This window comes from Neolamprologus multifasciatus, chromosome 9 (assembly GCF_963576455.1).
Source record: "Neolamprologus multifasciatus chromosome 9, fNeoMul1.2, whole genome shotgun sequence".
Taxonomy (NCBI): Eukaryota; Metazoa; Chordata; class Actinopteri; order Cichliformes; family Cichlidae; genus Neolamprologus; species Neolamprologus multifasciatus.
The window spans coordinates 15314755-15386843 of NC_140447.1; the positions used below are offsets into that span (position 1 = coordinate 15314755).

Consider the following 72089-nt stretch of genomic DNA (forward strand, 5'->3'; position numbering starts at 1 on the left):
GCAAAAGAGTGGGGGTTAAAAAAAAGGGAGGAAGATGAGGGACAGAAACAACGGTGGGGAGCGAGAGAGGGAGTCGAGGGGCCTCTGTAAGGGAGAGAGAGAGAGGGGAGGGGAAATGGCAGGAGGGGAGGAGGGAGGGAGGGAGGAGAAGAGGTTAATTTGCACATATTAGAGAGGGCAGGATTTTTCATTAAAAAGAGATTGAAGTTGATATATGCCTGTGCGCTCCTGACACACTGTACACTCTGATTGTGTTAAGTCCTTGACAGAACAAAGGATTGCCCCCCTTTACTTTCTCTCTCTTTCTCCATCTATCTCTAAGAGCCACTGCAGCCCCTGCTGCAGCTCCGGCAGCCTTCTGCGGCTCTATGGAGCTGTTTCATGGTGAATAGAAGCTCAGCCAGAGTGTCATATCACCTCAGGTCCTACTCTTTAATGCATATGCATACACTTGCTTTCATTCTCATGAAAACTAATCGCAGAGAGAAAATGTGTTTTTATCGCATCTCTGCGATCGCGTGTAGGCTGGATCTGGTGGTCCGGAAGGGCTTCAGAATAAGTACAGACTCAACAAACAGTTTAGTTCGCTTGCCTCACAGGAAGCATAACAAACCAAAGTGTTTTTGATATTCCTATTTCCCCAACTGAAGGAAGTATTAAATAAAAGAGCCGCATTCAGCACATTGTGGCGGCACAGTTGCTCATTTAGCTGGTAGCGCTTCCAGAAAGGTGGTTGGACAATAACAGAACCTCCAGTCCATTGTTCAAGGCCACCATTCAGGTAAGCTGAGCTGTGCTTGTCGAGGCACCCGAGGAGAAGTTATACCTGCCGCAGAAACGACAGAAGCAATCACGGCGATTCCTGTTTTTATTTTTGATCATCTGCTTTCAGGACACATGCAACTGGTCTAAATTGCTCCCTTCTTCCATGTTTCCCTCTCTCCGTTTCTTTTATCTTGTTTTCCGCGGGCCACATCTGTCATTCCTCGCTGGAGGGTTATACCTGATCTTTGACCTTAGTTAGCACGGCCCCCGAGACCTGTTTCACACAAGCACACACTTACACCGAGGCCTGCACACACAGAACAGGAGGCATCGATTGGCGATAGATAGATAGAGCGGGGTTGGTCTGATAAGAAGGCCATATTTGATGTTTGTTCTCACAGTGGAGAGAGAGGCAGAGAGAGATTAAATCACAATGAGCAGCCTGCTCCGTCCTTGGCTTCGTCCCCACTCAAGGCTTTACAGGAGTTTAGGGGTCGAGCTGAAAGAATGACGGGTGAGGGATTGTGGACAAGGGGCGCCAGGCCTGCTTAAATCCACTGTGCTAAGAGCCATTGATTAACATGGCCTGTAATGTTATTCAAGAGGTGTGTGTGTGTGTGTGTGTGTGTGTGTGTGTGTGTGTGTGTGTGTGTGTGTGTGTGTGTGTGTGTGTGTGTTTTTGCACAGTCCAAGGTTTTCAGCATTTCAAGCTGCACAGTCCTTTGTCCTCCCTGACCAATGTTATAAACTGACTGACAGCCATCAATAGATGCCTGCTTCACAATGGCTGTGCACTCAGGTCTGCTTCCTGTGCACACTGAGCTCCTCTACCTACTGCTGCTCTGCATGTTCTCCATGTTTTCAAAGATCTCCATGTGCAAATGGTCAAATGTGTCTTTTAACCTGTCTTTTAACCTAGCTGTAAACATGTGCAATGATAAATGATTACACACACACGTTACTGACAGACACACTTGAGCCAGTTTGAAGCTGATTATAGATCTGTACAAAACTCAGGATGTCCTGTGATGGGTTTTGCAGCATTAATAAATTACCTTTCACCTCCCTTACCATGGCTCAGTGTTACAGCTACATTGTTTAGTGTTCACTCGCTGTGTATGGACTGTACAAATGTGTGTGTCTCACAGTAAAACCATGCCCTTAAAAATCCTCAGTGTGGTAACTGAGACATCCACAACCCCTGTCTCCCTTCCTAACCTAAATTTTGTCCCCGGTGCAAACTCATCACTAAGATTAAAATTGAAAAGGTTTCTCCCTATTGATTATTACCCATGAGTGGACGAATCACAACACACCAAACCCTTTTCTGTCTGTTCTGGCAGCGCACTGACCTAGGAGTCCCTTTTACATATGACCAGAGCCAGCTCGGGATTCAAATCCCCCAGCCGAAAAAGCAGCATGTGTACGTATGAAAGGCTGTATATGTTGGCCAGTGAGTGCGCGGTCTCAAGGGCTGGGAGATTATGTCGACAAAAGGTGCACCTGGTGCTTTAGATTGAGTTTCTCTCCTCCCCTTCCTCCCTTTATCCCCCTTCCATCCCCCCTCTCCTCCTCTCGTCTGGCCATTTTCAACATTATCCTGGGACTTTTAAAAGATTAGACCAAGTCTTTTCTAATTGGGCCACTAATGCCTGTTAACAGTTTGCAATGAGGGAGACTAATGGAGAATGCGACTCTTTAATATATACACACATATATATATATATATATATATATATATATATGTGTGTGTGTATAAAATACCTCCTGCTCATGGGAATACACTTTTGAGTTATTTTAGACTCTTACATAATCAAGTGTAGTGTGTCAGAGCAGATTATTGAGTCCCTTCCCTATGTAACTCAGATCTAATGGTTTTCTGTGCAGCCACTGATAAACAAGATATGCATGTGTTTAGTTACATGTATTAATGTGGGTGTAAGGGTGCAATGATATGGGCACAGTAAGAGAAAATAAATTATTGTTGTTTTTAGTGAAGGTAGAGTCTGATGCTGCAGGTTTTTCTCATGTTCTTTCTCTGTCGCTTTAATAGAGAATGTGTTACATTGTGGGTAAAACTGGGAATTTTAAAAAATGCAGCAGGGTGTTCTGATAATATAGCATTGGAAGTACTGGTGTGTCACTATGTTAGTGTTAGAACTGCAATACTTACACAGTTCAGTCCATAATTATCCAAGCTGAGGGGTCGATCCCACTCCAGATGGTCAGCAGATAAGTCCGAGGGGGTCCTGAGATGATTAATGGGTAAGGGAGTCAGTATACAGAAAGCTCACCTTCACAACCTTATTTTACTTATTTATTTTTTAACTTTTTCTTCAACTTTACATTTAAATGTGAAGTTTAAAGAGGAAATATCTCTATGTAGGAACTCCTAATACGTGACACTTCAAGCTAGCAACGAATGCGAGCTGGAGCTAATATTTAACAGTTTTAACAAGTATTCTTTTCTATGAAAATCAAATTTAAAAAGACATTTAATAAAAACAGCAACAGCCATGCAGGAGAGTTGAAAATGTGCTGACAAATGGTGGAACATAAATAACTACCTTTACATTTAAACTGTAGCTCTGTGAAGCCAAAGGAAATGCATTTGTAAATGGATTTCACATACTTATCACAGCATTCGTGTAACTTTTTTTAAATCCTCTGGTAGTGCCACAGTGCGGTTGCCCTGAAAAGTTGAATGCACTGCAATGTAAGAAAATACCAGGGAGTAAAAGATAACGGAAGTAGAAAAAACAGGAAGGAAATTGAATTAAAAACAAACAAACAACGGAAGTAGATAAATACAGATAAATACAAAACAAACGGGAAGTAGAAAAACAAGAAAATTTGAGTCAAACATGACAGAAGTGGAAAGAAAATGCAATAAAAGCTCACAAAAAAAATATTTAAAGCTCAAAAACAAAATAGAAGTGATTTAGAGGGGATAATAACATGAAAGATCAGCTGCAGTAAACGATTAATAGCAATATACAGCATTATATGAATAATATGATTTGAACACATTGCCATCCCTCTTTTTCTTCCTCACAAGACCAGTTAATCCTCCATTTCTTCATCTCACTGCAATCCTTCCCATGTTTCTGTCACCTCCGCACCTTTTTTTCCCTGCTTTTCTTGTGTTTCGCGTGCTTCTGCTGCATTTTTCTATTTGCACTGTGTTTGGACCGAAAACCTTATTTGAAATTTTGTTCTTGTTGTTGATGATTAACAGATGTTCTTATTTGGATTCTATTCACACCTTTATAGTTAGAATATCATTTTCAATTTAAACGAACCTCAGCAGAAAACCTGTGGTTTCTGCAGCTGCTTGAAAGAGAAATCATGTAGTAAAGTAATCTTTTTGCAGCCGTTTTTCTGGGTGAAATGCAAGCACGGTTCACCAGGATCAGCCCTTTTTTGTTTTTTCCTTTTGTCTCTCTTCAGGGAAACAATAAAAAATTAGCATCGGCTTCTTTGTGTGCTTCAAGGTTCCTACTACAGCATTCGCACAACCCTCGTCAACCTTTCTCATGTTTTATTTCAAGGAGTTATCCCAACTCATGCAACAAGTCCAGCACACATAAACATTTTCACACACACACACACCCTAATCTTCAACTCTTCAAATGCAGTACCCCGTTTGGCCGCCTACCTCCACAGTATTCATTATATATATATATATATATATATATATATGAGAGAGAGAGAGAGAGAGAGAGAGAGAGAGAGAGAGAGAGAGAGAGAGAGAGAGAGAGAGAGCATGTGTACCCCCTCACCCACTCTCTGTTTCCAAAACACACACACACACATACATACACACACACACACACACATACATACACACACGCCTTCCGTCCAGCCCAAGGGTCTCCAGTCTGCATAATAAATGAGGCTTGCTGATAGGTGGAAGAACAGGGGAGGGATTGGTTCTCTCTCTCTCACACACACACACACACATACAGACACACCGGCCTGTACCATTACACAGCTTGGGTCTATACCACTTAACAGCTGCTGCTGGAGAAATCCCAGGTCTCTTACCATGCCTGTTGTTCGCTCATTTATCCTGATTGCAGCAGCGGCCGGACTTCTCTTCAACCTCTGATGTTCAGATTTCAATCCTAGAAATTAGCTTAAAGTCTCCACAGGGATTTCTCCTTTCACGTCAGCTACAGTGTCCTTGAGCAAGGCACTCATGCCACGCTTGGGGCAGCCCCCACCCCCCAGGTGTTTGCATGTACAATATACATTTGCAGCTTTTCCCTGATATTTATTGGCTAATTGTAAGAAACAAAACAAAAAACAGCAAGAGAGGCAGAACTATCAGAGGCTTTGCTTTCTTGAGGTCGAACATTTGTTAAGCACGTGGAGACTTTCTTGAATACTAAAATCACATTTCTCACCTGACAACAAGTACAAAAGAGGAATAATTAATAATATTCCTCTCCTCGACTCTATCATTATCATTTATGGACACTCACATACATGCACACATGAACCGGGGCCGAAATTATTTAATAATATGGACCCCCCCTAACCCCCTCCCTTCACATAGTCGACCATTTGAAAGTAATTATCAGTAATGATCTGCCGGTGACTGATCTATTTTTACCTGATGATCAAACCAGATCTCATCTTAGATCTATATCCCGTGACATTCATTATAGCCCCACAAGATTACATTCATCTCTGCCAGCACCACCTGTCCTTGCGATGGTGTTTCATTCTTCAGCCAGACGCCATTCAAAGTGATGGTAAATATAGCAAATACAGATTAGGATGTTAGATTTTTATTTCTATAATTAATATTACTTGTAAGTGTGTGTGTGAGAGATTAGCCTTATCCCACTGTTTTCTTTAATTATTCCTGGTGTTGAATTTTTTAAACTCTTAATCCCTTGTACATACATTGTGTGTGTGTGTGTGTGTGTGTGTGTGTGTGTGTGTGTATATATATATATATATATATATATATATATATATATATATATATATATTGTTTTATGTATTTTTCTTTTTTTTTCTTTTTTTTTCTTTTTACCGTGCATTTAAATAGGCACAGCACACCTTTTAAACAACATAACACAATATAAATAGGAGCTGAAGGGGGAGAAATGCCATTTGGAAAGAAAACAGGAGCTTTCTAAATGAGTTTAATTGAGTTTATACATAATTCAGTGCATTTCTGTGTGGGTCATGCAGCTTCCCTGCAGTGTGCTGCTGTGGTCGATGGTCTTCAAAACAACAGCCCGCAGGTCGCCACAGTAGATAGGAGGCTCTACTTCTTTTTTTAAAGAGGTAAACACTACAGAAAAACAACCAGCTGTGACGACAGAGTAAAGTAAGACGATGCTGCTAACACCCCACATTTGTAAACGCCATTAATATATATATATATATATATATATATATATATATATATATATATATATATATATATATATATATATATATATATATATATATATATATATTCGCAGGAGATCACATAAACACGATCCTAAAGTGACACGTGACTTTAAAATATTTCCTGCTGTCGTCTCACGTCATTAGATCCCCATTTAGCATAATATCACTGCGCTAAAAGCGCATTACACCAGTCTGTCTACAGTGGGGGGGGGGGGGGGTTATTAGTGTGTGTGAAAATAAGAGTTTTAAAAAAATTACAAATAATAATAAATCAGCCGTAAAATGTAAAAAAGTGTTTTATAATTTATTACGATAATAGATTTGAATTTTGATGCCCTGAAACACAAATCAAAGCATCGCGGAGCTTCACGTTTAGCCCACACGGCTACACTGAGCTCCTCGGTGGCAGAGTGCTTTTACCGGGGAGCTGCATTTCCCCTTCCCCGCCTCCAAAGGGGAAAAGCAGACACGGAAACAAGAAAAAACAACCGCTTCTTCAAACACCCCCCTCCCTCCCTTCACCGCTGAATTGTTGTTGCCATCAGCTCGCGGTGAAGTTCTCTTTCTCGCTTCTCTGCGGTTTTCTGAGCTCCCTTTCTTCTCGCTCGTAGCGGGAGCCGCGAGGGGCGCGAGGCAAGACGGCTCTAGAGCCGTGCAGCGACGCACTCTGAGCGGCAGGCGAGCGGAGCAGGCGCCGCTGAGTCAGCGGGACACGCTGCAGCTCAGAGAGGCGACCAGGAAACTCCTGGCTGTGTTGCAAACACTTTTATTATACAACGCCTTTTATTTGAATGAATTACTCTATGGTAATTATTGACACTGAACTCAGCCTATATCTAAACTATATTTTATTGCTATTTTTAGTTTTATTTATTTAGGCGTGGGTTTTTATTGTGTTGGAAGCAACACCACAAAGCCCCCCAAATGCATTCCTAAAATATAGTTTAAAAAAATATACGATAATATTGCATATGTATTAATTATTATTATTATTTTACACAATTTCCACAATTATGATTTTTCCACACAGACAGGTTCGCTCAGTTTTGTGAGCGTTTACTTCTGTACTTGTTTCCCATCTTTCCAGAGCTGTGTGTAGTTTTAATCTCTCTGTAATATTTCAGCATTATTGGCTTAATTTACAAGCTGCGTATAACTTCTCACCGCTGTAGGCAACACAGTCTATGGCGGTCCAAATGCTTTGCAAAGCTTTTCAGATCTGATCGAGGCTGACAAGTGGGCAAATTTGACTTTGAAAGTAAAAAGGGTGCTCTGCTTGTTTACTGTCAGTCGTCCTGCTTTGTCATTTTTGCAGTGGCATCAATAAGCTTCGAGGAAACTGTGAGGTGTAATTCAGCTGGAAGGCACACACACACACACACACACACACACACACACACACAAAGAGAGGATTCTGAGAATAGTGTATATATGCATGACTGTGTGTGTGTGTGTGTTTGTGCCGGGGGTGACAGAGGAGTGTCACTTAGCAGAAGAATACGAGCTGTCTGAGAATGAAGAGGGATGAGGCTGAATCCTGCTGCTTCTCCTCGCCACCATTATCCCACAGGAGAGCGACCTGTGGGGGGGCTGACACACAAATACACACACGCGCACACACACACTCTCGCTGGGAATCTCCTCAGCTGTTCCCTCCACACTCTGTCTCTTGCACCCTTCCTCCTCTTCCTCCTGCCCTCACGGCCCTAAACACCTCTGTTTGCCGGATCTGGTTCCACTCGGCACCGGATCGGGGCCCCTGGCAGCTGACTGCAGGTTTCTGCCCAGGATTAAGCCTGCTAATGGCAGCCACTCTGTGATGATTTACACTGCATTACTGTACAAACCAGCGACAGCCTCCTTCTTACTAATGGTTTACTACACCGAAGCCTCTCTCGGCTTTATTGCTCTTTGCTCTATTTGAGGCTGGGGTCTAATTAAATAATTTAGCTGAATTACCAAACATGTGCCGAAACCCGTGTAGAGGAATTATTTTTGGCATCTGGCGAACTTGCTTTATGGCTTTTGTTGTAGTTTTATTTCTGCTCGGTCCGGAGTGTGACAGAATGGGAGCGATGATTGCAACAAATATTGTAAGTATGTTAAAGTTCACGTCCTGTGGAAACTGCGCATCTTCAACCTGTCGGCTTTTCAAAATAATAGCCCCCTAAAAGCATTTTTAGGAGGTTTATTTAACATCAAGTTTGACTTTTCCCCCTCCGTTTCACTCAGTAAAGGAGTCAATTCGTTTACAAACTCTTGGTTTTCACTCCATGGGGGTGAATTCATGTTTTTACTTTTAAATTATGCTGGAACAAGAGGCTGATGCATATAAGACAAATAAATTTAAATCTTATAAATGAAAAATAAAATCACACTTGGTGTCAACCCGCTGCAGCAGCTTACTTTTCTAGGTTTTCTTTAATGTAAGGCCTCTACTTATTTATAAAAGTCAAATGACACAATTACAAATCAAGTTTGATCTTTCTGCATTGCTAGTTGAAATATTTCTTTAACTGTTGTAAAATGTTTTCCCCCAAGATTTTAAACCCATGTATATAAAACCTCCTTTTCACTGCACTTTTCGCCATATTTATTTATTTATTATTTGGGGCTTATTCAAAGCCTTCACGAACACTAATCAATTACAAAAGCCTTACCTGGAAAAAAAAAGGAGAACATTTAAGTAGAAACTGAACCGCAGAGTGAGCATGCTCAGTGTGAGACAGGTATCTTTAATGCTGCAGAGCATTCCTCGGTGACAGCGGCTCAGCCTGCCTCTGAAGCCGCAGATATCTGCCCTACATTTGTCTAATCATCCCGGGCTTAACCCTCCCGCTGGCCTGCTATCTGCTCTATGTGTATGTGTGTGTGTGCATAAGACAGAGCGCTCTCCTGTCTCCTAATACCGCGGCTTAGTCATGTTTTGACTTTGTAATCAGGCACCTGGTTGGGCAGCACACAGGGGTCCTGAATCAGCTGGTAAGCCCTCCCAACCCTGGAAAATGCTTCTGGGGGAGCGTGATCGATGATGGACACAGTGGCTCTGGCCCGCATGCGTGTGTGTGCGTGTGTGTGAGAGAGAGGCAGGGCTGTTAGTGGGAGGCTTATAAAAGATGGTGGAGGTGGGGAAGTGGTGGTGCTGGGGGGTATGCGTTTTAAACAGCCTAGCTTTGATTGACAGGGCTGATAGTGAGTGGAGGGTGGATGGATGAGGGGAGGTCACAGTGAGGGATAGTTGGCAGTGGGAGGGGTGAATGAGCAAGTGCTCGGGTAAAGGAAAAAGGGGGGTTGCGTTGTTGAATGCAGGTTAGATTCTGGGTGTATTTGTGCGTGTACATGCAAAGCGCGCGGGCGAGCGGGGGGGGGGGGGGGTAAAACTCTTAAAGAGGGGGTGTATTTTCGAGGGAGTAGGGGGGTGCAGGAGGAAAGTGAGCTTTTAATTACCAGGGCAGAAGCAGATGTAGCAGAATGGTGCCCCCACCTCTTCAACGCAAACACAGCAGCGGCAGCTGGAAGTCATCAGCTTTGGTTGTGGGTGCATATTTGTAAGGACAGGAGCCCCGAAGCACAATGTTTAAATTTAAAGATGTTGAGTTTCTATTGGCACTTTGGTTGCCAATAGAAATGATTATTTATTTTTCTCCCCCAAACCCCCCCTCACCTCCCTTCTTGTTACAGAATAATTCACATCCCGCTTAGCGCCTCCTCGTCCACAATTTACAGTGTAATTAAAGGCACGGAGTACAAGTCAGGAAAGGTTTGACTCTATTCAAAATACAGCTTACAAGTCCGCTCGTAAGAGTGGCTTCAAACTGGGGAAAAGAAACCACTGTTTTAATCTCATCTACACTCACCTCGTAAATCATCTGACATATGGGCAGAAAGGACAAAAATAACATGCATTTAATCAGCGAATTAAAATATATGCAGCTTGTAATTTATTTTTTGATAATATTAGTTGTTTTAAAGAAGTATTTGTGAGGTGGTTTAAAACTAGTGAGTTTATGAACGGGCTCTGTTGGGGGATTTTTAAACTGCGTGCATTTGTTTTGAATTAAATGTCATCTCATTGGGGGTTTTTTTTTAGTGCTGTTTTAGCACCAGGCCGGATGAAAACTAGTGTCCAGCCCTCTCTCTGGTTCATTTAGTTTCTTTCTACTGATCAGCGTCACGGTAAAAAGCAAACACATTTACAGCGTGTGTGATTTTGTGTTCCCCTACAAAAGTGGCCAAGCTTAAAAACTTATTAAAATCTCATATTTTATATAATTTGTTAAATTTGTTTGAAAAAAATTCTTTAAAAAAAATTGCATTACATACTCAGCAGCCACTTTATTAGGTACGCCTCGTCTTTATGGACCCTGTCTTTGCCCTGTAGATGCGTCTTAATTCTTGATGGCGCAGATTCAACAAGATGCTAGAAACATTTCTCAGAGATTTTGATCCGTACTGACACGAAGGGATCACACAGGAGTTGGAGATTCGTCTGCTGCACATCCATGATCTGACTCCTCCGTTGCACACATCCTAAAGGTGCTCAACTGAATTGTCATGATTACGATTATTTGAATTTTGTGACATGATGCGGTCATTAGATGATAATAGAAGAAAGTATCTCCACAGTCAGTTCAGATATAAACCGTACTTCATAACTGTAAAAGTCTAATGCATTTTTTTTACTGATACTTTGATACAAACACCAAACGCTGCTCTTACTTAACCAGAGTGTTTCTTTAATTTTCTTTTTTTTAAATACATTGTCAATCCCCCACCAATTTTTTTACACTCTTAGAAAATTTATCCAACAAAATGTGTGCACAGATGAAAACATGGTGCCCAGAGTATAAAATGACTTTCCATCAAGAAAATGGTGCAAAACATTAAAAAAAGAAAAGAAAAGAAAAAAAAGAAACACAATGTCCCTGCACATATAAAAATAAATTAATACTTTTGTGTCCAGTCACTGTCAACCTTATTGTCTGGTCCTAAAGATTCACACACATGAACTGAGGCTTCATTGGCTTTCCTTCACACCAGCACGAGCAATCATAATCACTTATGTACAACCAACGGCCAATGAGAAAGATTTATGTACACTTAACGAGGTAAAAACTGTGCCACCAAGTGCCCCCCCCCCCACACACACACACACTTCCTCCTCTCCTACAAACACCTATATACAACCACAACCCCTCCCAAATCAGCCAACTAATAAGTAGCTCCTAGCTTTAAACACATGACAAAAATAGAAATCATTAAAAGGGTTTACAGCAAGATTAGACTGAACAGAGGAACAAAAGAAACAAAAAATTTACACAGTAGTACAAAATGATGCTAAATTGCAAAAACAAGTGGGCTTTTAAAATATATCATCTTATGCCCATTACACAAAACCTCCAGATAAATAGAAAGCACAACACAAAGTTGGCTTTGATATTAGAGAATGCAGCAGAATAAAAGTTCCTAGTTTTGTTAGAGACGTCCAGCCTGAAGGACCAAGAGTTTTTGTAATCTGTTGCCTTAGCAACGCAGCTTCATTACCAGTAGCACTGTGAAAAATTGGGTAGAGTGACCAAGTTTTTTTTAATATATATATATTTGTTTGTTTTTTAAAAAAAAAAAACAAAATCCCACTTTCCTCTTTTGGCCTCAGGCACTTGGGTTTGGACCCTGATTGGCCAGTCCTGACTGTTGTGGGTTTTTAAGTGGCCGCTGCTGTCGGCCTTTTAGGTCCTGATAGGCTGGTCCTGCTCGAGAGGTAGGTGCAGCAGGAGGCTCAATCGGGAAGATGAAATGCAATCACTTCCACTTGCTGATAACCAACTGCGTGGTTTATCTCTGAAAGTGGATGTGTGACGTGGATTTAAGCATCTTTGTGAACATTCAACGTACTTTTTTGAATAATCTTTTGTTTTTTTCCTCTTTTACATTTCTTTTCCCAGAATGATCCTCCTGTATCTGGCCCAGAGAAGAGACAGTCAAAAGCAAGGCTTCTGTGGTGACCACACGAGGCTTGGCTCACGGACATTAATGGATGTACGCAAACTGCGGGAAGGAGACACGGGGAGAGAAGGCAGCACTGAGGACGTGTGGGACATTTCCTCATTTGATAGTCCCTCCAGGACTGCTGCGAGACATATGTCAATCACACATCTATGACTGGTAAGTCCTATAACAGGAAATTGTACTGTTGTCCTAATCATAATATTGCTGCCATTTTCTTTTCTTTTTTTTTTTAATGTTTGTAGTTCTGTGTGTGTGCCAGCTGTGTGCTGCAGCACAACTGCTGGTTTGGCTGAAGCCCCTGAGAGAGTGAAACAGCAGAGAGACCAGACCATTACAAAAACATTAATAAAAAAAAAAAAAGAGAGAGGAAAAAAAAAACCCCAAAACAAAACCTGGAACAAGATTCGGAGTAGGAAACACCGAAGAAATAAAAAGAGCTTCTGGGAACCTGTCAGTCAACTGAACTGTTGAGAGAAGAGACTAAACACACCATGTCCGCTGGTGCTACGTGCTGAGAGTAACACACGTTCAGTTACTACCAGCAGTATTAAATAATTAAAAAAAAATCTTTAAGTAGACAAAGCAATCAAAATAAGGACTCAAAGCAGCTAAAAAGTCGTTAAATCAAATAAATAATACAAAATGACACAAAACGTGGTGTCGAGATCAGAACCTAAACTACAGACAGTCTTCTGTATAACTCCACACAGAGAGTGTGTGTGTGTTATGCTTTAACACACCACTGGAAACAAATATCTAACATGAACACATTTTGCTCTCCTGCAGATGTTCTCATCACTAACCTACAAAGTTGACCAACAGACTGATCCCAAAAAACTCTGCGCATGTATATATATATATATATATTTATATATATGTAAAAAAAAAAAACAATAAAAAGAAAAAAGGAAACAAAAAGAACATATGCCGTCACGTCTTCTCTTGCCCTCCGACGCCCACTGCTTTTTCGGCTAGCCGAGGCTTCTGCGCCCCTGAGCCATGCGTGTCGGCGTGTGCGTGCTGCAGCGCCAGGAAGGGGTTGGCGGTGATGGTGCCTTGGCCCTGGCTCTGGGCGCCGGGCAGCAAGTTGTTGATGGGCAGCTGAGCGGAAGAGAGTGGGATGGAGGGAATCTGGGCAGAGGAGGAGAGGGACTGCAGCTGCTGGAGGTCCTGCTGCTGCATCAGTTGGTAGAGCAACACCTGCTGCTGCTCCTGGGGAGCAGAGGGAGGAAGGGGGAGATGCAAGGCGGGAGGAAACAAGGAGGAAGAATGAGAGGAAAAAAAGAAGAAAAAAAAGAAAAGAGGATTAAGTGGAGGTGTCATTAAAGAAAAGAGTTGAAGGGGCGAATAAGGGATGGAGGGGGGAACAGAGCGTGAGACAGAAGAAAAAAAGCAGGGGAAAGTGTGGAAAAGAGGGGAAGAAGAAGAGTTAATAAGCTAGGTGATTTAGACTATTGTCTAAAAGAAAATTGTAGCTCAGTGTCTTTGTGTGTGTTTAACCGTGTGTGATAGTAGTAAGTAATCAAATGTGCGTAGTGTGTGTGTGTAGTACCACTGAAGGCTGTGAGGACAGCAGCTGGTGGAGCTGATGCTGCTGCAGGAGCAATCTCTGCTGCTCAGACAGCAGGCCGATTCGCGCCGCGCTGAGGAGACAAAGCACACTCACAGTGAGACAAATGCAATTAACACTCTGCCTGCACAGTATCAGACTGTTTAGCACACTTTTTTAAAACATTACAGGTCTGTGACGGTGAGAGTGACAGAAAATATAAATATTTATCTGTTTCTATAAGTTATAAAGAAAAACATGAGCTTATTTTTTGCTTCAAAAAACCCCCCAAAACAAAACAAGAAAAGATTCAAACTCAAAAAAACATGCATGACTACAGCATTTTTTCACAAAGCTGACACTGATGAAAACAGAGCTATGGCTGTTTGTGAAGTGCACCAGCTTCTGCCTCACCTGGTCTTACTAGTTGCTGAGTTGCTAAAATCCATCGTGGAAGCAAAAAGACACAAAGAGGAAGAGAGGATGCAATAAAGTTCACATTTAAACTTCTTGGGAAGCCGAGACAAACATTTTAAGTACTTAACTATGTGCTTATGTGAAAGGGCCTTGAAAATGTGAAGCTACTGACACCCATCTGGAGCTCTTTAACTCGCTGACAGTCAACCAATTTGTTGGGAAGGGTGATGTGAAACCACATGTATTGATTTTATTATCATCAAAGGTTTCCAACACAATTCGCATCCCAGTGTTGACGCTTTATTAATCTGAAAAGGACGCTTAATGTATTAGAGGAAGATGAAAACAGCCATACTTGTTATTGACGGGCAAAGTGACGCCTGTAGCTGCTCCTGTAGTGTGTGTGTGAGGGCTGGAGGTGCCGGCCGGCGTCTGGATCACGCCGTTCAGAGCACCGACGATTCCACCCATGCCCAGCGCACTCCCTGCGCCCAGAGCCCCCATTAACCCCGCCACGCCACCCAACCCAGCCGGGGTCGCCCCTACGGAGGCGACCCCATTGAGCTGTGGCTGAGGTGGACTCTGGGACACCGAGGGAGGTGTGGAGAGGGAGGAGGTGGAACCACTACTGCTGTGACCACCACAAGATGCACTATCCTGAGGACCAGAAAGAGACTCCCATTAATGACAAGTCCTGCATTCAGAATCTGTAGCTATGTCCTAATTCATAGGCTGCATCCCGCAGAGGACCAGGCCTTCGCGGTCTACATGGGCCGGGTCCTTCGAAGACCTAGAAGGCCGGAAGTGCGAGGCTGTGAAATGGGACGGTCTAACCTTCAGATTTTTGGGTCTCGGGGGAGTTCAATAAACTCAGCCGTCTGCTCCTCGCTCGCTAATATATAACAGAACACTGGAGTACATCTCCCTCTCTACCATCTCACACTTCTGTGTTTTCTGTTTGACATTTATTCAGCTGTGTCAAAACTATAACTTTAATCTCAGCCAAACTGATTTACTCAGGAACAAATAAAACACTGAAAAAAGCCAAACAATAACATTTTAAGTTATCTAAGTGACTTATATTTCATGTTTAACCCGAGTGAAAGACCGTGGGGATCTGAAAACGATGTGCCGGGAGTTTGCTGTTCTTGCCGGCTCTAGTGAGCCTTGACCACCCGGTCAGCTATCGAGCTGGTGGGTAACAGACGTCTTCGAAAACGTTGAAGCACGTTTGCAAATATGTGATGTCTTGATAAACCAACCAGATATTTGAAGCTTACACAGCTACATTCTCGCCTGAAAACATCTTAAAAGTTTATTTGGTGACCCAGAAAAAGTAATAGGAGTAATATTAAAACTATTGTTGGAAACTGGAATTGGCAGGGTCGTGCTATGAATTCTGGGATAGTTAATGAAGGACATATTTGTCGGCCGCATTTGGAGCAGCCTTCGAATTGGGACAGCCTTCATCGCCTTGCTGTGACATAATCGACCTTCAAATACGGCCTCCGAAGGATGTGGCCTATTAATTGGGACATGCGTTATTTCACACCTTTTTGACATTAAAATAAAGCGATCATTACAGTTTGCTTAATTTACAATGTTAAAGAATAAATAGAATAAAAGAAAAAGCTTTCAAAGTCAACAAGCCTGTGAGTCAACTACAAAAAGTTCTGTTTATATTGCAATTTCTATTCTGACTGGTCTTGCCTCTGGCATTTGCCATAAATAAATTACTGAGTGTTCAAGACTAAAACTAACACTGAAACTAATAAAAACTAACTAAAAATAAAGCCACATCAAAACAGAAATCAAAACATAAAAACTAGTTCGAAAACACAAATTCTGGTGACTACAGATTTCAAGCCAGGAGTCAAACCATGAATTTGTCCTTACCTGAGTCGCCACAGGTAAAGACGAGTCAGCTGCTGCCGGCTGGGCTCCCTTCACATCTGTGGATAACCGAAAGGTTAGACATGTCTCAGTAGGGCTAGTCTAAAAATGTGAAACCTGCTTTTCAAGTTCTAGAAATTTTCTGTGCTAAATGACGTCAGCCAGCAACAATCCATCGTTTCGATCGGGAACAAGAGAGTAGCTCAGTCAGATCTTAAAGCTGAAAAAAAATAACATGTGCAGATGCAAGAATCTGAATAACTTTGGATATAAACACATGTATGCACCAGGCTGTGCTATGGGAGGAAGGGAAGCTGGCAGAGGCAGGGTGATGATGGTTGTTAGTCATACACCCTCCAAAATAGTGTTGCAGGCCACATTCAAACCTTTCATGCCAACAGTACTGGACTGTCACATTTACAGAAATATAACACACCCTCAGTGCAAAAATTGCTTGAACGATAACTTTAGGTGTCATCTTGTCCTTTAAATTCCCGAGCTCTCAATCTGATCAAGCTTCTGTGATTTTTTTTAGTCCATGGAGGTAGTAACATTTTAAGGATCTCCTGCTGCCATGCTTGATGCCTGATACCACAAAACACATCAATGGGGGTGCAGCTGTTTCAGTGACACAAAGCAGACCTGCACAATGCCAGGCAGGTGCTGTGGCTCACTGGTGTGCATCATTCACCTTGATTTCTAAGTAAGTAAGTAAGAGTGTCTGTGTACCCGAGGAGGCCGTGGCAGGTGTGAAAGGCACTGATAGCTGTGCGCTGAGAAGCTGCAGTCTCTCTTTCTTCATGGTCAGAGTTTTTATCTGCTCCTCCAGCCTCCTGTTCTCCTCCTGGAGCTGGTGCAGAGACTTCAACATGCTCACCACTGAGAAAGAGAAGGAGAGAGGGAACAGAAAAAGCAGCGATTTTTTATTTCCTGCTCCAAATATTCTGTAATAGCTCCGTTCTGAATTTTCAATTTACTGCTCTCCACACCTGTGTGAGAAAATAAAGACTTCAAAATTGCACAAATGAAATAAAACTCAGCCCCGTCACAATCTGCAGTCAACACTGTTAGCCCACTTGTTGTTTTAGCTGCACCACAGTGAAGGTAAAATAACCAGTGCTGGTGCTGGGTTATATGCTGGGATGAATCTTTACAGGACTGACCCTTTCACCAATATCCTTACTTTCTAAAAGGCCACTCATTTTCTAAATCTGCCTTTTCTTATACCTCACATTAACAACACACACAGTGACGATCAGACAGATACTCCCCACAGACATGTCAGAGATCAAGGTCAGCTACAGTGACCCTGCAGCCTGCACGGACTCAGTATCGGGGGAGGAGGAGGAGGAGGAGGGTTTGCAGATGCAGGAACTTAAACCTGACTCGTCTGATTGAAGGACAGCCTTTCTAACGACCAGGCTGCCATCCCCCTTTTTCATTTTCACTTTATTGATCCCAGAAGGGATGTTCAGATAGGTAGATAACCAGCAAGAGATTGACAGGTGCAACAATAACAGATAAAGTGAAAATGTGACTGAAAGAGGGAGCGGCTCTGCACAACAGCTCGAAGGCAAAGAGCCGACGGATCAATTGACACAGAGAAGGAAATGGTGAAGTGGACAAAGTGTATGAGTGCGTGTGAGGTAGGAGATTAATCTCCTGTCATTTTTGAGATGAAGAGAATTCACCTTTTGTTTTCATCCTGCCTTTGTTTGATTTCAGGCCCTTTGCCTTATACTGTATCTTTTAAATAGAGAGTAAAACTATTATTTTGGTTTTTTATGTGACTTATTTGTTCAATAAAATGCTGTGAGGGTGTCTCAGGTAGAAATAAAATCAGTCTGGTGAGAGACTTAAATTGAATTAACAAACTCATAAGTGTGTATCAAACAGAATCATCCGATTTCAAAAGGCTATATTTTTAAAGTAATGGACATAAAAGCTTTTGGTATATTTTACATACAAAATTTTCACAAGTGCTCCATATATCCCCCTGTTGACACCCGGCATTAGTCCACACGATAGTCAAACTCGTCCCATACTTTTGCAAGCATGTCTGGAGTCACTGCAGCCACTGCTACCAATAATCACTCCCTGCTTAGAGGCCTGTTTTTCAGTAGTTACTGGTGAGCAATCGTCTGAAATTGGATGATTCTTTTAGGTAATCTTGTATTTTTAACAATTCTTGGTGCTTGCGTCTTCTCACCGTCTCCTTGCGCTCCCTGCTGCAGCAGGAAGCTCTGTCCTTCGTTCCACTGCCTCTCCAGGAGCTGCTCAATGCTGGTGGCCACTGGGGGCAACGTCTCCCCGCCTCCTCCCGCCCCTAGCAACCCCTGCCCCGGCCCCGGCAACGACCCAGAAGAGTCATAGCGGATCTGCAGGCCACCAATCGGAGAGCTGAATGTAGGGGAAGAGAGAGAGAGAGTGCATTGATAGAAAAGGAGAGATGGAGAGGTCAATAGGGAGATTAACGACCTAACATAAACGTCAGACAAACATAGTCACTGCTGGCTATAAAACTACATCAATTTGTTGTTACAGTGGCCCCTAATGAAAAGGGGCCAGGCTTTCTGTCTGCGCGCGAGAGCTAGAAAAAGACTAGGAGAGAGAGGAAGAAAGAAGACATGCAACAGGGGGAGACAGACAGAGAGAGGGAAGTGCACTGTCTTGATACGATAAATCTCAGTGTGCACTGAGACAAGCTGTTGGAGCCTGAGGAGAGGAGGAGAGGGGAAAAGGGGAAATAAAGGACACCGGAAGAGATGACTGAGCCGTAGGTGTGCAAAGGGCATCTTATTTTCCCCTATTGTGGAATGTAAAAATATGACTTAACTCACCACTCGCACATGAAACTTTAAAGAAGCTTAAACAGTCTTACAGTCGCCTCATTTTGCTACAGTGTTTCCTTTTGCAGTTAAATTTAAGACCAAAAATTTAAATTTAAAAATAAAACCATATATAACCAACCTTATCAAGTGAAATCACCCATTCCACAGACAATAGCGTTTAGTTTATCTGTATGATCAATTTTCCCGTGATCCTGAATGATCCATGCAAACATTCCAAAATGGAGGAGATACAATAACTCATCACACTGTCCTTAAACACAAGAAGACAGGAAAAAAACATCTAACTGGACTTGAAGGATGGTTACCACCTTCAAAAACACAAGTTATCGATGGCTGAGAGAGCAAGAATTGCCTGTAGGGGCAAGAGCAAAAGAGAGAGTGTGCATGTGTGTGTTTGAGGAGTGAGAGGAAGAGAGGGGAGATGAGGGGGCCAGCAAAGGGAAAAGCAGAAAGGGGGAGGGGGGGATGGGTGAAGGAGGGGGACCAGTGAGGAATGTAAATGGTGAGGGAGTGCTGGGGAGGGTATCTGTGTGTGTGTGTGTGTGCGCACTCACCGCGGGGTGGTCTTGGGAGAAGCTCTTATGGAGAAGCCCTGAGCTCCGACACAACCGCCGCCGCTGCTGCTGCCGTCTCCCGCCTCCTGATCTGCACACAGACACACACACACAGAAAGAAAATCAATTGGACAAGAACACGGACAGAAGATGTTTTTCTGTTGTTAGGATGAAATTATGGAATAAGGTTGACATGAGCATAAAAATGTGGAATTCATTTGTGGCCTTTAAATGAATGCTCTGCAAATTTTGGAGGGTTAGATGTGAGAATAAAGACGTTTATTTTAGTTTCCTACTTGGAAGTTAGGGTACTTTTAATGATCAGAATACAGACCAGGCATAAACATAAGCATTTCACAGCATGAGCCTGTTCAGTCATTGTTTGTAATATAGGACTGGATCTTAGACTAACTGCTTTGCACAATATATGATGAAATAAAAATCAAAATATCCACACTGAGCCGGCTGAAGTTGAATGTGAAAGCGCACTCACAATACTGTTTTCAGGTTATTTTTTTAAGCCGCCAGTCAAGACAAAAACAAGAATAAAAAAACACGCTTCTTCATTTATTTAGGCAACCAAACAATACAGACTGCCAAACATGCCAGACATCCGTAACAACCCAGCTTTCCTGCTTTGTTTTCTATCCTCGGGCTCTTTGTGATCACCTGCGTTTTAATACAGCCAGACTCATCGTTTAGTCGTTTATTTCTGTTTCCTGGCAGAGAAAATGAGTCATTTAACTGTGGCTTGTAAATACATTTTGCATAGTGTTGTAATGCTTAAAAATTGATCATTCAAATGTCTTATAGGGAGCTTCACAGACTGATCCAGACCGGAGACTCTGAGCCTTCTTTAACGGCTTGAAAATCACACATCAGGACATTTGCTAAAGTTTGACAATTTGTTATAAACGCAGTTTTGAGCTCAAGACATGTTTCTGCTGCAGGAAATGACAGATTTGTCTTGACCCCAGCTGTAAAACATAGTTAAGTAGGGTGGATCTTCATCACGCTGCAGAGCAGTTACACAGCACAATCACTCCCAATTAACTATATTTGGATTTCTTTAATTGGAATTTTTAAAAACACTTTAGTTATAAAAGAAAATATGTGATGGTTTGTGGAGTTTTTAAAGTTAAAATGCTGGTTAATTTTGGAAATACATACAGGGGTGGCAGTCTGCATGACCCGAGACACACTGGAATTTCACCCCAGGCGTACAACATTATTTTTCAAAAGCATAATTGTCCTCTACCACACTAAAGCAATGGATTTATCCACTCTGGAGTATATTTTTTCAAGGGTCCGGGATGATAAAAAGAAGTGAAGACAGAGAACCCTTTTCAAGTTTTTCTGTTTCCCCTCTGACCCAGGCTACATGCGCTGCAATACTGTGGGCTCTGCAATCTACAAAACTCTCTCTCTCTCTCTCTCTCTCTGTATCTCTTTCGAACACAAGCCTTCATTCAAACTGCATGTGCTTCCCTCTCTACCTTCTGTGAGAGTCTCTGTCTCTCCTCCCTCTGGGCCCCTGGCCAGACGCTTCTTTTCATTTTCCTCAGTGAGAGTAATGAATCACACATGCACACAGACTTTTGCATTTACACACTCACACAAACTCCCCTCTACTTAAGACAGTCAATCCCAGCTTTTACCCCCACCAGGTCACCACTCCAGTCCCTCGCTCTCTTCTTTTTCAAGTCCTTTTTTCTGTCGTAACCCTTTTCGTCCCTGGCACCTCCCTCCAGACACTCAAAAGCAAAGAGAAACGGCTGCCAAAGTAAACAGGCTGCATGCATACAAACACACGCACACACACACCTTGCACGTTTACGCTCACATGACCCTTACTAGCCGACAAACAGAACTTCATGCTTATGTAGCCGCAGACACGTGTTCTCCACGTCTGTGTGCTTAATGTTATGGTAAGGAAATATCAATGTTCATTAAGGCTGCTTAATGATTATTTTCATTACTGGTTAGTGCAGCTCAATGAAGCAATAGGTCAATCAAGTGAAAATATATCTGCCACTATTTTAATAATGAATCAACTGTCAATATTCCAAAAATAGTCTGTTTCCAAATATAGGGGGGAAAATATACAATACTTGTTTGCTGGTTTAATATCTGAATATTTCACCTTTTGCACAAAGAAATTTTACTGACGCTAAAGAAAAGCTAATCAATAAAGAAAAACCACTGGCCTATTAATTCATACTATGTTTATATTTAAGTTTCACTGAAAATTAAAGTGGAGAACATTTACAATACTCACATCTGAAATTGTGTAAACGTCAGAAATGACTTCATATTGAATTATACATTTAATTTAATTACAAATTAAACACATTTCCAATTGGAAACATTTAATTTTACACAACAGCACAGCACACACGCGCGCGCACACACACACTCACTCACACACACACACACACACACACACACACACACACCTGAAACAACTTACAAAATTAAATATGGTATAAAATCTTTTCCTTTCTTAATTACAAAAAGAAAACAATTGTTGTTGGTTTTTTTGGGGTTTTTTAGAGTTTGCAATCAAAATGTTCATTTTCATGAATTATATATAAGGTTTGCTGAACACACTGAACCTGCCTGTCCATAGTTTCTAAAAAATAAACCAAAAAAACGCTGCACTCACTTCTAAAAACGTGCTGATGTTAATAACTTGAGATGCATAATTTGCACCCATTAAAAATAGGTGCTTATAAAGTGAGGTAAACAGATTTAGGTCTCTGGATCACATACACACATGGAGACACGCATGAACGAATGCGCGCACACACACGCGGCCCCCTGTCAGTCAGCCTGATTAGTGAGCTGACCTGCAGGTCAGCCTGGATCTGGCTCTGATGACTGCTGACCGGCAGCAGGAACTGCTTCCTCCTCTCCACTCTTTATTCGCCTCTTTTCTCTTGCTTCTCGTCTCTTTGACCAACCAGATGTCTTGCATCAGGAAGCGGCTACTCTTGATTACTAAAGTCTCTCGCAACTCCCTCATCAGCTCCTCTGCGCTGAACAGACAACACAAACGAACTTTCTCTCTACCGCTGGAGCTCCTGCCGGCTCCTGGAGGAGCATTTCCTCAAAAAGAGGAAATTTTTTTTCTTTCATACTGATTAAAGTTTATCAGAAAAAAAGAGAAAATAGAGGAAAACCTATGCCATTTAACCAGAACTGAGTGGGAGGGGCTTAAGAATATCACTGACCCTTGACCTTTTTTGCGGGATCAAGGGGGCATTGACCTATCAATTATCTCCGTGTCCTTGTCGCTCTCTCTCTCATGCACACATTTTATTTTTTCACATGCGCACAAACAAACACGCACTGCTGCATGAAGTGTTGCTGCTGTACCTGCCGGTGAGGCTTCGGACTGTGCGATGAGCGCCGCCATGGTTGAGTTGGGGTTCAGCCTGTTGCCAAACATGTGGGGGGGGGCCAGGTTGAAGACAGAGCCTGGGAGAGCGCTCACCTGTGGACGGAGACAAACAAATGAGACACATGAGACACAAGAAGCCACATTTTCTCTCTGATTTGACTCTTATATAATAATATAATGGCTAAACCAGCACTTTTCAGATAACCGCATGATTGTTCTTTTCCACTGAACCATCTGAGAAGTCAAGCTTGGAAAAAGGCAGGCAACTTCAAAAAAATAAAAGTGCCAACTGACGGCATGAAAGGCAAAATTTAAGCTGGCAAGACCGATTCCCTCTTGATCATAATCTCACGAATTTTGCAAGAATCCAGCTGTAAACTTTTAGAGTGAGAAAGAAAGTTTCCCACATTACAATCATGTGGTGATTCAGGTTTTAACGGTCTGAGTGTCCCAAGAAACGCGTTTTAAAATGTTGAATAATAAATGAATAAACCTGGGACACATCAGATTGAATTTATTAAAACAAAAATGGCTAAAAATAGTCTTTAATTTTTTGGCTCATGATGATGATTTTTGGCTTTTATGATAAAAATACACTATTGGTGGTGTACACACACTTTTCATTTTTGTAAACAATTACAATATTTTTAAAATGTAACGTATAAAATGTCATAGGATAGCAAGAAACAGCTGTTCTGGCCTCAAATAGACTTGAAATATACAAAGAAATTATAAATAAAATAATGATAAAAATTTACACTGGTGTACATACACACACACACACACCACACAATTTCAAATATGGAAACCTGCATATTTTTGCTGGTGTTACTATATAAATTACCAGAATTATTATCATTTTATTTGTATTTTTTGTTCTTTAAGCATTATACATAAAAATAAACAAAAACCAGCCAGTGTTTCTTTATTATCAACTGGAACAGTTATAGCAACAGGTTAAGAGTGCATGTGTCTGCAATGCATCTCTTAATGTGGACTGACGGAAATCTACCATCACTTATAAAAAATAAATACATTAAAAAATTAAAACATACACACCCACAAGTATATTATAAATCCACAGCTCATTATTCTGTTAGGCGCGCACACACACACACACACACACACACAGGGCTCAGAGTGCCTCGGCACCCCGACAATACGCTGACATGCTGACAAAGTGTTTCTGATGCATAGAGTTTAATCCAATTAAGGCATTTCCCAAATAAGGACTGTGGAGTGAAGGGTGGGGTCGACAGAGAGTGAGGACAGCGAGGGTGGAGCATGAGCAGGAGAATCAGGTCCATCTAGAAGGACAAAATGGCTGACCATTTTGATTGCATAAAAACTAGTGTTTTGAGGAGTAAATGAGGGGGAAAACGGAGCATTTAAAATCCATCGTTGGAAACAAGGTTGGAGTTTCTCGTCCAGCTTACATGTGGAAAAATTGTGAAGGCCAGACATCGTTACTTAACTAAAACAGCTTAAACTGACAGTTTGCGTAAGTTTGCTTTACTACACTTTCTCCGCTTTGTTTCCAATCAGAAAACTCTGAGCAAAATTGTTTGATTTTGAGCTGAAATAAATACGTCATAAAGACCAGTTACATGAAGGCTAAAAACACAAATCCAGGCTTTAGAGAGTCGGTAAAAATCCTGTGTGTTTATGTATTCTGTCCCACTGCTTTAGGGGTGATTATGATATATTTGTTTAAATTTCTGGAGAGGTTCAGAGGAATAAAACAAAAAAGCCTGAAAGCCATGATCTCATATCAGAAATTTATGCACACAGCAGGTGTAAATACAGAAAATCTGGAAAACATCCTGCAAATTCCAATTCCTATTAAAGGTTAATTTCCAAAAATGGAACCTGTTCCCTCTGACCATTTCATCCTCCTCTGAAATGACTTCAGATTTCTTTCTACACCCACCCCCTCCTCCTCCTCCTCTTCCTCCTCTCAGTGCCATAATCCTGCCCCCTTTCCCATCAACATTCATTTTTCATTTACATTCATTTTTCATTAAAGTCTCTCTCGCACTCCCTTTCTCTGTCCTGGGCTGATAGCCAATAACAGTAGGCCAAGAGTCTGCTAGCGCACTGAAAATAGCAAATGGTCTCTGTCATTCACCCAGTCATACACACACACACACACACACACACACACACCAACACACACAGAGAGAGGAAAGCCTGTTGTTGGCATCCTTCTATAGTTGTGTAATTACTCCCAATTCGATTTAAAGTGTGCGTGTGTGTGTGAATGTGTGCGCTCACTTGTCTGCTGCCCAAAGGCCTGCATCACACTTTACAAACTAACACACATGTTTAAAACAATTTGAAAAGAACTGTGGGAGGAAAAAAGAAACTGTCTCTATTAAGTCGCCCTCATGCTTCCTTTCTGCAGCCCTCTTCTCATTTCTCTCTCTCGCTCTCACAGACACACAAACTCGCACACAGCCGCAACCCAAGCTCCTCTATACATGCAGAAAACAGGCGTGATATCCTGTGCTTCCCTGGGCCTCCCGTCCTCTAGAATATGTGCTGAACAGAGAAGGAGCAGGGTGAGATGAAGGCCGAGCCAGCGAATCCAAAGCGCGAGCGCTAACCCCCCTAAACACACAGTCGCTGCAACCCCTCCCCTCCCACCATCTATCTTTCCATCCCTACTGTGGTGCTTGTCAGATGTCATTACATCACAGGACACTGGAGGAGGGGGGGAAGAGAAATGGACGGGGACGGAGAGAAGGAAGGTCGAGGGTGAGAGAAAGTGTGTGCGTGTGTGTGTGTGTGTGTGTGTGTGTGTGTGAGAGAGAAAGAAAGCGAAAGAGAGGTGGTAAGTGGACACGGGAGAAAGATGGGGCTGGGTGGACAGAGACAGAATGCAGACTTTGGGGACGTTTTGAAAGGACGGACACTGGGGTCAGTGATTGAAGAAGAGCTGCACCCTTCTAGGAGATAGGTGCTTTGAAAGGGGCCAAGTTGATCACGTTGGATGCAACAACCTTAAAACTGCATATCAGGGTTATATGAGCCAGCAGTGCACAGTGAAAATGAAGAAAAGCCTAAATATTAAGAAAGGTCTTGGATAATTCATTCAAAGTGCTTAACTGCTGCTTTTATATATGAGGTTTAAATGGAAATACATTTAAAAATTTACCATTTTTATTTCCATTCCATTATTCCCCCCACAAAAAAGGAAAAATCCTTAAATGTTTCACAATAGGACTGATTTCCTTTAATTACGCAGCCTTGATTTCTCTCCACTTTCTCACATAATGTATTGTGAATGAATGCTTTCCCAGCTTGGCCCAGAAGCCCCCCCACCCCCGTCACCATTCTCCCCATTGAGTGACATGATAAAAATCATAAACGTGCCGGCATATTATAACAACACAGAGCCTTGGTGGGTTTGTCTAGCATTTCATTATAGAGGAACTTGAATGTGTACTCGCTTTCAAAAAGAAAAGGGGAAAAAAAAGATGATTTATCAATGTTCCCTCTGTGTCACAAAAACAGATTTCTATCAGTTTCATTAATAAAAATAACTCGAGTATTTTCTCACAGACCTCGCTCGCTAGACTTAGGAAAAACTAATTAGGCTGTAGTTGAAATGTTAAGAAGACTTATTTTTGTGCTCTGAATGAGCCACAGCGACCCTCTACAGGTGCAACCTCACCATTGGCTACAGAATAACTGAGCTGAGAAAACACAATGCGCACAAGGTCGGGAAACACACATTTCACACACAATTAACGTGCGGAGGATTAACAATAGTGCTGAGAGATTTGGTGCGGACGACGTTTAATTAGTGTGCTTTGGTTTATTTGTATTCCCACAGTTTATCTGCACTTCAGCTCAAAGATGCCAAAGATGTGGATGAATGGGCAGATGTAGAGGGTGCTGAATAGACTGTGTGTGCGTGTGTGTGTGTGTTTGTGTGTGAGAGAGACAGAGTGTGCGTCATGGTGGGTTTGATGAGCGTGTATTTCCATATACGTGAGTGTAGAAAGGTTGTAGTGCAGACTCACGTGTGTTGATGCCGTGCTGTTTAGCGGCGCTGTGGCAGTGAATGGAGAGGGAGGGGCTAGAGAAGGTGTGGGCTGCTGTTGCTGTGACAACTCTGAGTTGGCTCCGCCCATTGTGACGGCTCCCGTCCCCGATGAGGACCCATCGGCAACAGAGAAAACACCTGGGGAGAAATAAGCTGTTTATTAAGATGATTAAACAAAGAGTTTAGCAAAAGTAGAGGAGATCTACATTTCTGTGCCCTGCTGCCGTGTATGATGATTCGCTGTCACATCGCCATGGGTTACATGAATTGTATTAAGTACTTGTACTAGGAACATGTGAGCTTTTAGCGTCTAGTCTAAAAGTCTGAATAACAGACTGCTTTAAAATTTTACACCAGCCTTGATTTTTGGTACATACAATTTCTTTTGGTTTACACACTGTATGCAGACCATGCAGTTATTTTATACAAGTCAATTTTGACTTAGAAAGCATCATTAGATTTTTAACAGTCGATTTTTCTCAGAATAATTACTCATTGTTTTACCACCATTATCTTGTTTTCATAATTGTCACGCACTTGCACAGTAAGTGTAAATATATTTTTTGTTACCCGTCTTAAATCAACTTCATTTGACCCTTTTTAATAAAAAAAACAACAACAACAAAAAGAAAAAAAAATACAGGGCGAATGAATGGGGGAAAAAAATCACCAGAGAAACAGAAATAAGGAAATTAAAGTTTCAACAAACTGCAGATCTGTTAGAAATTTAATGTGTCATTAATAAATTCAACAAATGTAATGAACAGTTCAGTATGCAGGCTTGTGTGCAGTAAGACAGTTTAGTGTCTTTATAGTCATAAAAAAAAACCTCAACTGCAATAATTACAGAAACACACACACACACACACCACAAATTACTTAAAATCAAATATTTAAGGACTGAGATGAGGGATAAGAGACAAAACAAAGTTCTTCCCTTTTGTGCTCTTTGTCTTGCAAACAAAACACACCAATTTTACCCATATGCATATTAAAAATAACAATTATATATTATAGTTAAAATATAAACTGCTGTAATTCACCCACGCATACATATTCCTGTATTTTAACACATCCACAAAAAACACTGCGCTCTCTTATCTTCCTGCTCGCTCTCTTTCCTCCCCTCACACACCCTTGTGCTCGTCCACTAACTAGGGATAAACCCTGCCCCTGCCCCCCTTTGACCCCATCAGAGGAGGGGGGGAGAGAGAGGGGCCCCTCAGGCCCACAAAAGCCTGAATGGCTCAGGGCAGCACGCATTCACTGGGGGAACAAGAGATCTTTGTGCCAGGAGGGGAGGGGTGGAGGGAGGGAGGGAGAGGGAGAGAGATAGCACACTACATGGGCCTACATACTATTTATAACACTTTGTAATATGCACCAGAAAAATTGATACCCAAAGCAGGGCTGCTGAGACTCAGGGGGCATGAGCTCCTGCAAGATTTTTTAGCAGCTGGATTAGAGGCCAAACCAACAATTCATCAGAGTTTAGCTAATGCCATTGATGAAATGGGTTACACACAAAGGGATGGTGCAAAAACAGTGCAGGAAACAGGAGGAGGGGGGGAAAGGTTCATTTTAATTCAAATTTCCATTATAATATAATAATACAGAGGGTAATTTAAATGTCCCAAAATTGAATGTCATTTATATGTCACAGTGCGTGTATGCAATATTTGATCCTCACTTTTTAAAAAAGGGTTTAATTTATTTTCCTGAATTAGATCACCAAACTAAACCCAAGTTTTTTCCCCAAACTCATAAAATTTTAATGTAAATTGTCCCGCAAATTTAACAAGTACACTAAATTCATGTACACTGAATTACTCGTGCACACCAATTATATTTTCAACATCTACAATTATTATAATTCCTAAACTCTTTCTTTTTGCTCCAAATTTATTGATTCACAGGAATTAGCCAAAAAGTAGATTACAAGATCGACCAGAGGTTTAACACTTCTCGGGCTGTGCTGACAATTAAATAAATAAATAAATGAATAAATAAATAATCTGAAAAAGGTGTATTAGGGCCATTCAAAACAAAGCTGCTGTTCATCACGAGGACTTGCTAACCGTAACCTGTATTTTTGCTCCCTTTAAGATTTAATTACTGCTTTTCGTGCCAAGATTATTTCAAAAGAAGACAAAGAACAAAAAAAATATTTATATATTTATATTTCTTTACACACAAACAAACCTGAGCTTGTAAAACTTATAACCTATTTGTATGATCAATACTGTTAAGCCCCTGAAGCACAACAGCCTCCATCGCCCAGCTTTCTTGTTCCTTTTCCCTTCCTGCTCACTATGCCTGTAAGCTTGAAAAACATCCACCTTGATTAGTTTGAACTGATATTATCTCACGAGGAAATCTGTGTTGTCTATATGCAGAACATAAAAAAAGATGACATTAAATTAAACAAAGTGCATGCCATCACATTCTGTTATTTAACGTCTGATTCAGTGTCTTTTCTCCTGGAGCCTTGCAGCTTGTTTTCCCAAAGACTGCAGACAGTTACTTCATCAGAGTTTAAACGTGGAGATGTTTATGTAAAGACAAACGTCTCAGCAACAGAAAGCCTTTTGTTTTTCTGACAATTTTCTACCACCAAAGATAAACAGACGTGTATTTAGAGCCAAATCGAGGACAGCAACTGTAACACACACAACGAGTGTGTGCATCAGAAAACGTTGGTTTGTGGTAGACTGATAAAGGCGTGTCGGTTTCAGAGTCAACAACGGCAAACTAAATTTAACAGTTTCCACAATAAGTATAAGAAGAGGCATATTCAGGTCTCTAAACTACTATTTTTTTTTAAACACTAGAAACTCATTTGCTACAGTTTAATAGTAAAAACCTGTAAATATTCTGATTTACATTAAAAATATATATATATTATTTTTAAATGTGTTGTTTGGTAGATGTTGCCTTCATACCAACTGTACTTTCTCTATGCTGCCCAACATAATCTAATATGTTTTGAGTGTGTGTGTGTGTGTGTGTGTGTGTGTGTGTGTGTGTGTGTGTATTGTATTTTTTCTTTAATGTGAGCCATTTAGCAGTCCTTTTTTATAATAAATTCTCTGTTTCTTGTGATGTGGCACAATATAACCCCAAAAAATACTAATTACAAACCAATCTCCATTTACTCCCTTTACTGATTTTTTACACTTATTTATTTATATCTATATATATATATTCTATTTTCTCTGCCTTAAAATACTGACATTTGTGAATCTTTAAATGATTTATTCTGATGTTACTTTATTTATTACACACCTGCAAACTTTAATAACAGACATGCTCATATTTTAACATTAAGCTTAATTTGTTATTTAAATTAAATCCTGCTCACAGAGTATTTCCTTGCTTTCACAACCTCTCACATGTGCTCTGCAGAGGTGACACCAAGCTGCTGATAATTGAGGAAATTCATTTAAAAAAAGTGTTAGGGGTAAAAATAATCTCATAAATTAGCTAATAAATATAAGAATAAATGATATCTTTTGTTTTCTTGTCTGCTTTTCCTTCTCTTTAAATACATACATTCCCACCAGTGTGAATAAATTTTGCTTCACCCTGCGTCTTTCCTCCCCCACACACCAAAACTATTGCGAGCTTGTCCGTCCCATCGGTGACCCCGCTGCCATCAAACATTAACCCAGCCAAAATCTCACCCCCTGCTTCTCCCCACCCAACACCACATATTTATCAGGCTAACTATCTATCCATCAGCACGGTGGAGTCAGCAGACAGGACAGAGGAGGGGGAGATAAACACCAAGATCCTCCCCATTACTGCCCTGCATTAACCCCTGGCTAAATATTTACAGTAGGAAGAAGAACACATGATTTAATTTCTCACAGTCGCATACGTATGATGCACAGTCATACATAACCACCACTGTTTGCCCTATCTTCTCTCGCCAGCTGAAGTCCGAAATGCCCCCACTGCTGAAGGAAAAAGAACCAGAAAGTAAAATGGATGTGGAATCACAAACAAGCTCAACCACCCCTGCTGCAAAAAATTAAATTCAGAAAGCAAACAAAACCAGTCCTCTGACTCACCCGCTCATGACCAAAACAACTAGAATATAAAGTAAACCCACCTTTGAATGCAGAACAGAAGATGAGCATTTGTGAAGACTGTAGTTTTAACTTAAGCTTTGAATGGTTACGATTTTGGTTTGATTCAGGCAGAGAGCTGCAAGAATACAACATTCCCATTAAAAGTACGACTCCTACACACACAATGCAAATCAAGACCGCCAACCATCCAATGCCTAGCAACACATTTCTGATCAGAATCTCATCCTTTTTCACATTTTATAAATTGCTCTGTTGCAAACAACATAATTACTCCTGAATCTTCGCTTTCTGTGAACGCTGCAGTCCAATCCCATCTGGTGCTGAGCTGCAATGTCCAATACTCATCACAGCTACAAGTTTTAAAGCTACAGGTCAAGAACAGATGTAGGGCTAATCAATCACTCAAAAAAAATCACTTCTAGTGGGGGGAAAAAGGACAATTTAGAAAAGTTTAAATCAAAAATAACCTAAATATGAGATAAAGAGTCACAGAAGTCAGCCTAGTGATCAGCAACGGATTTGAGCTTAATCAGTGGATTCATCCGTAGCATGAATTTAAATAACCATGTCCACTTTCTTTGCGTGCACGTGTATGGGTGTCAGCACTCTAAGAGCTCCAGCTGCACACAGCATCAACAGGTGAGTGTTGGTTCTGTATGCAGAAGGCAGGTAGGTGCGAGCAGCTGAGAGCAGGAGGGAGAAACAAAAGGGTGATGATTCTGGAAGAAAAGGGAGATGTGGGATGTGCGGGCTGTGCTGAGCCATTTCCATCAGGGAAACTCCAAAGCATAAAGACAGTTGCCAAGCAACTGAACACACAATGAGAAAGTAAAAAAAACAACAACAACAACAAAAAAGCATACAGACCACTTCCACGTGTGTGCAGGAACACACAGACCCACACTCTTACACACAAACATGGAGGTTTCATCGGCTCTGGCCATTTCTGATTTTCAATATTTAAAATATGCTGCCCAGGTGTGTTACATTCATACACCTTTGCAACATTCAGCAGCTGGAAAACCTGCTGCAACAATGCCTCACACAAACGACTTTCCTTTTGATCATTGTAATGAAACTGGAGAGCACAATGGGGTCTTACAAGTGACAACTACCCCATAGATCTTGAATGAAACCAGCACGGTTCCTCATTTCAGTTGCCAAAATTGATTTCATTATTTGCTCAGCTACAGCGAAACTATAAAGTTAATTCTGTCATGAGAACTGACAGACGGGCTTCAAGTCTCCGAAACTCTAAAAGCGGTTGTGAAACGTTGCTGTGCGTCACATTTCTCAGTCGTCCTTACCTGACCCAGTGGTTGTAGAGCTGCTGTTGCTTTGCAGACTCCCATTCCTGAGGAGTGACGGCGACTTTTGAATCCCACCGCTCACGCCCATGACCCCCAGCCCCCTCTCTCCACCTCCTGATCCTCCTCCTACCCCAACTCCTAATCCACTGCTGGAAACTAAGCATGGGCGACCTGAGAGCGTTGAGGACGAAGAGGAGGAAGGCGAGGCGGTGGAGGAGGAGGTGGTGTTGGCGGTGGAGGTGGTGGGGAGAGTTAGGGAGGGTGCGGGCTCAGAAGGCTTCACGTCTGTGGTAAAGCAAGGTCCAAATCTGTTTCGCCAGTTGCCCTTCTTTTTCTTCTTTACCCCATCTTCCCCTCCTCCCGCGGCTGCTCCGCTGATCCCCAGTCCTGAGCTCGAGGGCTGAGGCCGTTTGTAGCCAGTGGACCCAACGAGGCTTGTCGTCTCACTCGCTGTGTGACTGTGGGAATTCTCATACAGCTTTCCACCCACTGCAATGATGAGAAAGAACAGTGTTTCCCATTGGTTAATGTGATTGTTACATGTTTTTAATAGTTGTAATAAATGATATTGTTTTTTTTTTAAAAGAAAAAGAAGTGTGGCACCTGCTGAAGCTGTGGTTGCAGACATAAGAGAACCAAAGAGAGTTGTAGTTCCCTCTGAAGCTCCACCCTCTGAGCCTGGCTTCACAAGGCAGCTGCTGAAAGACGGTGGGGAGGAGAAGGTACTTCCACCACCGGGACGCAATGATGAATCTGTGAAACTTAGGAAGTCTGAGGAGGAAGGGGCAGAGGGGGTCTTGCTGGCACTGGTCAACAGGAGGCCTGGGTGGATGAAAGACGGGTGGGACAGGAATGAACAAAGAGAGGAGAGGCATGACACATCAGAGCTGTACAAGTTTCCAGAACACACTCCTTTCGATCATCTTGAGAGCGACAAGATAACAAAAATAGACATTTTATCAGTTCAAATGCTCTCTATCTGCTCTACAGTCAGTCCTTCCTCGTCAAGCAGCCCTCCCTTGCATCAGTTTCTTGAAAGCGCACACAATGCACAATTTCTCTGCTAGACAAAAACACACAACTGACAAGGGCTTCAAGGCTGTAACAGCGCAAAACACAGGAGCACACAGGAGTGAACAGTGACTCCTTTCACGTCATGACCTCCCCACATTTTCCGTTGGCCTGTGTTTGTGTGCGCGGGCGCTGTTCTCAGACGGGGCCCCAGATTACAGAGCCGAGACAAAACAGTCTTATCACGGCAAGAGACAAAAGTCTGGTGCCCGACTGATATCCAGTCAATGACACAGCACAAGCGGACCCGTAAAACCAGAGAATCAAAAGTTCATTCAGGTTTTAAATAACGCTTTGCAATTTTAATGCATTTGCAGTTTTTCTTGTGGGTGGGCAGGGTAAAAATACCAGACGAGCCATCGTTACATCCTCACTTTTCTAACTGCCATGTGTGTGTGGGAGGAGAGAAATATTGAGATCCATTTGCAACTATCAATTCACCTTGATGGAAAGGCCCAGTTGAAGCTGAGGCAGATGTAGAGGAAGTTGCCATGGTGACCACAGCAGAGGGGAGGGGTTTCCCTGAGGAGGTGAGAGACTTGCGGCCGCCCCTCGGTCCCACTGTGTGACCTCCACCGCTGTTCTTCTTGTTCTTCACCTCAGTTGCAGCCTTGACGCTTTCTGCAGCCAAAGCGTCCTTGGAACTGCTGCCAGAGTGAGCAGACGACACTTCCTGAAAGTTGGCGTTGGTAAAACGTGCTGCGCTGTCATCTAATCGCTTCTGCGAAGACGCTTGCAGAGAGGAGACACCTCCCCCTGAATTGCCACTGTTATAGGTCTGTAAGAAGGTTAAAAAAATAAATAAATGAATAGGGAGGGAGGGAGGGAGGGAGAGAGAATGATGGGAAAAAAGGATATTGGGAGAAAAAGGGAGGACAAGAAAATCAAAACAGCGGAACAGGAAGGGAAATTATCAAAAACACGGCCAAATGAAAAAGATGAGTGAAAAATACATCAAGGTCACAGGATGTTTTAGGGATATAAGAGTTTAACAAAGATAAATCAAGGTAAGCCACTCTGACTCTAATATTTAATCACATGTTACTAATCACCAAAACAAAGGAGGGGTGCTCTCACCTTCTCTGGGACCATGATGTTCGGAAGGATGAGGGAGGGGGACATGTCCATGGAGGTTTTCTTGTGTTTCGGTTTGTGCCGGTCTCGCTCCTTATGTTTCTGATTGAAATTGGAGGGGAGGGAAGAGAAAACAGATGAGTGAAGGTTTTCAGCACATGAATGGAGGAAAGAAATAAGGACAAAGCCAGAAAAAAGAACCTTAGTTCTTTGGATATTTGAAACACTAAGAAAAGACTAAAAATGGCAAGAAGAAAAAAAAAATTATTATGGGGACATTTCAGACCATTTTTTAAAAGTGCTTGGCGGAAAAGCTAATGTATGAGATGGGATGTAAGCACCTAAGTGGAGGAGACCGAGTCGGCGTGCATGTGTGTTCAGTGAAGAGAGGCAGAGAAAGAAGCCGCAGTGCATTTCAAAGACTCAATCTGAGATGAAAGCCTGGCGATCCACAAAAAACAAAGAGAGTGATGGAAGAGAGATAAAAGGGGACCAGGAGGCAACAACAATTTAGCATGCTGCGGTAAAGAGCTGAGCATTGCGCTCATGCTGATGCGTGCAAGGTCTTGTCGCTTCACCCAATCATATCCTTTTTCTTGGGCCATCACAGCTCAATTTACACCCTCACAAACCTGCGCACACACCGCCACCCCTCTCTCGCACCCTTGAGGTGGTGGCTGGGTGCCAGTGCATTTACACCTCACATGCACGCCCCGCACCCTGACACTTTTCTGTACGTGCGTACTAGCAGACGTACCCTCACGTGCGTGCACTCGCGCACACACACATACACACACACACTCTTGGAGGTATATGGTGAAAATACGCAGCGATCCTGAGACGACGTGGGACTCGACATGCTCGGGATGTTCGATGTCACAACAACACCGAAACACCATAATCGGCCCCTCCCCCTTCTCTTCCCCACCCGCGGCTTCGCTGAGGACTGATTGCGAGATGGATTGTGACAGTTTAGCCAGACTTCCTCTGCAAGTGGCAGTTAACAGACATCACCAGCCGAATCAGTAGATTGCAGCTCCAGTGCGACATCTCCGCATGCCAGCTTCCGTTAATGCTAACCGTTAATGAGGTTAGGACTTCTGCTGGTTTCTGTATTTCAGAGGATGTGTTGAAGCTTAAAACAGGTTCCAGTCCTGACTATTTTCATTAACTTCCTAACTTCTATTAGTTGGAGTAGTTAAAAACAGATTCGCCTACATTTTCAGTATCACATGTCACAGCTTTTTACCAAGGCTTTATATCTTCAGACATAAGATCACCTCTGAATTTTTCATTTGAGTTTTGTAACTTGAAATGCTCTTTTGAGAAAGACAGTTTTTTTTTAAACCGCTCTTTTGGCCAAACACTGTTTATGGGGTTTAGTAATATTTAATAATAATTAATAATTCCAGTCTCATTTCTATAATGGCCCCTCATTTGGGCTTATATTTACAGGAAACCAATTAACCACCATTTATTAATCAATAAGTCAGTTATATTTTATCACAACTGATGCTGGTTCATTGGCCATTTTTCCAGTTATCAACCAGCTGTTTGCAACAACCGTGAAGAAATGTGCTTTAGCTTTCACGCTGGCTATAAAGAGTGCAAAAACAAACAGAAATACAGGGTAGAGGTAGCAATTTAAAACAGACAACAAATGATCCACGCTGCTTCTGCCGCAACACAAAGATGTTACGATTATGGCAAGAGGGAGAGTGACGGAGAGAAAGAGGTAAATTCTTTGGGATTCCCTTTTTGTTTTTCATTAACATTCCAGAGGTAGGTGTTGATGGACAGAGCCTGAGCTGAGAGGGTCGGATAACACACACACACACACACACACACACACACACACACACACACACACACACACACACACAGAAGGCCCACAGCACTGGGCGTGGGAAACACAACAAATGCACAATGTTACCCTGACACACTCTTATCAATCAGGTCAATTGATTATACAGGCAGAGACAAAGCCTTTCAGCATGTTCTGTCCCCTCTTTCTCTAACGCTGACCGCTGGCAGCCTGATCATTTGACATGTCCGAGAGGGCTTTGAGACTGTGTGGGGTAAATATGAGTGGTGGCGGGTAATGATGAGTGCATCTATTTATCAACAAACCCCTGAACAATGAACAATTCAGCAGTGGGCAGAAATCCTCTCCGTCTATGTCGAATGCTAATCACGTGCCCTCTAAGAGAGAGATTCACTTTTAAAGACAAACACTTTTGCTTCTGTCTCTTCACAGTTTGCAGAAACCTCCATTCCCTTGTTCGCTACATCTATGTGTATTGAAATTCAGACTCTATTATTAATATTTATCAATTCAACTGACTTCATTTCACATACATTTTTCATTTCTTCAAATTACTTGTTTTCCAATCAAGAGTCTGTAATTATTCAACATTTAATCATGTTAAATTTGATTATCTACACTACAGTTTTAACTAAAAAGCTCACTACCCAATTCGTTTCAGTACAGCTACGTTAAAACAAACAGCCCTATGAGGCACACACATTTTGGCACTTTTCTTTGCTGTAACCTGCATAACAAGTATTATTGCCTTAATTAATTATTTAAAATGTAACATGTTATCGTTTTATTTAATATAGAAAATGCCGGTACCAATTATGGGAAGAGAAACTATTGTCTGTTAATAATTTGATGTAGTTTCATATTTTATGGCTTCACAATTCAACAAAACAGCCTCAGGAGGACATCGTCTTGGGGGGGAGGGTTGGGGGCAAACGGGCAGGGAACAGGGGGTGAGGAGAGGCGAGAGAAGACGGGCAGAAAAAGAGGAACAGGAAGTACAGGGGAAAATAATCCGGCCTGGCCTAGCAGGAATTCCCCTGTGCAGTTTCCTGCAGGATTTCTGACGAGCCATTGTGTGTGTATGGATGTGTGTGTTTCCTGCGGGCCTTTTCTATGCAGCCAGCATGGGGGATCTTGGCTGACTGCAGGGTCTAGCATGAGGTGGGTATACATCTGAGCCTCCAAACCACATAACAAAGGCATGTGAACGCACACACACTCACAAATCTGAGCATACTGATCTCTGACCCAGGAATGGGGATGGTGTGTTTATGTGCGCATGTGTGCAAGAGAGCAAGGAGGGGGATACTCTAATGCTAATAAGGCAGTATTAACAAAAGCCAGGGCAGTGAGACCGAGTAGTACGTGGCGAACACACGCACGCACGCACGCACGCACGCACACACACACACACACACACACACACACACACACACACAAAATGTGCCATATAATTCGAATTCTGATGCCACAAATTGCTACAAGTTAACACAATTAAAATATATTATCTTTTCCCCCCTCTGTATTAAAAACAACAACAAAATAAAACAAAACACATTAACAGGAGAAAAGTGAAAATTCAAAGCATCAAAAAGCGCTTGCAGCTCACAGTCACTAACATAATCTACCAAGCTAATTTTCTCTAACATGCATTCATTAATTCTCCTGTATGCATTCTTGAAACACTTACGGGGGTTTCAAGATTAAACACAATGACGTATATTTAAAATAAATTCTTTCCTTTTCTGCTTTTACCTTCAGAGAAAAATAACCTTTGGATTGGCACTTATATTTCCACAGCTCATTTACTCTTCTGTTGATACAGACTTTAAATATGAACCAGTTTAAGTTAATAGTTATAATTGGACACTGAAATCATTTTTCCGCATCTAAAAAGTCCAAAGTTCACAGTCTTTGATGCAGAAACTAAATGTGTGCGCTTCAGGCTCTCCCGGCAATGTAAAACTGCTTTAGGATATAAAATTATTCTGTTATTCTGGAACAATATCTGCTCTTCATGTGTGCAGTGGTGTTAGATAACCCTGATTAAAAACGTGAAACAATTCAACTGGCTGAAGCACCTCTAAACTCCTTTCATTCATGTCAGATAGTGATTCTGTGGTGAGCTGACAGGCTGAGATGGCCTTGCCTAAAGTATTTTCAGTCATGCACACATAAACACAACAGCTTTAAGTGTCTGAGTATGTTAAGCATTTGTTCTTGTTTGTTTTATCCAATGAGTCCTTCACCAACACCGACACCATCAAGCAGTAGGAGTCGTTGTTTTGATAAATCACTGTGGACTGCTAAACTCTCCCCGGTGATAAGCACAATCAAAGATGCAAGGATAAATCCACAGTTAAAGCATTATCACAACAGGACATGGATCTGGAGAGTTTAGAGGGAATGATAATAAAATCTATACAACTTTAAAAAGGGCAGATAAACTGTTTATTGAATATTTAAGTAAATTTTATTGTGCTATTAAACTGTAAATATTTAAATATCTTACTGACAGTTTTTTGTTTCAACTGCAGACAAACACGCCAAGTTCATTTCTTCAACAACAACAAACAAACAAAAAGTAGAATTGATGACTTGACACTGACTGAAAAATCCAGATTTCACACAGCCTGTGATTACATGTTCAACTAACAGCCGTGAGTTATTAAGTCACACTAATCTCACATTCATTAAAGTTGTTATCACTGGTAGGCACAGAGGAGCTCAGCCATCCCAGCTGCCTGATCTATGAAATACAATTTCATCACTCAATAGGACATCAGCTTCAACTAATTTGCTGATTTTAAAAGACATGCTTAGAGAAATAGTAGAAAACAGTGATGGGTTTTTAGATATTACAAAAAAAAAGAAAAATACATTTTACAGTCAAGCTCAGATGCTATCAAAAAAAAAAAAATCAAATCCATGAGTTTTTCTTCAGAGAAGCACTGATTAAAAATGAAGAAAAAATACCAAGTCCATTCCTTTCAAGGCCATCAGTCATCCATTTCAATGGAAAATGTAGCTAGGGTTTTAATCATTTTCATCATGTAGTAATACAAACATAATAGTACAACAGACTTAATTTTGAGCTCAAATTTGGTATGTTGGACTTTTTAGAGAAAAGGGGAGATAATGGGGTCAATTTGAAAAACACTACCTGCTCAGCTGTGTACTTAGCTGTATGTGTATTAGGCTCTTTGAAAATAAATAAATAAATAGATAGATATTAAAAAAAAAAAAAAAAACACAACAACAACAGTGTATAGGGGATAGCACCCCCATACCAGTGGTATTTAAAAAACAAACCAAAAAAAAACAACAAAAACCACTGTTTTTTCTTCCTTTTAGAAATATATTAAAGGGAAATCAAAACATTTTCTGATTTTATTACACCAACTTTTATGTAAAAAACAAACCTATAGGACAGCCAATCTGACAGATCAATATGCAACATGACTACACTGACCCTCCACAAAGCTTCGTTTCATTTGCCTTCTGCTTGTCCACAAATTGCTCTGCAAACTCATACGTGTTAAAATCACGTAATATGAGCGAGGCCTTTTTATTTTCTGGGACATCTGGATAGAAATAGATAAAAATAAATGAATAAAACTACATTTCAAGTTTGTCGTAAATGCAATTCTCCAACATTTATTTTAACTGCTGCTCAAAGTTTATACTGTGTATCTGCCTGTACCTCCACAGTGTGAGCATGTAACAATGAGCGCGTATGTTTCTGATGGAGTCACAATCGTGGGTGGGAGGCATAGAGAGGGTAAGATCTTAAGGCTGTCTTACCTTCTTGTCCGTGTCTGGGGGTCTATCCATACACTGAGTGGAAGAGTCACTTAAGCTTTGAGACCTACTACCCCGGCCCCTGCTCCTTCGCTAAAAGGTAAAGAGGAACTCCAAGTTACTGGATGAAGTCCACAGACAGAAGGCCAAAAGAAGGCCCCCAAAAAAACCCTTATATTGAAAAATAAAATAAATATAATCAACTGAAAAGGATAAATTAATTCTGACTGAACTCAGGGACAAGTCAAAATTTAAAAATCATTAAAAAACATTAATGAGCATTGCATATAAAATATAAAAATGGCAGTTATAGGAGCAAGCTTAGTGACAGAGGCAAAAAAAAGCAAAACAAAACCCCCAAAAAGGCCAATACGGCCAAAAAGAAATAAATTTCAAAAATTACATTTAAGGCCATTAATTTCATGGTAACATATAACAAAGTCAAGCAAGTGTAGGAAATTACTACTCCATAGCAGGAAAACAATTGGTTTTTCTTAGCGGGCAATAGTAAAAATCTTAACTATAAGTAAAGTTGTATTTATGTTGATTTCAAGCTTCTTTGCCTGAACTAGTATTAAAGTGACTTCCTGGTACATATTTGGAGTCTTGGCTATTAATCTCAGCCTCGGCCAGATTCCTGTCGCTGCCCTCAAATAACAGCCACACCACTCAAAGACAGATCTTTAACCAGGAACTGTGCTTCCTTAAGCCTTATATGATAAACTGACACTCAGAAGCAACTATTGAACCTTCTTTTCTTCTACAATACAAGGCTTTACCTTAAAGCAGAATTGAGAGCTCATCATTTTCTTCACCAAATTACTTCTCCAATAATCTTTTCTGACTAAAACCCGCGTTCAAGGCTAGTAACAAAGTTTTGCAGCGACCATCACCCGTGTGCCAGAAATGCCCTCAAATACAGAAAAAAATAAATTCACACAACCTGAAGTAAATGTCTCTTTAATCAAGACTAAAGCTGGATAATCCAAGTTTCCAATTAGATTTACATACTCAGCGATTCAACTGAAAATATGTAGCTAACATGGTGTAAATATCCATCAAGTGCCATTTTATGAAATTCATTCAGCTTTCTCCATCAATGTTTCTCTCTCATACATTTCTGTCATCCATACAGTGCCAGGTTAATGACATTATGCCCCACCATCCAAAGTAATTTATAAGCGATCAATGTAACAGCATGAGTCTTTCCATCGGCATTTGTTAACACTGCAAAATGTGTGTGCACGTGTGTTTGTGTTGACATCACAAAGCCTGCCTTCTTGTTCCATCCCACCATTGTTCCACAAATCATAATAGTTCATTCCTGTTTTTCACATTTGCTTTTCTCCCCCCATCTGATGCAGAGGTGTGCATGCAAAACTGGTGGCACCACGAGTAATGTCTGGATACACATCCACCGAGTATCCAGATGTTACATTTTTGTCTTCATATGCCCTGTCATAGCTCTTTTGTGTCACTAAATTCTGCTTGATGGTGACATGTAGCTGGCCAGTGTGTAGAGGCCTGCCTTCGTGTGATTTTCTGTGTAACAGGCCAATAATATCTATTGGGATTTTATTTTTCCATTTTTAATGCAGCTTTTTTCTTGGCATAGCCCAACCGACAGCCAATGAAGCTGCTGTTGAGTCTGTTTACAGAGTAAAATGTTTATTAGGCCAAACACACTAAAATATGTCAATTCTGATATAGTCAGGAACAAATGTTGCTATGCCAACCAAACCCAGACAGGTTAGACTACCTCTCCTAGATAAGCTACTGTTTTGGTTGTTCGGCTTTGACATGCAAGCTGCCGATTGTATGTAAAATTTGCATTGACATCACAACAACGAAGACTGTTGATACAGTGTTAATCAGTTTAGTGTCAACTCCAAGGACATGGTAACATTTAAAAAGCCAGCAATAGAGTTCAAAAGGCTCAGCGAGTTAAAAAATGTAAAAACATGTTTTTCCCCACTAGTACTACGTTTCACCAACCACTAAAAATAAAGCATCTGTCCTGAAAGGCCACAAGGGTAGCTCCTTACTAAAAGTAACACTGACAATTGCTTGTCTTGTGAAAATGGGGCTAGGCAGTCTTTGGTCATAATCAAGGCTGTAGTTAGTGTTGATGAAGCGCAGATGAACATGTTTACTGAGACTTTGGATGTCTACAACACTGAGTGAACTGCTTTCATGTGTTTTTATTATACCTGTCTCTTTTCCTATAGCTCATCTTTGACATATGCTCTCTGTGAAATAATGAAAGATAACAATTAAAATACTAAAACTAACACTGAAACTAACAAAAACTAAACTGAAATGAGAAGATGCCCTCTGGAAACAAACTGAAACTACACTGAATTGAAAACAAGAAGTCATATTACACAATTATTATAGCAATGACTATCCCTGTTTGACCCTTCAGTAAAATACAGGCTCAAAGGGCCCCAGCAACTGCAAAGCCAGTCCATTGTAGCCAGTGCTTCCTTTGGACAAACAGATGAGGAAGTGGAGGGTGCAATGGGAGAACGGATAACGCTAGATGGAGTGAGACAGATAGAGGGGAAGGAAAAGGTGAAAAAAGAAGAAAGCAGTGAGACTGAGGGATAAGTCTTTGAAAGATGCAGGAAGCTGGCTAAAGGGAGGGGGGCAACTTGAAAGTTTGGAGAGAAAAAAAAGAGGAGAAAGATGTGACAAAAAAAAGCATTAAGGAGAAGGACACAGTTATGAGAGGGGAGATGGGGATAGAAGAAAAATACCAAAGAAAAGATTATGTACAATTCACAAAAGTAGAGATAAAAGAACGGCATTTCTCACTGTGCTGAAAGTAAACCAGTGATAGTGTGATGTGTGTGTTATGTCTACATGCTTTCACCAATCGTAGTTAGTGGAACGGAAAACACATTCTCATCCACATTGTTAAGACAGACACACAATAGGCAAGTTATCTCTGGAAAATGACAAAAATCTGAGAGTACACTTACCAATTTGCTGTGATGGTATTTGCAATATCCACAGTATTTTACATTGTCTGCGTCTGATCCCTGTTCCTCACATAACAATCCTGCAAACTGGGCACTGTGGTGGAGAGTAATGGGGGGGGGGGGGGGGGGGGGGGGGGGAGAATAGAGATGTACCGATTCAGACAGTCAACAAAAAAAATTATGATTTGTACACGAGGAAGAGGAATATATGTTTGGACAAGATGAAGAAATATTTATTAAAATAATAGGAAAAAAAAAAGAGGAAAATAAAAGGTCTACTTCCTTTTTCTAAAACAGGGCTACTGTCATTTCTGTTACATAACCCAGAGATACTGAAACAACTTTCATCGTGATTGTGCCTCATTGCACAAACTTGTGTTTGAATAACGACTCAGATTGTAGCAGTGCATAATTACTTGGAGAAAACAATGCAGATTCAGTGCAGTACTCCACTAATAATTGTGAGTAACTAGAAACTTATCCAAATACACACAAGCTTGACATCCCAGAGCTACATTACCAGCAGCACAATATGAAATTAGCTCATTTTGAGATGTGGAATTCTGGAGTTTCTAAGCTCCTGCTGCATGTTTTGCAGGACGTAATCCAATTTATTAGCTAGTTAGCATCCCATTAAGGAACAGTATGGATGCAAAACCAAGCTGCTATCACTTCTTCAACTTCTTAACCCAACCTCATTTCCTGGACTTGTGACAGCAAAGACCCTGCTGGAAACTGAGGATGTGTAGCCTCTCCTGGAAATTACCACAGAGGCTAGCTGTTGGATGATTTCTATAAGTAGCATTGGTGGCAATGCTACACAGCTGCTCCAATGTAAATGTGAAATATCCATTAGAATATGCACTCTGTAAGAACAGAACTACTTCTTCCTTTCATTTTGGACTGACAGGCAAGTTAAGTGCTTCAGTAAGTCACTACTGTCTCTTGAAAAACAAAGTGGGATTACCAAAGAGTACTACTGCTAGCCAGTTAGCATTAGAGCCCAACATATCGATACATCGGCCAATACCAGCTGTTTGCAGATATAGTGGTATTGGCATTTATGATGGTCAATAAATGCGCTCAGCTCTTAAACTAATGTAAGATGAGCAATCATAGCAAACTACCATTAAAGGTCATGTTGGCAATATTAACATTTAAAGTTACTCAATATATATTTTCTGGCATGCTATTTATTTATTTTTTGCCCAGTGCTGTCAGCATTAAAAGCTAGAGGTCTTGAAAGCGAGTGAACAGCTGAAGAAACAAAGTGAGTCTTTGTCAAGTGAGGTTAATGCGATGCAAGTGAGTCTCACCATGTGACATGGAAGGCCTGTCTGCAGCCATGTTTGTTGCAGGTCATACAGGCTCCAGTGGCTGCTTTACTCTCTCTCCCCTGGTCCTCACAGATATAACATGTCTGTACACGCAAACATACAGTTAGGGGAACCCATTTCAATTTAAACACATAAGCCATTTTCACACATGTACTTCAGATGATTGGACATTAAATGGACTTTCCATTGTCAGAGCGACAGCAGAAAGTCTATGTAATTATTCAGAGATTTCACAGGGACTGATCTGGGCCATGTGAAGTGCCTCCTGCACGATCTACCCAGGCGCTCCACCTCACTTAAGGGAATATTTCCAGTAGTGAGAAAACATATGACACACAGAATTCCCTGTTGGGTGCTACAAATGAGAAACGGCGACTTCAGACAATGCCTGGACTCGGTTCTCCCGACATTATCCCAACCAGAGTGCACGTGTGAAAACGGCTGGACTTAATTACTCACAGTATGACATTATACATCTGTTTTTGTAAAGTCTAAGAGCATAGATACATTTGTTACCTTATTGTAGCGCTCATGTGGCACAGACTGGAGTACTATGGGCTCCATAGTTGACACATTAGCAAACTCCACCTCAGGTATGTAAAGGGCACAAACCACATGGGCCCAGCCTGTAAAGATACACAAAGAAGACTTATCAGACCCTCTACGTCTACCAGATATAGGTTCAGAGGTCATTTGTGGTAATATTTCACAGTTTACAAGTAGAAATGTTAACCGCCTGCAAAAGTCCTCAAAAGTAATAAAATGTGAGCAAAGTTCATTTAGTCAGTTTCAAGTTTTCCCAATATATATAGCTTTACGTGGGAAGTGGACACAGTAAACCCAGAGGACAAACACAATTTCATCTGATGGTCAATCACGAAATTGACTTTTCTTTTATTTGTTTTTTAATGGTTGAAACTAAAAGCCCAAACCAACACAGCCACTGTGGGCCCTTCCTGCCCCACCATGCTGAATCTAGAGGTGGGAATACCCCATGATATGATGTTACACTACAATACTTTACTTACAATGTGATAGTATTTCAATTATTACCATTTTGTGCTATGCTTAGTATTGCAATAATTTATTACCTGTTTTAAACAGCAAATTATGCCAACAAAGTTCAACTTTAATGTTATCCCCTAGTTGAAACTACATTATATATAAACCATCTCCTTTAAAGCTGTGCAGTGTCACACAAACCTAAATATGTGACTTTAGGGTTGCTGATCGAAATTCCAAGAGATGAGGTTCACACTGACTTACAGTGTGAACCTCATCTCTTGGAGTTTCGATCTAGAATCTCAAATGCTTTAATTTGTAAATTGGTGGTCATCTACCTAAGCAGCCATTCACAGAGCCTTAACACATGCACAGCTTCCTGTCAGTGAAGACAAACTGGGGGCAGCAGAATGACAGTGAGGCATGGTGGAGTGGCAGCAGAATTGACGACGAGCTGAGGAGGAGTTGGAGGAGGTGAACAGGAGGTCAGATGGAGGTGGGAGTCTCCTGCTACACTGGAGGTGTCTGTTTTTCCCCCCATAGCGGAAACAAAAACAGGCTTAAACTTACAGTTGAACCCCTGACCTGCCTTTGACCTGGTGAGCAGGACAGGGGGAGGAGGGCAGAGGGCGGGACAGAGGGGAGGGAGTGAGTGTAAAATGGGGGCATGTTGTTGTTTTGAAGTCCCTCCAAGAATCTGGAAGAGGCCTATAAAACAGGACTATAAAACTGGCACAACCTTCCTCCTCAAACTCAGCGTTCGCACTTTAATCCCACAAGAACCGAACAAAGCATCGTTTTACCGACATCTGTGACGTCAAGAACTTAACAGAGTCCACCGCGCTGAGACAAAAGAGTTCAAATGCGGTTCGTTACAAATGAGGCAAAGGGCTGCGAGCTTCTGATAATGGCTTATTAGCTCCTTTGATAAACACTTAAAACATTAGGAGCCATGTGGTCTCTGCTGTCACAGTACAGTTATAAACTTTACAATGACGCTCCAAATCAACACCCGAAGTTTTCAAACTGCTGCCTCAAGTTTAACATGTCTTACAACCAACCTGTGAGAACCAAATGTGTTTCAATCAAGTCCCAATTAAATATATGAAGACAGATGATGATTGAAAATGATCGTTTTTAACCTTAAGCTTAAAAATGGAGACTGGGAAGACGGATAAAGACTGAATTTCTGCCTTACTATGCCATTCCTTTTTTCTCGGTCTGCTATATGTTCTGCTATATGTGCTATATCCCAACATGATGGATCAAATACCCATTTCAGACCTTGCTCTGCTTTATTACAGTCCCACCTGAAACAACAACTACCACCACACAGATCAACAAGTGAAGAGGAACTGATGAGTGGAGTAACAGAGTTGGGAAAAAGATTGTGAAAGAAAAATGGGAGGAAAAACTAGGGAGAGAGGGGTCATGGGAAGGGTAAAATAAAAGAGAAAGTAGTAAAATGGTGTGTGTTAGTGTTGTCCTGATGCCTCCCTGCAGGCCTGGACACAATCCCACAGCTGTGCCTCTCTCTGCCTGACTCAAACACACACACACACACACACACACACTCACACACATGCACACAGAATATTTACAGTCTCCAACAAGCTGACCTCCCAATGAACCCGGTGTGGAGACTCCTCACAGGCTACGCACTATACCCATCCTGTCCCGCCCCCCCCATAAACATACACACACTGACACACCCTCATAAAACATGGACTGGCAAGGACGCTGCAGAGGCAGCACATACAACAAACAGCAACATAACTCTCCCAGCATGCTTACAGCCCTTAAACTTGCTGGTGACATGCAATTAATGACAAAATCCACAAGAGGTTAACCACAGATGGCAGCATGTATGAGTGTGTGCGCAGCTAAGAAGAAACCTACCTCCGTTGTCCGTCCTCTTGAGCGCTCCATCTTTGTGTGGACAGAGCTCGCACCTCTGTGGGTAAAGACGAAACATCAGGTCAGAAACAAGAGGTCAACCTCATCTGCTTACTCGAGGTATGACAAATATGAGTGTAAGTGAGAGGAGCTGGCCTGTCGCCCGGACTTGGGCACACGGCCAGAAATTCTCTGGGAAAACACCCTCGCTACCTGCCACCTAAGGTTGTGTTTCATCCAAGTGCGTGTACTCAATTGCAGCAGCAAACTTCAATTACTTATTAATCCAATTAAAGCATCGCAAATCCTTTAGCAGTAAATGGCATATGAAATAGACCTGAGCTGTTACTTTGCTTCAAATCTGGTAATGTGTTGCTATAAAATAACAATCAAAGGTAATCCTTTTACTTGGTTTTATTTAAATAAATCTTGGCATAATAATTATTCATTACATTACATGCATTTTTTACTAAGTTTATAAATCAGACATGGAGTTTAGGAGTCTGAACTACACACTGACTTTTCTAGAAAAGCTGGAGACACAAAAATCATGGTCAATTAGTAAACAACCCATCAACTTCAAGGTTTTTGTACACACAGAGACCGTTACAAATGCACTTAGGTAACCCATTGAGGGTCATCCTAGCAAACTAAGCATTTTTAACATGACAGCAGAGTACTTTGAGACTTTTGTGGTTGAAACTTTGCAAGTTATTGTCAAATTTCTTCTATTCCTCCATTAGTTCCACGAGTTAAAAGAAAAACAGTTTGCGATCATGATAAATATCAGCAAAAGTATATTTGCTTTTCACACATGAATAGAGAAAGTAGGCAGATCATTCCAGCACCTGTGTCAACAGCAACATGAAGTTAATCTTGGACTGACAAAGTCTAGTCCGGTCCTTAAAGGTTTAAAGACATCATATTCATTTGAGAGGACAATCTTATATGTGATGATTCAAGTGTTTGTGGAGAGCAGGTGAGCCCAACCATCCTGTTGCAGTTATTAGAAATCCAACGTTTGCCAAGGCTGCGTTCAGCAGGAACATAACCAGGAACTACTTTTGCACTATAAAGTTACACACTGAGCGCTTACGGAAAAAAAAAAAACACAAAAAAACCACAAAAAAAAAAAAACGCACTGGGGAAAAAATGAAGAAACTGAGATTCTGGGTTTATCCAGTTCTCATGAGGAGGCAGCAGCACGGAGAATTTTATGGTTTGATCCAGGAGTCGAAGCTGTTGCTGTACATATTTTAGGGTGTCAGTGGGGCACTTCGAGCTCTTGTTGGAGAAGTTGGGACCACATCTGAGGAAGCAGAGAAATAATTCCTGAGAGCCGACTGACCCGGAGCAGCGTCTAGCTCCGAGTCTGAGGTAAAACGGTATTGTTTTACTATTTGTATATGGAGCACCAGTGCGTGTTTTGAGCTGCGAGTGCACATGCTGCCAAATGCAGCAGTCTGATTGCTCAGATCTGTCTACTGGACTCAGAATAATCAGGCTTGGCTAAAATAAAATTAATAAATAAATGCTGCAAATTTGTCCAGTGAAATTACGCGGTCGGTGTGAACGGCTGCAATAAAAATAGGTGAGTCCAAAAAAATATTTGCACAGATTTTACACATCGGGTGTGTAAAGCCCTTAATACAGGGTTTATGAAAAAGTAAAATCCAATTTCAAAATGCTTCGATTCCACAGACGTTCAATGGTAACAACTGAAACAGGTACTGTTAGAAAGAGCAGATCCCTGAGTTTCACGCGTTTCCCGATAGGCAGCACAACAACAGCGGCTGCAGTGACTCCAGACATGCTCACAAAAGTATGGGAGTCTGACTATTGTATGGACATATGCCATGCATCCAGAGGGGAACACATTTAGCACTTGGAAACGTTTTGCATGTAAAACTTTATATTCAGCTCAGTATTTTAAAATTTACCACAAGCTTCCATCTCCATTACTTCAAAAACCGCAGCCTTTTGAAATCAGATGATTCTTTTTAGTACACCCGGTTTACCACACACAGCAAACATATCTGTCTAACAAGCCACATTGAAACAGTTTCAAGGCTTAAAGGGGTTCAAGCTTTAAAAAAATTATTTAGTTAAATGTGATAGTAACTGGAACAGTATGCAGATTGACAGGCATGACACATAGGACAGTAGGAACATGCCAAAGAGAAACCTGCTGGTGGAGGCAGTTACACCACATAAAGTAGGAGTAGCAGCCAAGTCTGTGAGGACCTGTAATTTATTCTTCCTAGTTAATATGCCCCCGTATACTGCAGCTTCCACCAATCTGTACAGAGATTTAATATGGAATAGTACACATGGCCATTTCATCTTAAATGAAAGTTTGCTTAATTCAAGTAAGCTTTCAAGTCTCACTAGGGAGCAGTACAATGATGGGTACTGCTCAGTAATAAAACATGTCATTCAATAATATAAAATTCATTACAATCCTCTGTTTAATAAGTCAGAGTAAGCTGCTGTCAGGTCAGTTCTGTATAATCTAACTGTTGCAGTGTGATGACCCTCACACTGTATACCAAAAACGCATTATAGAAGAGATGGGCAGTAAGTCACTACATATTAATATGTATTATGTTGGCATTTTCTCGCGTGTATTTGACAAAAATTATCATCTTTAAATATTAAATCACTAACCCATGTTTGTATAATAAGCTGCCATCACTCCAACCACATAGAGCTGTAGCCACTTCTCACACAGACGAACATTTCAAACATATCAGAGATGCTAATCTGACCCGTGTGTTCACCTGTGTACTCATGAATCCTGGTGTCACACGTCAGTTATATGTGGAAATGCTGACACCCGACAATGATTTAAAAATAATATTGATTGAATGCATTAATAGGCTGAACGACCTGAATATTGTCTCGACTAGCAAGCTATTAGTGATCACTCTTGACCATCATCAAGGATTTCCGCCAGTAAGGGTCTTAAACCTGGTGGCTGCTGCCACCAGGGATGGGGCTGGGAATTTGGTATAATTTAATGTTCATGTAGCGCTATCCAACCACTATAACACTCATCTCTAATTGTGAGTGGCACAGACAGAACTGAGTGGCTACTTATGTGCAGCTCTCACAGCTCGCACACAGGAGGGAAACAGAGACTCCCTTACTGCTTTCATGAGGAGGAGGAAGTCAGCCATGTGCTGTTAATCAAATGGCCTTGATTAATTGATGATCAACAAGTGTGAGTGCCTCTGTAGGGGGGAAAAAAGATGTTTGGGCAGCTTCTTACCAGAGGTATATATCCAGGCAAATTCACCTCAAGGTCAGGCTGTGCAATGCTTAGAAAAATGCAAAAAACCTGAAAGCTACATCTCAGACTGTTCAGGCCTCGGTTATCACGTTAAATATTAAAGTCACGACAGAACAATTACAGAATGACTGAATAAATAAAGCCTGTTGGGAAGGTTTGTCAGGAGAAGGCCAGAAGAACATGGCAACATGCTTAGTTTGCAAGTTAGCTCTGAACAAACCTCTGGAACAATGTCCTTTGGACAGACAAGACCAACAACTGCCAAGCACAGTAGTAGAGGGGTGATGATTTGGGCTTGTTTTGCAGCCATAGGCGCTGGGCACCTTGCAGTCATTGGGTGGACCATGAACTCCTCTGTATACTAAAGTACTCTATTGAGGCCAAGCTTAAGCTTGGCTGAAATTGGGTCATGCAACGGGACAATGATCCTACACACAGATCTGCTTCCCATAAAATAAGCAGATATAAATAATGTTGTAGGTCTACAACAGAATGGCCGAAAAAGCAAAGAATCAAGGTGCTGTAATGATCCGGTCAAATTCCAGATTTCAACTGGAGGCCTGGAGGTTTGAATGCTGTGTATAAGGCCTTAAAGAAGTGAGGCAACAAAAAGTGGGCCAAAATTCCTCAGCGATGTGAGATACTGATAAAGAGACAGAAAACCATTATTTGAAGTTATCATTGCTAAAGGTGGTTCTAAAAGCTACTGAACTGAAGTTCTATCAGTTTTTCAAACAACTGCACACAATCCTGTGGAAACTCTTTCATATGACTATATATCATAGGGACATCCCCCAATCCCAGCTGACTTTATTTCCATACAGAGATGAATGATTTAACCTGCTACAATTACTCTACATAAGTGGCCTTAAAAAGAGAACAGGATGAATAGATAAACAAAAGAAATAAATGCACATTAGCATTATTACTACATTATTGTTGCAGGCAGCAAATCCATCACAGGTCATGAACAATAACAAACAGAACTAAAAAACAAATAAACAAAAAAGAAAGAGCCACCCTACTTGGAAATATTCTAGGATCACTCTGTGCTTTTAATGGAATTAACCCACACGGCACAGACACGACACAAATACTACAGACCTCAGCTTCAACTGATCGGCGTAAACTCTCTGCGCCCACATGCTGGCGGGAGCATGCATTACCATGGTTACCGTATTGTTTACATTTAAACTGCTTATGCAGTTAGATGCTTCAGTTGGTTTTAGGACAGCTTCCAAGCAGCAGATTGATTTATTAGGAGTGTGACTGTTGAAATAAGCTTAAACCACATGTCTTCTATTACAAAATTATGTTTGCTTCATTTGATTTCTGACCATAAACAAAACTGCACCAAGAGGCCACTTGGAAATGTACTCGGGACATATTCTGAAACCATTTCTTAAACTTAAAATGTTGTTTCTTGTCTACACCACAGTTCTTACCAGCCAATATTAACCATACTAGCTGGGCAAACAGACCACAGTTTATTTGTGTGGATGATTTCAATTTGGCATAAATCTACTTTTTGGAGGAATCTCACAGATTGTATCAAAACAGCAAAGTCCAAGCTTTCTTACTCCACATGAACTAAGCAAAAGAGTGACTGGTTATAACACGATTCCAACCGATGCACATCAGAGCCAAACTTGGGATTGGAATTTACATCCTGAATAAAGCATTATCAGAGAAAAGCCGAAGTGGTGGAGACTTCCACTCTTGCAGACTTTTATGAGTTATCAGTAGCCTCTTTTTTTCTGCCTTTTTTCCACTAACACCTACTCAAGCTGGTTTTTAAGGTTCTCCGTTGGCTACCAGGTACATTTTTTTGAAGTGAGTTGTTCCAAAAAATGTGAACAGAATCACTGCCACCGATTAGGGCTAGGCGATATATCGAGTTTTTTAAAAATATCGATATAAATTTATATGAGATATAAGATGTGACAATATCTTTTATATCGATATAGTCTATGTTACGTTATAATTATAGTTGTGGGCCACAAGTTTGCCTCTCTTTTGTCCACTTTTGTCTTTACGCAACGTTACTCGGCCTCGCCTCTCCTTCACTGAACACAACTCCCCCTCCCTCCCCCATTGCTTCACCTGCAGGCAGCGACAAGATGGACACAGCAAATCTCCGTTAACGAGGTACTGCGCATCGCCCCGTGCGTGGGGCTGGACGGCGTCAACGTGTTAACGAGCTAACCACGCTAACGCCATGTACGGCCTAAAATCCTTTCATTCTCTCAAAAATTGACAGCGCGCCTTATGTATGAATTTTGGTTGTGCTTGATGACCGCGAACCGATTTTATGTGGTACACGGCGCTCAGCAATCTGTCAAAAAATGTTTTAGTACGACTTTGGTAAGCTACGGAGCTGCTCCGGGTTGATGGATTGTCGGAGCATTACGGCTACCGAGGAGCCTCGCGGAGTGATACGTACTGTGCTTCAACGTAATATTACCGTATTGTGTGTGTATAAGGACCATAAATGGCACCTGTTAAGAGACATGGTTACAAAGAGGATTTCAAACTCCAGGCTGTCAGTCACACAGTAGAAGTTGGGAACAGAGCAGCTGTGAAATCTGCCCTTGTTATTATGCTCAGCGTCTTTTAGTTTACATTTTGACTGCACAATTGTGAGCTCTTTGTTATGCACAAAAACAACAGTTTTCTTTTATTTATGGAGCATTATTATTTAATAAATGCTCATAATTTATTTTTGAGTAGTTTTTTTCATGCTTTTTGTGTCATGCTTTGACTAAGAACTCTCTTTTTGTTCTTACCTTGTGGCTTTAAAAAAATATCGAGATATATATCTTATATCGCCATCCAGCTAAAAAATATCGAGATATGAATTTTGGGTCATATCGCCCAGCCCTACCACAGATTGCTCAGTCAATGGCGTCACTCAATGAGTCATGAAGCGACTTCTTCACAAGACTCAAATCCGCCATTTCCGCATCCCAAGAGCAAGGGAAATGTCTACACACAAACTAGCACTGTGATCCAACAACGAGCTGCAGACATCTTTTGTGACAGACTGAGCAGCAGGTATGCCGTCGCCTCCATGTAGTCCATCGTTGTGTTGTGTCAAGCACAAATGACATCCTGGGACTTTTGGCCCATTTTTCTATAACACGCAAATTAAGGTGGTACGACTGAAACAGTCGAGCAGAGAAGGTGCTAGCGGAAATGTGGCATAACTGGAGAGGACTCTTATGAACATGATTATATAGTTTAACCAAATTTGTGACAAGGATCATTACTTGAATCATGATTCTACCCTTAGAACACTGACTTACGATCTCTTAACATGATCTCACAACACTCTCACAAATGAACTTGAGCTATTTGTTGTTTTGCAGTGCTAAAGAGTTGCAAGTCTTGTTGTACAAGCTGCAGACTAATAGAGAAGCAATTACAAGCTCCCTCAAGTTTGTCTTTCCTGACATTAAGGAATATTGCAGAAGAAAAATGCTGTGGGACTTGTTTTTACAACCGCTTTTATCCAGGATCTATAAACAGACACAAAAATGACGCACCACCCAACCTGGTGCCATTTTCTTGGCTCGCTTATTAACAGTAGGACGGCTCAGGATAAGTCCTGTGATTGTAGGCATTAAATCATCAGTGATGAAAGGGTAGAGGGCTTTGTGACTCACCACGCGGGCTGCTCGCTCCTGAGATTCACACTTTCTGCAGAACCAAGGACCAGTGGGCACCTGCACAATGCCATAGCAGGCTGGGGTAAAGAAACAAACAGTGTCAGTCACAGTAACCACAACACAGTCAGTCTTAAAAAACATTTTCATAACAAAATCAAGACTGACAACACCTGATAACATCTTCATAAACATCACATCATCTCCACTCCTCACATGTGCCAGAAACTGACATGTGCAACTAAGCTGGTTTGGATGGAGAACAGCTTTTTGATCTAACAGACTGCTGAGCACGCCGCTTTCACAGATGCTATTTTTATGCCACTGCACTGACATCGTTTCCTTGTCCTACAAAATATTTGGGACAATGGTGAAATCACTAGCAAACCATTGTCATTAGGAATCTATATCGGCCTCAGTTATTAACTCATACACAAAGATGTTTCACTGAAACAAGCCACCGCATTTATTTGGCTTCCAACACAACTACAAAAATTTTGAGGAAATGTCAAAATCATAACTGGCTACATTTAAAGCTAGACTAACTATATTAGAGGTAGTGTTTTTCATTAAACTTTCTACATGGATGATGCATCAACAAGGTCACAGATTTATAATTTACACTTTATACTTCCACACTACAAGGGCAAAAACCCTGATTTACATTATTTAAATTAACACATTTTCTGTTTTCAAGTTCGATTTAAGAGAATCAGACTTGTTGTAAAGGTACAAGTACAAGGCAGTGCTACCCTAAATGCGGCCAGACTACCCTAAATAGCCTACCTCTACACATTTCGAGATTATCTCGGATCTGACCAGAGCCCATAATCCGCTGGAATAAACAGCTATAATCCAGATTTTAGAGAACAAAACATCCAAGGGTTACAGAGTTCAAATGAAGACACGAGTGACCAAACAAAGATGGAATATCAAGATCTTCTGAATATACCACGCAATTCACTTATATTATAAGAAAGAGCCAATTAATTACGTGCAGTTTTATTTGCTACTCTAACAGCAATTAGTGTTTGTCACCGTTTATCTTTTTCTTTAAAAGCTGTAGTGTATAGTGCATCCAAAATTTCCTGCACATGCAAACTGTCACCACATTCTTATAGAAATCCACCGTGTTCCAAAAATGCTCAGTTATAACAATCAATCAAAACATTTCTAGTGTTTTTGACAAAGACGGGTGACTGGACCGAATAAGAGCGGTCTGTGCACGATGCAGCGCAGGCAATTTGTCGCAAGCAGGATACCTTGTTATCATGGAAGTGAATGAAGACACAGTTAAATAAACCGCAAAAACATTCATAACCTAGTGAGACACCAAAGAGCAAGCAAAGGGAAAGTGGCTAGAGCCAAGGCTAGCCACCCATAAATTAGCAGCCTCGGTATGAGCAACAGATCAAAGCAGTTATGTGAAAATCATTTAGACAAGTAAAACAAAAAAGACATAAAGAAAATTGATGTTCTGTTATCTGGGGAATTTATAAACATACTGTAAAATGATGCAAGTACCTGACATTTGTTTTGCTATACAAATCTGTTTCACCTGCTTTTTATTTGGTAAGCTAGACTGCATCAAGTAAAAGTGGTTCAGTGGTTAATTATTTGTACCTCTTTCAGTAACAGAGTACCTTATTTTCAGTTAAGTGAGAGAAGATCCTGTAACTTGCTGCAGTTTGGGGAATATTCTCAAATGTAATAATCTCATCACCGTGAACATAATATTTTGCTTTAAAGAAAAGTTTATTTTCATTTGTGTATGCTGTGAGTTATAACTGTAAACTATTTTCAATAGTTCTGGAAAATTAGGCTTGGTCAAGAAATTTGCAATCGTTGCATCTCCATTATAGACTACTGAATGTTCCTAGTTAACTTAATCTGATACTAGCCTAACTTAAAAAGAAGCTGTTTCAGCTGCGGTTCAAGGGCAGATCATGACACGAGTGCTGTCTGAATCAGAGCCCCAACTAATCTTAATTAGTTAATTTCTGGAGAATAAGTAGCTTTCAAAGCTTCAAAAGTATTGTGCTTAGGGAAACCATATTTTCTACAGAGTACTGACACCTGACATCTTATGGAAGAAATTCAAATATTCAACAAGGTTTATTCGCAGATTTCTTCAATCTTACAAAATGTAGCTCGAATTTGAACAGAGGGAGATAAATACAAAGAAAGTGTTAACATCTGACCTGATGAGTGCTGTGAAGTATGTAACACTTTAGCCGTTTCCTATGTTTACTTACAATCACGCTGCTGCCAGACAGGCCTACTAAGCAGTCTAAACACTGCCACAAATTGTTACAAACAAAACAGTGCTACACGTCCAAATACACTGCCGTGCACTGACTTCAGGGCTGCTGACATTTCAAATAGCATCCCACTGTGTTTGCCAAATGGACACATGACCAGCTATGTAAACAGTGGACGTCATCACGTGAGTGAGTGAGAGTTAGCGTGCAGAAATCACTGTTTTGCTTCTTGAACTGGTCCCCCTAAAACACAAAACAAAACAATGCTTTCCACACTAAACTGCTTCCTCTCTTTATTTAGAGCCAGTTTTATTGTATTTGTTTACTCCGTTGACTACATGCATGGTTGAAACTCCTGGTTTCGAGCTCACCTCTTAAGTTTATACCGTTTGTCAAGAGGAGAGTAACCCTCCTTCTCTGAGCACGTGACAGGTCTTAGTAGAGGGGGAAAACAGCACGCCTCGCAGCTAGAAATGTGTGCATAAAGCTGCTGTCAGCCATCATCAGCAGAAGGGTACACAGGCCCTGTTAGCTGCCAAGCCAAATCATCGGAGGGGCCAGCAACATGCGTTGAGCCTGGCCTTGGTGAGAGCAGGAGGAGGAGGCTCCATAACCTTGCAACAAGACAACGATAACTAGCCTGCGAGCTAACTGCTAGCTCCTAGCACAAGCTCCGCGGCTTACCTTGATGCACGGCGACGTTGCAGCCGTGTCCGTCGCAGTACACCAGCGGGTTTTCCGCCCAGCCTCGCTCGTCTGAACACACACAGCACCCTCCAATCATTTCCTTCATGTTACTCGTCAAGAACTCGTCGTCCACCGCCAGACAACGCTCGCCGGACACCATCTACGAAGAAAGCGGACATGCGGAGGAATACATAAAGGCGGACCCAAAGCTTCGCCGAAGACGCCTTCTCGCTCCCCTACGACGCCACTTTAGGTCCCGCTGGGCCGAAATGTCATGTTTTAAACGTGTTTACGTCCCTTTTTGACGCTGTATTTTCTTTCACCAAAACATCCCCGTCACGGCACGACGGTGAGGAGAGGGGGAACTTCGTAGAGGAGTGGAAGTGCGTAATGACGCAAGGCGCGCGTGTGTGCGTACCTACCGACAGGAAGTGAAAAGAGGATCGCCGGCAGCAAACGTACCATTTTGGTTCCACATGGTTTCAAAGTTTGGAGCAGAGAGAAAAGCGAGACGGTCCAAAGCAGTTCACTTTATGAGGGAGGCAAATTTAAAAAAAATAAAACAAAACCCCAGCGCTTCCTGTGTGTCAAATAAGTTAATTTTGTTTGAACTCTAAGAGGACTTAAATCTGTCCTGTGGAAAGCTGCTCTTTAATTGTAGTTTGGTGAGAAATCTTTATTTACATAATAAACACATTTAGAAAACACTAAATAAATTAGCAATTTCAGATAAATCTATGATAACCCATTAAATAACTCACTGAAGTAGATCGTATTATTGTACACTATATTACACACTATAATACTCAGTTATGTCATCTAAAAGCAAAACAAAAACAATCCTCTGGGTTAAGATTCTTAAATGAGCCAGTTTACTGCTTTTCTCTGTTTTATATCATCACATTACCATAAAATATATCATCCTTTTTCCTCCCTCTCTCTCTCTCTCGCTCTTGAGTCCAGAAAAAAAGTTACGAGTATGTTCACTCGTCTTTACATTGGTGAGCATTGTGAGCCTTCAGGTCATCAAAACTGATTTATTAATCAATGAGCAAACTGACAGAGTAATCAGTAACAAAAACCTTTATTTTCTTGCAAGCCTGAATAAAAGTCCCTCAGACTGTCAGAGAGGAGCTTTCGCTGAGATAGAAAATTGCAGTGTCTGCTCTAAATGACTATTGGTGACCTCAAAGTATAGCACTCAGGGCTTTTATATCATTTAAGGTATTCTGTAATTATGACCGGGCTGTCCACACACACTGTACGTCTGTCAAGTGGATGCAGCCCTGGATAAATGCTGGATGTTTACACCTACAGAAACCCTTTTTGATTCAGAGGGTTTTAGCAGACTACACACACACACATGCACAATAACACATACACGCAGACGAGATGTGTTTTAGCCAGTCCTCTAGTAAACCATTGCCTGCATCATCATTTCTCTTTTCTACTATTGTATAAGAAGATTGTGTTTATTTATTTATTTATTTTTTGATGTGCTAATGAAGACATGTATGTGTGTGTTTGTACACATCCACACATGGATCTTTGTTGTCTGGATCATGGAATAATGGATAATATAAATACTGACACTCCTGCACTATTGTCACTCTGGGTTGTAACTGTTTTCAAGTAACTGAATTATGCTACACCTCCTGCATTTGACTACAGTTACACATAGAAGACCCTAAAGGTGTAGCTTTTTTACTGTAGAGTGGATAAACTAAAGGAAGGAATCAGGGTTCCCTTCGGGAATACATTTTTATCCTTGGAAGGATATGGGCTCTGGGACGCCTATATCAAGCTGCACATATCGCCTTGTCAATATACAGTTTTGTTTTGACAGCTCCTCATGCTGTTGCCAAGGATGCTCCAGAACACACATGCTATTCCAAGCACTCAGCTGCTGCTTGCATCACCAATTCCTTTGAGCAAGCTCCCGCTCTCGGTTTCCAGAGAAACGTAATGACTTGCCAATAATGCGCAAGAGCACACGAGCGTTCTCCGTGTAATATAGTGAGCGAGAGGGCCCTGGGAGTGCTTGCCCATTGTTTGCTTTAATTTCAAATTGCTCAAATGCTCCAGTCGACACTGGGCACTGCACTGAAAGGGGGGTGAGGGGCTGGGGAAAAGGAGGAAAAAAAATGTGAATTGTGTGTGGCAGGGGAAAACCTATTAGAGCTGGAGAGAACAAAGGGAGGCGAAGGAGGGGGCAGCAGTTGTGGAGGGACCCATATAGCTACTGAAATAGTGAAAATGGAAAATTATTATTATTTATTTTTTTCACAACTTGCATTTGATTAAATCAAAGCTCGATTTATGCCTGGTGTTCCTCAAGTTGCAGGAGAAGATCCCTCCCTGAGATAGAAAATTAAAGCGACACAGTCTACTCCCAGGTGACCTCAGAGATTACATATAATTAAAAGTACTGTGTGATTATAACCAAGCTGCCCTATAGAATAACAACATGTGAGAGCTTTATAGTTCATCATGTGGTGATTTATGTTGAGAAACTAAAAAAAATGGTCCAACGTCTTTTTGCCAACCAATAAAAGTTGTGTATTCTCAGAGACACTCTGAAGAAATCCACATTTTGTTTTTCTTCACAGTTCAAATGTATCCCATGCTGCAAAGTTTATGTGATGGGCTCCTGGCTGATTTAGTGTATTCTGCACGCTGAGTGGCCTAATTCAGTTACTGATGTAGTAAATGATGTAGGCTACAGAAGCACATAATGTTTTGGGCAAGAGAGCTGAAATAAGCAAAAGTTTTAAACAAAATTTAAAGCCCAGATAAAACACAGAACCAGGCACAGAAGTAGAAAATAGTGTAATTGTTTTGTCCTTTGATTGTGAGGTGTCCTCGCTTACACTGTTCTTGTTAACTGTAAGATAGCTGACACTGATTTAAAAGTCAGAGGACTTCCGTGTTTGAGTTCTGGTTATGGTATGGTGGCTGCGTTATGTTTTGGCGTCTCTTGAGGAGCATGTAAAACATGCGGGGAGCAGCAATGACAACACGGGCGAAAAAAGCATAGGAAAAAAGCACCCCCTCCTCCCACCCCCCACCCCCCCACACACACACACGTGCACCCAGGGACCTATCGGCCATGTCTGCAATATCTTTGTGTAAATGCATTGTATAGCTGCACAAATGTTAGATGTACTTCCCTGCTTGCCTGGCAGTTATTAGTTACTGTTGTCCTGGTGATTGCATGCCTAACTCCATCTTTTCAAACTCCAAAGTTAATTATCAGAAAAAGAAAAGAAAAAAGACCCATGAGCAAAGAAACATTACGATGTAAATGAATTCTGAATTTGTTCCTAAATATTGAAGTGTGTGTGTGTGTGTGTGTGTGTGTGTGTGTGTGTGTGTGTGTGTGTGTGTGTGTGTGTGTGTAGCACTCTGGCAGGAATGTTTTCACAGACTGAGCTCATAAGCTTCAACAAATGACTACCAATAGGACTTTTATTTTGAAACAATAGCGTTCGCAAACATGCCAGATGCCTTTTTTCGAGTCAATTAACTGCGAGCGCTAACGGTGTTTACGTCAAATTGGAGATATAGGTTTGGCCTCATTATTTATGTATTTATGTATTTTTTTATAAAAGCCAAGTTAACCTGTATCAACTGTTTTAAAGACAAAGCGGTGACTTAGCTGCACATGCGCCGCGTGCTCTCTGTCCCCTCAAACATGCGCTGGATTCGAGCATCCTTGAATTCATAAATTGCGTGCAATCAGCTATCAGTCAAACTATCATTACAAAGAGCTTTAGTTAATGTTATTCACCCGTAGTGGCCTAATAAATGCATCATTAAATTTAAGTGAGCCTCGTAGTCATTTAGGAAGTAATTATGGGCTATATGGCAATTTTATAGATATTTGGAATGATATTGTGTATGACAATGTGCATGTAGGGTTAAGGCAGGGCTGTCACATGTATGTTACCATCTGTATCTTTTTCCAGAGGACTCCAGAGGCTGACTGGCTGTTTGTGTGAATAGTCATTAGGTATTGGGGCTGCTACTGAGTTAATATACACGACTGGGGGGGAGAAAAGCGTGAATACACACCAAAAGTGACATGAACACATGCAGCACGCTTTCAGAACCATCGGTGTGTACCCCAGGTCTCCTCTATCTTGTGCGAGTAGCACAGGGGCCCAGGAAAAAATACAAACAGTTCCAACACGGCGGGGTGAAAGGTGAAGAGAACCCTCCCCCCACCACTGTCCGCACATACTTCAGGCTCGGATTGCATGTAAAATCACATTCTCCCTCAGTGGTGGTGGTGTTGGGGGTGGTGGAGAGGAATTCATTGTTTTGGCATGGGGCAGTGGGTTTGTGTCATTAAAAAAAAGGTCTATGCGCTTACAAGTGCCTAAGCGTCCTTGACCAAGTGTCTCCGTAAAACTCAATGCAGAGAAAGTGAGATGGAGCTGCAGGAGGCGGCGCGGTTGCTTTGATGAGTGTTTTTTTTTTTAAAGCAGAAGAAGAAGAAAGAAAACGGTTTACATAAAGTGTAAATTTTTATTTTCATTAATTATATTTTGAATTAAAATCACACACACAATTAATAATAAACCAGTCACGTGAAAAGTAGAGCAAAACACCGGGATGCAGACGTCATCACACGTGTTTATTGATTATATCTGCATAAGTGAGTAAAGTCCTTACCCATAATCGGTCTCGTTAAGCCTTGGACGTCCACGATGAAGTGACACTTGCAAAATATTATTGCTTAAAGCTTATTTAATATTAACAACTGAAAAGGTTTAAAACGTCGTCTTAAAAAATTATTTATATTTCACTTTGGAAAAGAAATAAAAGCTACGCCATCATTGAAATCTAGATCACAATGTCGCTCACTCCCAATATGTCTTAAATATGTCTTACAGTTTGCAGACCTATTATAACTCACCACATACAGCTCAGTTACAATGGCAATTCTAAGCATGAGCCTTAACTGTGAGATTTAATCACGATCATTTCCCCACGCTTCCTCAGCACACAGAGGGGCTGCTGCATAGAAACCTTCACCGTACTTGAGAACTCTCTCCCCGCCACTCGGTCTTACTTCCTCCCGCTGGTCCCCGGCCGACATCCAGGCGCAGTGGAGGGGGGAATAAGTGCCCTGTGGCATCTGTGCATGACAAAAGAGCCCCTGCTCTTAATTGGAAATACTCAGATTGGGGCAGATCTATACACACGCGGTAATACATTTAAATTTGTTTCATTAATTATTTGAATGTTGACTTGTTGTTAGATGTCTCCAAACTGACACTTTGGGGCGGTTAAGACATGAGGAGACGAAAATCCACCGACAGAGGTGCTGCAAATTTATCCTGAGGCTTTACAGATTGTGTGAAAGTGCTTTTATATATTTATTAAATATTATTTCTGATTATATTTAATACTCGCAGTTTAATAAATAATAACTAAATATATAATAATAATAATAATAATAATAATAATAATAATAATAATAATAATAATAATAATAATAATAATACACCGATATAGGTGTGTGTGTGTGTGTGTGTGTGTGTGTGTGTGTGTGTGTGTGTGTGTGTGCGTGTGTGTGTGTGTGTGTGTGTGTGTCATTTTTACATTACTACATAGATGACGTGTCTGGAACAAAACCACAACTCTTTACAAATAAAGTGAGTAAAATCCGCGTGGTTGTTATCTCAAAAACTAACACACCGGTCTCTGTGCGTAACTGCAGGATGGATTTCCGCTGCAGACCAGTCACATTCAGGGAAAAGCAACAAAACAAAGAGGATCGCTATGGAGTTTACGCAAGTTTGAATTGCTTGCGTTTTACGTGAGAACCTTTGGCTATAAGCGATTAGAGGAAGTAGAAAAAAATAACAACAAGGGTCTAGTGTGCCAAATACAAGTAAACCCGGGTTGTCCAAAGGACAAGGCGTGCAGTGGTCAGAATGTCTGATGAATCAAGCCTCGACTATCCATTCTTTCCTGCATCTCCCTAGGCCGGCCACGGTGCACAGTGTCTCGGGGATGTGAGCTATTCCCCGGGGACCCGGACTTCAGCGAGCCCTCTCCTATCCCCCAACCCCCACCTCCACCCCTCCCTTCACATCCGTGAAACTCCTCATGTTGCATGTATTAATGCTGTCATAGATAATCAGCAAGCGAGAGCGACTTTTTCTGTAAGAACACGTCAACGTGCGTATGTTGCATCTAAAGCAACCGCAAGGGTGCAGGTCAAATGACCCCCGTGCAGTGGAGCTGGACTTAAGGGAGCTAAAGGGATCGCGGGGGCTTCCAGTAAGACCCATTTTCAGTTATAGTTGCACAAAGGTATACACAAAGACGGTTGCGTTGAGTTGCTCATCAGCTCACCAGCTAATATCCACATGCAATTGGTGCATTTAATGACAGCCTTCTGTGACTTATTAAACTAAAATATAGCCGACTTTATATGTACCCCCCTCCCCCCCCGCGCGCGCGCACACACACACACAGAGGGTATTATATTTTTGATTATCTCCATGGCTGTATTTCGCACAGTAGGTGTAATACAAGCTATGAAATGAAAAAGGAGCAAACATATTTTAACACGCACGATCTTGTTCCTCAGTCCAGCAGCACTACGTTGGTGGTTACGCACCACAGTCCCGGTCCTGCAGGGATATTGTGGATATGATGTTCTTAATCATTCAGATATTTAAGGATCTATAATAACAACGCCTACACATGTGACACGCCGTTTGATGTAACACACTGGTAACATCGATGCTATTCAGCGCGCAGTGACAAGCCAGCAAATAAGCAAATAGCCTTAATATTTAAGGAAACGAGTATGCCCAGTGCTGAGTTTGACCCCACCGCGCTGCAGCACCGGCAGCAGGAGCAGGAGGAACTGGTCACAAGGGACTCACGTGTTTTATAGATCACAAAGATGGAATATAACCCGGGGAGTATTGGAGGAAAAAAATATGGCTCAGGGGCGAACATAATAGTCAGTCCATTCAGGCTAACTGTGGCCCGTTGCTATTTCAAACAATTAGTCCGTACTACAAGGTCACATTATTTGGTAACCCGTGTGTGTGTGTGTGTGTGTGTTTGGGCGGGGGTCCCATATCTGTGGCCGTGTGCGTGGAAAAAAGGTGTGCCGCTCTCAGATCCGCGGTGTTTTGTGTAGTTCTGCGCGTGCGTGCGCGTTCATTCTAATGAATTCTAAAGTCGTTCGAGTGTGTGCGCGTATTTGCGTTTTTGACGTGCGTAAAGACAAACTGTGTATACTGTGCATTTTACAAGAAATACAAAGAAATCTCTAGAAACAAAAGGTGTTCGTTTTTTAATGAATAATCTCACAAAAGTCAGGGTGCACGCCCTCCCCCTCAAATAAGCTACTTGTTGATGGAAACATAACCAAAGCACATATTCGTGACGCAACAGCCTATTGCGTATTTGAAATGAAAATACGCAAAATTTATAGAATGATATATTTCATAAGTGCTTCTATGTGCCTTGTTGAAAAACTAATTAAAATGGATCCGGTTTTGAAGAGTTATTATCAGTGTTAATATTACAAAACAAGGATTCTTATTTATGCAGAAAATCATGTTGGAAAAACAGCCCCGACCTGGCACTGTGATCACGCTCAAAAATCACGGTTCACATTTAAATACTGTACAATTTCACAGGAATTGCGTGACTCCGCAAAATTCACACGCACGCAGCTTAGACGGTTTAAATGGCTTCTGAAACGCTGGGAGCGCCGGTTCGTTTATTACGGTATCACCAGGCGGATGGACGCGAGCCTATGTGGTCTCAGCTGATAAGTAGGTCAGTCTATAGAAGGCCTACAACCTTGGGGAAGAAAAATCAGGAGAAAAGGCTCGAGCACGCTAAAGCAGTTAAGTTTGATGTTTACTGGTCAGGGGGGAAAGCAGTAAGGGGGGAAAAAAGAGGCAAATTTCTTTGTTTAAGCAGCACGTCCGTAACGCACATCAGCCCGACTAAAATAGCACGTGCTGACTGGAGTCATTTTTACCAACATGCAATCGATTGCATGCTACGGTTACATACATTCTGATGACGTCCGCGGGGGGAATTAGCACGATACATCCCGTCCTGTCATGATTATTTTCCGGTTCGGACTACTTACACCGGCTCTACACAAACTCTGCACTGGGCTGGATTTTCTGCAGCTCTTTATTTAGCTATCGAGGAAAAAATGTCACAACAGCATTATTTACTCAGACGGCGGAGACTGTGGGCACAGTTGTAAACTATTGTAATGGCAGGGTGCTGGAGGGGTAGGTGGGCGGGTGGGTGGGGATGGAATATCCATTTTTATTGCATCACCTGTCAGCGGCGTCCAATGGGCGTCGACTCCAGGGGCATTAATTGATGAAGGTGTCTCCAGACAGGCCCACCTCCTCTCTCTCTTCCTCTCTCTCTCTCCCTGTCATTTTATTTGTGGCTCAACCAGCATCCAGAATAGCAGCTGCATTTTAGCTCTTTCTGTTCCTCTCTGGATCTGATTCTCTCTCTCTCTCTCTCTCTCATTCTGCTTTCCCCCCACCCTCACAACACCCTCTCTCCCTCCCTTTCTGTCGCTCTCTCTCCCTCCCTCTCTCTCTCTCTTCTAGCTATTTTATCCCTCTGGCTGAGGCAGTGGTGTACACCTACCCCTCGTCCTGCTGCCGACCAGAGGGGAGTGGAGTCGGCAGAGGCAGGTAGCAGCCCCGGCTTGGTGGACGCATCCGTCGCATTCCTCCACCACCATGCCGGACCCGGGGCAAGAAGCAAGGAGTGGATGCTGTCGGCTCATTCAATCTATTAGACAGAGGCAGCTCCATTTAACTCCGCATGTCAAAGTTTGCATTTTCATTACGCAGCAGTGTGGCTGGATTATAGGTGTGAGCAGGATGCCTTGAGCTCGCTAACCTATGCCACTCACTGGTGAATCCACAGTATACTGAGGCTGACTACATGGAGTAATAGATTCTAGTGGATACACACAAATCATGGGAGACCTGGAGTGTGGCTTTGAGGAAATGCAAGGAGTGAGGCTGGGATACCTGCTCATCCAAGGCAAGCAAATGTTTGCTTTGTCCCAGGTCTTCACCGACCTGCTGAAGAACATCCCTCGGACCACGGTGCACAAGCGCATGGACTACCTGAAAGTGAAGAAGCACCAGTGCGACCTGGAAGAGCTACGGAAGCTCAAAGCAATAAACTCTATAGCTTTCCACGCTGCCAAATGCACTCTCATATCGCGGGAGGACGTGGAGGCTCTGTATTTCTCCTGCAAGACGGAGCGGGTGTTGAAGTCCAACAAAAGGAAAGCGAAAGCGGCGTGCTCCCCCGGGGATGAGGACGAGTCCTCGGGGTTCCTCCGTGCTGACGGCGAGCTGTGGAGGGAAAAAGTTTGGTTTAGTTTGCAGCACGGCGTCCCGGAGACTCTCACACTCCACGGCAAAGTGGGCAGGAAGAGGGAGCTGACTCCTTGCCTTACCGACTCCAAACTACCTCAGTTTTATCACAAAACGCACGGGCGGGATTGCCGTTCGGCGACCAAGTCCAGTTACAAACACTTTAAAAACTATGAAACAGCGAAAATAACAGGGAACCGCGTCACTTTGAGCCAAAGGCACTCGTTTTTCCGGAGCGCGGTGAGCCGGCAGCCGGTGGTGCTTCAGTCCGCCATAGCTGCTCAGTCCAGGCTCTCTCGCTCAGCCGGCGACCTACTTCACAAAAGGAAGAGGAGGCGCGAGGGGGGCGGCGGGAGGGACAGCGCGAGGCACTCGTGGAGCAGAAGCAGGCACGCGCACCACCACGCACCGCCGGTGCTGCTCGTGCAACCCAAATCGTCTGGAAGTCACGGAACTTCTTTCGGTGCTTTTCACCTCGGTCCAGATTTTTATCTCGACCCCCGACCCCACCACCATCACCACCACCAACATCATCATCATCACCACCACCACCACCACGAGCCAACTTTCCCGGAGAGTTACAGCAGCGACACCGAGTCCAGCACCTACTCGGAACGGGCTTACCCCGACTGGGACTTCGGCTCTGGCTTTTCCACCAGCAGCAACTCCGCCAGTTCGGAAGAAGAAGAGGACGGCGAGGAAGAAGATGACACTCAGTCGGAGAGTTCAGAGGTCAGCTCAGAGGAGGAGGAGGAGGAAGAGAGCTCCTCTCAGTCCGACTCCAGCTCAGTTTCGAGCCGTGTTTCGGTTCAGAGCATCCGATTCAGACGGGCGCGGGTCGGATCGCTTGCCAAAAGTCTCAACACCAGCAAAGCACCTTTGGTCCTGCAGCCTACGTTTCACTATAACAACCCAGTGCAGCACGAAAAAGAGCACAAGACCCTCGGACATGTTGCTGCTTCGCAGTCACGGGACAGGAGACAGGACAAACTTCAGAAATGTGAATTCACATGCAGAGAGACAGAGCAGGACTCGGGACCCTCGCAGCCCCAAAACTTTAACTCAGCTTCTGTGGGGGAGAGCTTTTTCAGCGAGTCTAAAAGGGAAAATCCGAACCAGGCCGACACTGTGGATGAGCTCATCACATATTCACCGGGACCCAACCGGAATAAGGCCTCTCACTCTTCACGCAGGACACAGGGGCATCCCATGAAATGCCCCCCGGGACTGAGGGCTCAGTATGACCACAAGAAAGAGACCAAGCAGACCCATAAATGTGTGGACAAGAGGGATGCGAAAGCGATCGCCAGCCCAAGTCAACCCACTGCACTGAAAAAAATAAAGACCGAGTCGGAGGAGCCCTCTGTGACCGCCACCTCCTCTTCGGACAGGACAGTCAGGACGCCGACGTTCAGTCTCCACAATGTGAAAGTTAAAGTGGAGGATAGCTGTGATGAGTATGAATACCAGAGCCAGGCCACTGTAGCTAAATGCAAAGGAGATAAAACAGAAAGCAACAATGGCCACTATCCCAGCGGAGCCATGAAACAAGGAGATTTTTCCAACAGTGGGATTAAAGCCACAGAGAAGAGCCCCGATGTGGCCCTCAGGTCCCCCTGTGGTCCTCAGGAATGCAGGAGTAGTCAAGACGTCCCGTGTATCGAGGAGGGGGAGCACAGGCACAAAAACTGCAGGGCTCCGGTGCAGGGGAGTAAGAAACCCAGAGTTTTCAGGACGCAAACAAAACAAAACCTATCCAGGGTCCACAAGGCTGCCTCGTCTTCGTCGTCGTCGTCGTCCTCCTCTTCTTCTTATTCTTCTTGTTCTCATCCCGTGGGGCGCGAGGAGGCATCCACGGAGGATTTACCGAGCAGACGCAAACGCAGCAACGTAAACACTGTAGCATCGCCTGCAAAAATGCCTTTCAGCCTAATGGCAAATTTCCCATCCCCGCCGTCGCTGATTGTTGGCAGCGACGGGGATTTGTGCCCCGCTTACTCCCTGAACTCGCTGAGGGGCCCCGGGCCTCCCCCTCCGTCCCACCCCGTGTGGAGGTGGCAGCCAGGCGGCCAGATTCTCCCTCCCCCACACGTTCACAGAACTAGGAAATAGACGGCGGAGCTGTTTTTAAAAGCAAAAAAAAGCCCTGAAAAAGCCCTCACCATTTCCAACCCAAACGTAGCCCGAGTCTTAACCTGTGCGCACCGAAATGCTCGCAACTTTATCGGTGTTGTTTCTTTTCTGTCCCCCTTTTTCTCTCCTGAGAATGGATTTACATTCCGCTTTGTTTTCAAGCTCGATCGAGGAAAACCCACAAGATTCCCCCCTTTTCGGAGCCTCTGAAAACGCCCACAGGACTGTGAGACACCGCTCGTGGATATAAGATTTAAAAAAAACTTGTGTTAAAATAAGCTATCCTAAGCAATATCTATTCTCAATGGTGTGTTCACGCGACTGTGTGTGTGTGTGTGTGTGTGTGTGTGTGTGTGTGTGTGTGTGTGTGTGTGTGTGTGTGTGTGTGTGTGTGTGTGTGAAGTCGAATGTTTCTTGTTCGCTTTTCTAATTTGCTCGACCTGTTGGATTGTATGGTGCCGGGTTTCAGTGGTTTGTGCTTTGTCTGAAAGAAGGAAGGGGGATAAAAAAAATCACAGCATTCCTTGGGACGAGGCTACTTTAAAAAAGAAAAAAAAACTTGCTAGGATTGAGGAGTAAACTTGACTGAGCAAATCATAAAATAATAATAATTATAATAATATAAAAATCAGGGTTTCCCATTCTGTGCCACTTGGTATATTTTATATATATCAGCGCTGTCTTTCCTCTGGCGTGCTAACCAGCTTGGCCACAAACATCCATGTGCCCAAATATTCAGTTTCAGACATGTATACAAGAAAAGCTCAGTTAATGTAGACATGTATACAAGAAAAGCTCAGTTAATGTCTGGTCATATGCTCACGGTTAAGCCTTTATTAGATTTGACATAAATTTATTCTCGGTGGTTGTGGGATTTCTTTTATTATTATTATTGTTGGTGTTATTATTTAAAATGATTATTTTTCTAAGGGTGGTTGTATTCTGGTTTTCAGTCATGTTTTTATTTCCTGCGGACTATTTCCTGGTTTGCAAGCGTGTGACTGCACATACGCAGGCCCAAACACAACGCGGGCCTAGTATACAGACAATCAAAAAAAAAAAAAAAAAACAGAAAGATTTTTTTTTTTGAATGAATAAGGCTCCTTTATGAGGTCTCACGACAGACTCGACAGATTTGTGTCCCTCTAGGTCCACATGGCCTCGGCTTCCTCTGGACGCAATGAGAAGTTGTGCCGGGGAGAGTTCGCGCGCGTGGTGAACATGTAAATATTTCAAGAAAATATAAAATGCAGACAAAATGGGATGTGATTTAGTGATAATGGGAGGGGAGGGGGAGTGTAGGGGGAGGCACCAAGAAAGAAAAGAAAAACGAAAAAAAGAATCTGCGTGAAAACACCTTCTAGCCACTAATAAGAAACAATGCGACCAAGCACATGAGAGGGGCTTAAATGCATTGCATTTTGAATGTGTTTAGATTGTTTTTCAGCTTTAGGGATTTCTAACAAACGTGAAATTACGCGCGAGAGCTGTTGATGCAGAAAGGGATAGCCCCCACCGCCGGAAGATTGACTGTTTGATTTGGGGTTAAATATTTTAATATTTACAATTCAGCCATGTGCGACCGAACCATCCAAATGCTGGTTTTCTCATCCCTCATTCTCAGTCTCGTTGTTCTTAAAGATGAAAGAAAAACACAGTTCTACAGTTTACTATCATTGGCTGCCTTCCTTATAGGGAAGGCAGAAATGCAATCAGGTTCTCTGAAATCTCGCTTCCTTTTTATTTCCTAAACGCATCATCATCATCATCATCATCTCACCGTTCTGAATGTAGCCTCTTTTTTTTAATATGGCCGCTCTCGGAATAGTAGCAGGCTATCCCAGACCTGTTTAATGTAGCCCCCACCCATAGCAGTACCGACTCGAGCCTACACGCCTTTAAATCAAGTGGTCGAGAAGCACCTACACGTATAGGCATTTTAAGTGAATGTGTGGATGTTTTTAATGGCAGTTGCAGGACGCGCTCTGCTAATTGGTGTGCTTTTCTGTCCGCGACAAAGAGAGGCCCCAGCTTATAGGGTGAGCCAGATCACAACAAACCCAAAGCCCCGTGAATGATGTCAGCCTCCTCCACAAGCACAGCAAAGGGCGCATTCATTCAGAGGATTGTAGAAACTATGTAATACGTGATTGTATAGAGAGAGAGAGAGGAAAAAAAGAGAAGAAAAATGTACAAAAAGTGCGTTTCACTCTGCCTGCACCATTGTTGATACATGTGGTAGATGTTTAGCCATGTGATTAAAGCGCCACTCTGACTGAACTCACCGTGAGCCTTATGTCTGAGGCTGGAAGAGACAATTCGGACTTGAACTCATATCCCCTACAAGCTTGTAAAAAAAATGAAAAGAAAAATGTCTAGTTTAGAAGCTACACAACACGAGCTCGTGTTTGTGCAGGCTAGCAGTAAAAACGGAGGGGGTTGCGATGGGTTTGGAGTGTAGTGGTGGTGTTGGTGTCGATGGTGGAGGAGGGAGGGTGGCTGTGTTGCAAGAGTGAAGCTTTCAACCTTTAATCCGCATGTCAAAAGCATAGGTTGCACGGCATAGGAGGAAGAGGAATCGCCTGCGCCGTGGAGTTGCGCTGGCTTTAGGCCCCCCTCTCCTGACGCACCAGCCTATTCTCACAGTGCACGGCTGAGGGGGGGGGGGGGGCGGAGGTGGTTAGAATGGCCTGTTGGGAGGGCCTTTCCACCGTTAAGACAAACAGCTCTCTGACAGTGACGCTATCAATGTAAACAATTGCATCGCACAGCAACTATAAGCTTCATGCTCTCTCCCTCCATACTCCTCCTGTTACCCACTTCCCTGCCCTCCATTCATTTACTTTTTGATTTTTACTTTTAATTTTTTTTTCTTTGGATACAATACTTGAGGTCAGGTTTTTTGACACGGAATTTGAAGTCACTGGTTGTTTATATGAAACTGAATATTTATTTTTGTGAATTTTATGGGGTTTCCTGTATATTGATTAATTTTTTTTTTCATTCTTCTTGTGAATATACATGAGAAAACTGCACTCGAAATAGAAACTTGAACGGTGGATTTCTGAAGCACTTTCCCTTTCTTCTTTTTTAAATGATAAAGCATTCATTAAACGGGACTGAGTGTAATTGTCGGGCTCCTTCTCCTTCTTTTGAGATGGGTAATCGTTTTTTGTTTTGGTGTGTGTGTGTGTGTGTGTGTGTGTGTGTGTGTGTGTGTGTGTGTGTGTGTGTGTGTGTGATGAGAGAGTTCTAAATGCCATTAAAGAATGGTATTTAAAATACACAAATATTCCCACTTATTTTATATATGGAAAGCAGCTACTTTTCACCTTT

At 42.0% G+C, this 72089-nt stretch overlaps 2 protein-coding genes across 6 annotated transcripts in view; one reads left to right on the forward strand and one right to left on the reverse strand.

Annotated features, from left to right (window-relative positions):
- Positions 1–10895: 10895 nt before the first annotated feature.
- On the reverse strand, positions 10896–57929 carry mllt10 (MLLT10 histone lysine methyltransferase DOT1L cofactor). Of its 5 annotated transcripts, XM_085172635.1 has the most exons (21): positions 57205–57929; positions 54260–54339; positions 47306–47360; positions 44921–45030; positions 44384–44487; positions 43068–43161; positions 40087–40176; positions 34461–34559; positions 33825–34161; positions 32916–33134; positions 32310–32801; positions 26886–27046; positions 22833–22950; positions 19455–19545; positions 18258–18448; positions 16778–16927; positions 16052–16107; positions 14511–14812; positions 14153–14176; positions 13742–13832; positions 10896–13401 (listed from the first exon to the last, which is right to left on the reverse strand). In XM_085172635.1, the coding sequence occupies exons 1-21, from the start codon at positions 57365–57367 to the stop codon at positions 13120–13122; spliced, it is 3309 nt and encodes a 1102-aa protein (XP_085028761.1). In that variant the 5' UTR covers positions 57368–57929; the 3' UTR covers positions 10896–13119. The 5 variants fall into 5 exon arrangements, with proteins under 5 accessions (XP_085028761.1, XP_085028762.1, XP_085028757.1 ...); XM_085172636.1 differs by lacking the exon at positions 40087–40176 and having other exon boundaries at positions 57205–57928; XM_085172631.1 differs by having other exon boundaries at positions 54260–57319.
- Positions 57930–65513: 7584 nt separating this feature from the next.
- skida1 (SKI/DACH domain containing 1) overlaps positions 65514–72089 on the forward strand; it is a 7036-nt gene continuing 460 nt past the window's right edge. Inside the window, exon 1 of the mRNA XM_085172637.1 lies at positions 65514–72089. This exon is cut by the window's right edge and continues 460 nt beyond it. Coding sequence (XP_085028763.1) covers positions 66213–68732 — 2520 coding nt within the window. The 5' untranslated portion in view covers positions 65514–66212 and the 3' untranslated portion in view covers positions 68733–72089.

Bases quoted from the DNA above. Each gene is read 5' to 3' on its own strand.
- mllt10 (XM_085172631.1), bottom strand. From the start codon at position 54,595: ATGTCAGTGCAGTGGCATAAAAATAGCATCTGTGAAAGCGGCGTGCTC. The intron at 40,177-43,067 runs GTAAGTGTACTC...TTTACCTTTTAG, and splicing joins AATACCATCACAGCAAATTG to CGAAGGAGCAGGGGCCGGGG. The intron at 16,108-16,777 runs GTACACAGACAC...GGTTATCCACAG, and splicing joins ACCTGCCACGGCCTCCTCGG to ATGTGAAGGGAGCCCAGCCG.